The following is a 72,089-nucleotide window of genomic DNA, read 5'->3' on the forward strand; positions in this document are numbered from 1 at the left end:
CCAAAGGCATCAAAGAAGCAGGCAGCAGTTAGGAATTTTTGATCATACTTACTTTTTAATTCTCATTTACTCAGAGGTGTATAACTGCTTAAGTGTTAACATGACGATCAGCTAAAATAATGCTACATACCAATTTTCTCTGGTTAAACAATGGTATTGTTACTAACTATACGCAGATTAGAGACCAATATCCCCAGAAGTCATTAATTTCTATCCATCTATTTTTTAAAGGAAGTAATTACAAACATTTTCTAATAAAGTTATCACAATACTGTACAGAAATGTTGATGTGATACCAATCAAAGGAGTCTGATTTTTTCAAAGCAGGCGACTCTTTTGAGAGACAGGTAAATATGTATGCCCCATTTCATAGCTACCGACAATAACCTGTAACAGGATTACTCGGGACATTTGATTTTTCTCTTATCTCTGTCTCATACAAAAAGGGTACCAATTATCCCTTCATCTATTGGCTTTTCCGTTTATTATGGACATGTGTTTTTTTTTCTAAAAGCAACAGACACGACGTGCCTGTTTTCTTTAACACGCCAATTTCTAGCCCATGTATATTTTGTTATATGTATAAAGATGATACAATGTTTAAATAGTACATTTGATAATACTGTATTTAAAAATTATAATAAAATAAATAAAAAGTGAAATAATTCATAACATGGTGTCTGCACTTCAGCTGCCAAATTCCATCTCATACAAAAGGAATCGACTAGTAACCTTTATCTAAACAAATTTGTATTGCTACCCAATTGTGCTCGATGTATATGACACTCCTATATTCCTATGCGATTTTTTTTAAATACAGTAAATTATTAAGACGATAGAAATAACAGACTAATCGAAGAGGCCAGTACCAAAGAACTCGCGATAAAATCACGCCCACAGTGTTCTCTCACACTGTCTGCGACCCTTCAGTTGTACGTCATTTTGAAGCAGTCCAATGAGGTGTGACTGTCTGCGCGGGCGGAACAGCGGCGCCTCCCCGAACTTAGCTATGTTGTGTAGCTTCGCCCGCCCTCTGCCGTCCGCCTTTGAACCCGGCAGATTTAAAATTTCAGCTCAAAGCGCGAAGATAAACATTACACGGAAGAAGACGAGTTCCAGTTTAGTTTTATTATTGTCTTGTGAAGATGAGGCTTCGAAAGCGAAGGACTGTAGCCAGGGCGTTGAGCCCTTCGTATTCACCACTTCCACGGACGCCGAAGTCTTCGAGAAAACGGCAGGTAAATGAGTAAATTAGTTAGATTACAGTAAGCAATAGGCCGCAGAGCCCTGATTGTGGCCTGTCTATGCTGGCAGTTTTTCGCGTTGTTTATCCCCCATACTTTGCTGATGAGCCCGTTTTGTGAGGCCTTGCTGTATTTTCGGCCTCTATTTCTGTAGGCGTGCGCTGAGCAATGTCTTTTTTCCATTTTGCGCAGACTCAACGAGTTAAAACAACGAGGACCACATTTACTAGTCTAGCTGGAAAATCCAATCATTTCGTGTTTTCTGAGTATTTTTCCCTTTACCAAAGTCCGATCGATACATAAAAGGTGGAAGTTGATATCGGAACTGGTTTTCAGTTACGGAGGACGTAGAATTAACGCAAACGTAGCACAGCAGCAAAGTCTTATTTTATACACATTTCTGTTTCTGAAACTGGAAATAACTGTTATTTTTTAATTCGTCGATGCTTTATTTGTCTTTTATGTAGATGCGGGATGTTCTTTCTTGTTTCGTCGTGACTCCAATATTTTTTCTGTGAAAATCTGCCTAAGTTTGGCGGGTTTTGAAAGTACATTTTGGTTCCCAAATCAGTGTTGTGCGAGGTGTCCGTTTATGGTCGGTCTCATGCTCATTTTATCTTGACTACATATGACTGTATATCTTTTTTGTTTACAGTGATCCATTTGTAAAATCTTCATTGCATATTTTTGTTGTACTGTAATAGTAGGTTAAAACGGCGCAACTGAAATAATGTTTCTGTACTGTGTAAAGTGTTGCTAAATGCATAATTTGTAAGGTTGTGATATTCCCAACCCCCCCCACGACCCCCAACCACATAGTTTGAAAATTATCTGAGAAGAACAGCTTAATGTTCTTAGAATGTTTTTACAAACTGTCCCAGTGTTCTTCCTTAAAAGTCGCTATATACAGTATTCAGGGATGGTGTTCAGTTCACTACTCCATCCATTTCCAGCACTAAAATGTATTTGTACATTTGCATAATTGTTTGCTGTTTTCTCTGTACGTTTCATTTTTAGCACTAAATGTTGTTATAGAATATTACAGTATTTTCATTTTCGCCATGCCTACTATTTGTCGTCTTAAGAAGTCAAAGTGTATGTACTCTGCTACAAGAAGTATTTCAAGTTCTAATGTAGTTGTTAAATATGGCAAGTTTGCACTCAAAACAAATGATACAGATAATGTTTATAACAGACATGTCAAGCTCAAGGCATCCTGGTTAGATCCAGACCATTGGATCTTTAAGGCCCGCCATGTCGTTGTCATTTAAAACATACTATTTGTGGCACAAAATGAGTGTTTGTTTCTTCTTGATGCCTTTGTACTGTTTTTTTCTTTATGGGCTGGTGGAATTTAAGGCAGTACTGATTTCATTCAAGTTTACTGTCCCAAGAGAGAAAATGTATCAGGTTTTTCAGAAAGACAAAGGCATTACATAAAATACAGAACCAACATAAACCTGGTACAAGTAAGCCTGTAAGTTTGGGAAAAAAAGCCTAATACTCTATAGGAATGACTTAATTATAACATTACATACAAAAATTACGTTAGCATTAAAACCTAACTTATGCTTAACGTGAATAAATAATCAGTCTACACATCAAATCTATAGATGTTTATTGGTATAAAAACTATTCAGAAGATTAATAACAGTTGGGGTGAAGGAATATTTGAACCAGTTGCTATTTATCCTCGTAACCTTGAACCTGTGTCCTGATGTAGAATTGTGAATCTAGCAGGTCTTGCTTTTTAAATAGGTCTGTTAGATTTTGCTGTTGAGATCTAGTTAGTTTACTACTCAATTTTTATTGCTAACACTAAGATTTACAAACAACACACATAATTTAAGACCTGTAAAAATTTTTAAACCAATGGTAAAAATTTGCTTCCTTAATAGCATAATTGTTTTCCCCCTAAAAATATTCTCCACTGCCTGTTTGAGGGTTCTTTCTTATGGGTGAATGGTGTTTAGTCTTGCGTGAATTATTTTCTTAGTTTAGTAATATTAAAATGTAGGAAGAACTAATCACATCAGCTAACAAAATCATCTACCAATCGAACATTACTTGTCTTGTTCTCATTAAACGGTCTTGCAAGCATTAAGTCATCTATAGATTTTAAGATGAGTCCGTTTCCTAATCAACTATACTAATATATCATTAGTTGTGAATTGAAAAGGCAAACTTCTCAGGGGGAACCCTGTGGTTGAAAAACAGCATGCCAGACTGATGACAGTTTATTTTCAATCTTCCAATCTGTTAGTCGGTCAGTTACCTTACCAAATTAAATCTATATCCCACTGCCATGTCCAAGGAAAGGAAAAAAAAAATCTAAAAATACCATGTAAAGAAATTCTTTCTCAAACTGTTTACGGTGTGAGGGACTCGGAAGTCAGTAAAAATGCCAGTTTTATTATTACCCATGGTGTTTGAATTAAAATACAGTGTTGCAGAGATTTTTTTTTGAGCTGTAGGTAGAAATTCCACTTTTAGTGTGAGGTTGGGTGGGTTTAGCAAAATCTTGTGAAACTGTTGAAGGAAGGCTGGCTGTTTTGATTTTGAATTTCTGCTTGACATAACTTAGCGTCTCGGTTTTAGACTGCATTGGTGAGCTGGTTAATTACAGAGATGCATACGTCTTTTAAGGCTTTTCAACTAAAAGTGAGACTGTCGAGTTGCAACTACAGCAGGGTGTCTTTCTTCATTTCTCTATCTATAAAGAAGTGTATTTATAAAGTACACTGTTCTCTTTCTATGTGCTTAGTATGCTTCAAAGTTTAACATACTGTGCACTGAATTTGAATGGTTTGCTGATTTCAAAGCACAGGACTTTGGACCTTTTTGCACTTGACACAGAGCTGAACATGACCTTTAAGCTGAACCACAGAGCTGCAGTGCAACAACTTTAAGGCTACGTTCAATAGTGTTCCGACATATATTTTCTGTGATTGTGTTCCAGACATTCCATATCCCTGTCGTCTCAATGTTTGCAAGTATGTTCATATCTGAGGGGTGGTTTTCACTGATGAAATTCATCATGTCCACTTAAAGATCACTGACTGAGTCATTTAGAGTGAACTTTGGCTGATTGAGGTTAGCAGCCAATTGATACGAGCATAACTAGCCATGTCAGTTTGTTTTTATATTGTTTTTTTTTCCTCTTTTCTGAGAATATTCCTTCAATGATTTGTGGATTACGGCAAACTAGTAACTTTTAGTACAGTGATCCCTTGCTATATCACGCTTCGACTTTCGCAGCTTCACTCCATCACAGATTTTATATGTAAGCATATCTAAATATTTATCACAGATTTTTTGCTGGTTCATGGATTTCTGCGGACAATGGGTCTTTTACTTTATTCTACATGCTTCCTCAGCTGGTTTGCCCAGTTGATTTCATACAAGGGACGCTATTGGCAGATGGCCGAGAAGCTACCCAATCAGAGCACTTATTACATATTAAATAAAACTCCTCAATGATATATGATTTGCTTCCCCGCGGTGCTTGATTGTTTGCTTTTCTCTGTCTCTCCCACTCTCTCTGCCTGATGGAGGCGGTGTGAGCAGAGGGGCTGTTTGCACAGAGGATAAGGACGCTCCTCTAAAAAAATGCCGCTTTATCGCGGTGCTTTGGCATACGTAAAAGCCCAAAAGCACGTATTGATTTTTTGATTGTTTGCTTTTTTTCTCTCTCTCTGTGACAATCTCTGCTACTGACACACATTTTTTAAAGAGGAAGATCTATTTGCATTCTTTTAATTGTGAGAAAGAACTGTCATCTCTGTCTTGTCATGGAGCACAGTTTAAACTTTTGACTAAAGGGTGTTATTTCATGTCTAGAGGGCTCTAATAATAGTGTGGGAGAGTTTATAAGGGCTTAAAATATATAAAAATAACTATACAAACATATGGTTTCTACTTAGCGGGTTTTCATCTGGAACGCAACACCCGCGATCGAGGAGGGATTACTGTATTCCACTTTTTTCTGTCCTGCTCCCTTCCAAATATTTTATTAAAAATAATTTGCTGTGAACACATGAATGTAAATAAGACCATGTAAGATGATCTGGTAGCTTCTTTTGTGATTTACAGCTCATGTCTAATTATTAGCTGGCTAAGAAAATGAAGCATCTAACCAGTGAATGCAGCTTTAAGTCTCCAAGTAGTAATTTGGGTTTCTAACCTTAACAAATAACTTATGTAAAGTGAAGCACAAAATGTTTGCTTGAGTTCTGTTTTTGCTGCAATTATTGGTTTCTAATCATGCAATTGGGTTGTAACAAGAACCTGCAATCATAGGCTACATTTAATTGAAAATTATATCCGTCCATCCTGGAGTTTTTACAGCATTTTCAAAAAAATCCATGTCCATGCTAAAATGTTTGAAAACACATATAGACCTTCACCTATGCTGGACAAGCATACATCAACTGCAAACACCTTGAAGGAACAGTTCAGTGAAAATGAGATTCCCTTGTACTTTATGCTATTTTTTCAGCCAGCAGCCTGTGCAGGTCTCTGATAGTGTATTCACAGCATACAACAATAAAGAAGTTCTTTAAGGAGTCTCAGTGAATTGTCCCAAGTTGCTCAAGTTAATGTACTGATTACAATTGAAAGCAACAGAAGAGGAGATGGTTGACTTGCCATTAAATAAAAATACTGCACATAGTAAAGTGAAAGTTTAAAACTTGATTAGCCCTATACTCCTGCTTGAGAGGCTAGATTATAAGCAGTCCACAACAATTGGAGTGCATCTTGTACCAGACATTTGTAAAACTAACTTAATTGAGGACATTAATTGTGTGCGTGCACACATCTATATATTCACTTTGCTGCACTGTGCTGTTGTTTCTCTGTCCTGTATAATTGTGAGCGTAGCTGCATTCTACAACCATCCTTTACGGTAAGTATCTTATTAATTTGCTGCAGAATGCACTCCTTACCGAACATATTAAGTTTAGGTAATAAATGTTGATTAGGAGCTGTCAACTAATTTATTTACAATCTAATTTTCACTGTGCTCTGAATTTTTGTTTATAACAGTAAGGCCGGGTTTATACTTCACGCGGCATGCTGCAGCGGGCAATCCTGCTATGCAAGAGTTTTACTGTTTATACTTGCGTGCGTACTTTATGTAAATCTGGAGGAATCCACCAAGTGGCTGTGTGAGATATTCTCACGGTGGGAACAGGTTCGGCTTCACTATGTTCTGAATTGCCTGGCACACCCATTAAATTCAGATGACGCCTTACTGCAATATCTCCAAAAAGGATGTTTAATGATTAAATCTATCAATCCAGGGATGTGTCAAATCCGGCAAGCATTGGGCATGAGGCTGAAACAATCCCTGGATGGGGCCTCAGCTCATCACAAGTTGAATACAAGCACACATACACTGGAGTCATTTTAATGGCACCAAATCTGCATATCGCTGGAGGGAAACCGGAGCACAGTGTGGAAACCCAGCAGGAAAACGTGCAAACTTCAAGCGGGGAATACCAAGGACATGACTCTCTGCGAGATAGCAGTGCTACCGCACTGCCACCATGTCACCCCCATGTGTGTAATTATTAACAGTATTCATTATTTAAACAAAATTAACAATTTATCTCTAAAATGTAACATACATATATTATTGCATTTCATCATGAAAGTGATATTAAGTATAAATCTAAAGATTCTAAATTTGCAGAGAGTTGGAATATCGTACATTTAATGTTCTGTGATCTATTACAACTTGCCAATTCTGTCAGGTGAGGAGGAAGTCCAAGAAGCTCGTATGAATTAAAAACTGGAAAAGCTGTACTTTTACAGTGGAAAAACTTTGTAACACACCTCACCTGACCAAGCAACAGGCCTAGTGTTGGAATTTCAGAACAGCATGCTATTCCAAAGTGTGCTTGTGTACAAAGCAGCAGACACGACAATCTCCAAAAATGGCACCATATGAATCATATCAATGTTGGTGTCAGTCACAGTGGCTTTTTTTTTTCTTGCCCATTCGTTCAATACTGCTGTCAACAAACATCACCTCTAGATCCTCATTTTAAAATGGTTCCTTTTTGCCTGAGGAGGAAGTGTAAAGACACATTTTTGAAAACTGTATGTGTAACACGAGTTTTCTCCACTGCATCTTTAATTCTGACTAAATCAGTTTCTTATGCCTAGTTTAGTTGAAGGGCGTCTACTTGAAGATTCATAACACAAATAGGTTATTGAATAACATTCTTATCATTTAAGGAGCAAAGGTTATTGAATAACATTCTTATCTCCTTTTTAAGGAGCAATATTTCATTATTATAATAATATGCACAAGATGATATAAATATTTTATAAACTACTGTAGATGCCATTTTATTAAAACAAGGAATCCCCCGTAATGTGGACTCTGATATGGCGATACATATGTTAGGTAAATTGTGGTGAATTTTGAATGAGTGGAATGCTGTGAAAAAATGTTTTTTAAAGAGCAATGATATTTTGTTCCACACCTTCCAAGTACTAATTTTAACTCTTCATTACTAATCATGTTATTCTACTTAAATGCCATTCCATGGTTATGCATATGTTATGAAATCATAATGTAGATACCCTACAAATACAATATTACTGGCCAATACCCAGCCCTAACAATTACACCTCAAGAATTGCAAATGTCTGTCGGATACACTGGGGGAAAAAAAAAAAACACCTGTATAAATGCAGTAAATGTAGCATATTTTGACAGCAAACATCGTCAGTGCAATTACTGATTTAAAATATGAATCCCTATAAGTGCATGTATATTTACATTTAAGCATTGTTTTAATTGCCAATATAAGCATTGTTTTAATTGCCAATATCATTTAATTGATTGTGTGAAAATATATGTAAAAAATATATTTTTGTTAGAGGAATGGTAAACTTTTTTTTATTAAACTTTATTTCAGATATTACAGAAAAAATTAAACAATGTGACAGCTTGTAATTATGAGAATCTTTTTCTTTATTGCCATATTATGGGTAAATATTTTTGTATATCTTAAAGTATGTTTTGTAGGGAAATTTTATCTATTGTAGTATTTTTATGGTCACTGAACAATAGGCCTTACAGAATTTAATTTTGTTAATGAAGAACGGATAACACCTGTGGTGTATAGTTTAATTATAAAATTACGAAAGTTAACACTTTAGTATAGGACATAATACTTCTATTTGGTTATGCAGGAGCTTAGTATAGTTTTTTAAAGGGGGGAAAAATCTAAATCAGTCAATCAAGTAACATGAAATCAATGATCGGTATCGGCCTCAACAAAACCTGATCGGAGCACCACTATTTCGAATACGTCTTTTGTTGTTCTCGTTTTTTTGTTTGTCATAAACCACACCAGCATATATTAGTAGATGTTCTTTAGTTCTTTTTCTTTTTATAGCAGGTAAAAGAAGAAGAAGAAGAATTGTGCCATGCACATAGAAGTTCAACTAAGAAACAGCCTGCCATGCAGACAAGGAGCAGTCGTAAAAAAGATAGTTATGATGACAATGAAGGTATGGCTTGATGGTTTGGCAACTCCTGTGATTAATTGCAAATAGTTGTGTTAAGTTGTACACTATCTTAATTGTGTCTGACATTTTGATCCTGGATATCAAGCTAGAGTATTTTTTTCCATGCTATCTCTGGTACCTACTGTATTTTAGCCTTCACATCTTTTAAGATGTTTGCGTTTTGTCTGTATCAGAATTAAAATATTTGTTTGCAAATTTCACTTGCTTTAATTTTGAGAAAACAGATGGGTAGCTATTTTAAAATTTGAAAGCCTGTTTCAATAGTCCCCCTATCTCTCCCCCTCCCTCTCTGCTCAATCTCAACAGGATTTAAAACTCCTGTACGTGGCTGCTCCTTGAAGGTGAGATTTGACACAGACTCTGGCACCCCAGAAAGTACTGTCGCTCGTAACATTTATTCACCTATTGTGAAGTTCTTAACACCAATGAAAGTAGGTAAGTGTCATTTAGATAATTCTGAAATAAATGAGAAATGTAAGTAACAGGGTCATGAAGATGTGTATAATTAACCTAGAATCAGACTTTATTTTGCCAAGAGGAAAAAATGTTATAGTTTTAGATAGACATTCTAATTACTCATAGGATGAGATTTTTCTTTTGAAACATTCACAGTTCAAGTTCATGATATATTAATTCCTCTTGCCTTTATAGTATTACAACACATTTATTTTAAAATTGCAGATTAAAAGATATGTCCTTGCATCTTGATCTCTTTGTGTAAGCTAGTGTAGCGAAAAGCTATTTGGAAATTTTCTTTAAGCTTCCCAAGTTGCACCAAAAAATATGCCATTTCCTTCTCTACATAGATACAGAAAGCCCAAGTTCCTTAAAAAGTGACACGGAAATGCATTCATTTGTTGAGTACAAGTATATGGCTTCAATGACGACTGATGAAGAAGATGGAGAAACATTTGACCCGTGAGTAATAGCCTAATTATGGCATACATTCCATGCTTCAGAATTGGAAATCGAAATAATTTGTGCTGTTCTTTGGTTGTCCCTTAGGTATGATTTTGTAAAAAACATTCGTTCGCAGTCTGAGCCACCAAGTGCTCGTATCAGAGACATCCCTGTAAAGACAAGAAGCACACCAGAAGCCACTTTACTACTAGACCTGGTATAAAAGCTGGCTTTTTTTTTGTATTCTTGACAGAGTTCGGAGTATTTTGCCTTGCAGGCAAACAAGTTTGCAGAAATTTTTCTTAAAAGAAGAATAATTAATTTTTTGTGTCTTTTATTATGCAGGACGAGACATTGGTTTACAGCTCTTTAAGTGCCTTCCCAGATGCCCAGCACTCATTTTTTATTCACTTCCAGGATCATGAATACAAGGTATGTTATATTTTTTTGTGTTATTAGTAGAGACTTGCATGGCTGCATGGTCTGTTTGAGGAGTATAGTATTTATTAGCATATAGCAGCAATAGTTTAACAGTGACACAGAAGATCTGAAATGTTTATCATTGTTCTGTTTTTCTGCATAAATAGACTTTTTAGGAGTCAAGTGAAGTGCATTTTAATTCACGGCACACTTTCCCAGGACTATATTTTTAATAGTCTTATTTTATCTTTCTCTTCTCTAGGTTTATTTGAATTTGAGACCTTTTGTCTCAGAGTTTTTGGAGCGCATGTCTCACATTTATGAGGTTTGTATCTTTTGCTTCGATATGGAATTTATATTTAATGCATGGTGGCATGCCATTTGTGTTCCCTTGTTCCCAAGTAGTGTGAAGTAGCTGTTTTTTTTTGTAATTTTTACTTGCATTTTAAAGCATTTAAAGTTGTGGTTAATGAAAATATAGGTGAATCTTTAAGTAAAAACTTTTCTTTTTTTATCATCTTTATCATTTACCTTCAGTGTTCCGATCAATGCTGTTTCCCTGCAAAAACACATGTAGTCAACAAACAATGAAAAAATAGTATGCCATTTCTGAGAGTAATGTATCCTTGTTCTTTTTTTTTACTTTCTCATATACGAAGTGTAGAGGAAGTATTGGAATCCTCCAAAAATTCAATTTTGAGATTTTGATGAATCTCGACATTTTAGACCTCCCTGAATCCAAAAATACAATTTTTTTGAATTGTTTGTGCGAGTGTGTGAATGCACTAACTTGAATACACTTTCACTTAGGTCAACCAAATTTTGCATACAAGTATTACGTACAAAACGTAGATTTCTAGCAACTTTTGGGCTGTTTCTGTTAACCAGAAATGGTTCGTTATGTTTTATTCATGCAAGTGCAGAGTCCGATTTATTCATCTTTACTGTTATAGTAGTTTATGTACTCTGAAAAGTACATAAGTTTTGTTTTAATGTGTTTTAAAAATCATATCGGACAAATGGCAGTTGTTGTTGGCAATGCATTGCTGAAGACATTCCCGGAAGTTCTCCATTACTCTCTGGGTCATCTGAGGCGGAATGGTGTTGATTTCCTGTTTGATCCTTTCCTTCAAATCCTTGAGATTGCGAATGATGTTTAACTTTTTTCCTTTAGGTATCCCCAAAGGAAAAAGTCACATGGGCTTAAATCTGGTGACTGTGCTGGCCACCCCATGTCTCCCCTTAAAGAGGTCAAATTCCCAGGGAACATTTACCTTGAAATGCCTTGGCGATTGCTGAATTGATGTTTTTACTGCTTCCACATTTTCTGGCATTCTTACAGTCCTAGGTCTGCCAGGTCATTTTCTTTTCAGTGTGAACCCAGCTGCCCAAAGGTTAGAAATACATCCCAAAATAATTCTCCAGTCTGGTACAGATGCATTTCAACCAAGTGCGAAGTGTGTATGGAATGCTCTCTGGGTCGTAATCACAGAGCGGTTGTTCTCATAATACGCTTGAACAACAAAGCCCCGATGTTCAGTGGTCCGAGTCATTAAGGGTACTGAAAACAGTAGAGCCTAACCTACTGAATGAGACCTACCCCATCTCTCTACCCCCTGTGGAGCCCTCACAGTTCTCCCTCGAAATGTGAGGGATCTTTATGCCTCACCCTGTATTATTGATTTGATTTGTTGTTGTTTTTGTGTACATAATATATAAAAAAATCATTGTCTTGTGGTTTTCTCCTCAAATATCAATCCCCATTTCTCAGTATGCAAGAAAATCTAGGGCGACCACTCCTGTTTTATTATTTTAAGATTAGTTTTCAGAGTAATCTAGGCAGCAGCTGGTTAACATCTTGCTTGGCATACACGTCAATATCACATATTTTAAATGATTGTATCGATTACATACATGCCCTTGTGGGCCTAAGTTTGTGTTAGGTTGGCTAGATTTTGGTTTTCAAAGAAGAGGACAAGGGAGAATGTATATAATCAACACACTAAACATGCTTTATTATGAAATTAATCCTTTGATCAATTTAAGCTCCTTACTTTATATTCAGCCTCTTGGTAAACTTTCTGATGAGTTCTCTGCCTTAATAGGAACTTATGATTTGCAGAAAGAAGTCATTCAAGCCAGCTCTACTAACCACATATTTGGCTTCTCACTGTTGTGAGAATACCCTATATCTATTCATTCATCTATTTACTATTCTTTTTCATAAGACAATCTGCCATGAAAAGATTTACTCCCACCTGCATAATGGTTTTTCCCCTCATGTAGATTGTGCTGTGTTAAGAGTCCGCATAGGCTCTGTGTCCAGTTCAAGTGCTTTTTAGAGGTGTGGGAAAGGGAATGCATATGAGAGAAAGTAGAAATACACTGTAAAAAATACTGCGTTAAAATTACTTAAAAAAAAATAAATAAATAAGGCAACAAATTACAAGCAATATTTTTGAGTAGATTTAATATACTGCACTATTGAGTAAACTTAATTTAATAATTAACTCAAATTTACCTAAAATAAATGAGTTTGATTAAATATAAGTAGTGGCAAAAATGGTTTCATTTTACTCTGATTTTCATTTGAATTAAAGTACTCAAAAAAAGTGAGTATGCAACGCTGGACAGTAATGACTTAACAAATACATGCAAAAAATCCATATATTTATTTATTTGAACATACAGAGAGTCACAACAACGGAGTTATATTTTCAAAGGAAAATTAAATCAAATGTCTAAGGATAATTTTTACTGAATTACTAGCATTCAAATGTCAATGAAAATTGTCTTTTTTTTAAACTTTCTTCAAAAAGCATATCTCAATCAAATAATGTCCCAGGAATGAGTGGTAAACGGGAGGGAAACAGAGAGTGAAAGCGTGAAATCCTGCAGCAGGCACCGCTCTTTAAACACTTCCTGCATTTACGCCAACATGTCCTCTTAAATGAATGGCCGCCTTTTTTTACTACTTTTCAGTATGCGATAGCGAAAATCCTGAAATAAAATAGGAAATAGGAAATCAAACATCGCTAAATAAATCAGTGTTAAAAATTAACCAGAAAATACATGGCCTCTGTAGAACACTAATTAAATAAGAGGTCAAATAATACCGCGATGGTTAGGCAAACGTCTTTAGATAGATAGATACTTTATTAATCCCAAGGGGAAATTCACACATTTATATGTTCTTTACAGGTCGTAGTTTAGGACAAACGTCATATCGTTCTCAAACTTATCTCGAATTGTCATTTTCTTTTTCTGTGTAAAATAAAAGTTTTAAACGATAAAAAAAAAACATATGAACATACGTAACTATCCGAGAAATGTGCTTGCTTTTTAAAGTAAACCAATGAGGCAAGTTGTTAGAAAGACGCTACCTTGCCCGCCATGTTTCCCACATGAAGGGAAAGTTTTCGTGAAAACAACAAATGCTTACATCTGTAACTATATGAGATGAAGTACTAGTTATTCATTACGGAATTAATATGCTTTATACTTACACATTCGTAGTAAAATATCTCTTATGGATAAGCGTTACAGCTGAATGCGTTGTTGTAAAGACCAAGAAATCAATGTAATGACACGGCACTTCCTCTTACATTTCGATGTGAGAGGAAGTGCCCTGTCATTAAATTTAAATTAACTTAAATGTGTTCAATTCACAGTATATTTTTTTTACATAAAATAAGTTATAAAAAATGTTTACATTTTAAGAAAAATAATAAGTTAACATTATTCTTAATTTTTTTATTGAATTAGAATTAAAATAATCAAGAAAAAGGCTAAAACCCATTTTTATTAATTAAGGTAATTATTTTGCGTATAGTTAGCTATTTTTTATTATTACACACATGCAAGATTTATTTTTTACAGTGTAGGATTGAATTTTTCCGGGTATGCTCTGGGTATGGTATGAATCTTTAATGGGAGTAGTAGTAGGATTTTAAAAAGAAAAATTATAAATAATACTGTCACAGTTACCTTTTACAAGTAAAAATTGCAGTTTGACCTTGTCCACCTTTCAGGCAACCATCTTGGTGTTCATTAGCTCAATTTAAAGGCTTATTTTACTTCAAAATTTCTTATTATAATCTATTACGGGAAAGAAATTCAAGACCTACATATAAGTTCTTGTATGAGGTGTGTGTGTGGCTAGCAAAGGCAACCATCTTTGTTATAGGTTATTAAATTTTCATTAGTGCCATGATCTGATGTATATTAAACAAGAAGGAAGCATTGAATACATTTTTCATTTCTGTCTTTTTTGTTTTTCCCCATTGTCACACATACAGTGAAATTCTTACTTGCATGATGTTCCCTTGCAGACACAATAATCAGCCTAAAAATATCAGGAAGAGAAAAAGCTCAAACCTAAGTCTAATAACAGTAATACATGAAATAACACTAAGAATAACATTACATCGACAAGAATCTCTGAAGATGTGACACTTATTCAGCTCAGTTCATTACATCCAGTTTATCACATAAAGTTGAACAGTCTTATTACCTGTGGGTAGAAATTTTTTCTCAAGTTTCATTTTTGGTAATATTAGTTCTGTAGCACCTGCCTGATGGAAGAAGGGAAAAAAACATGCATGTAGGGTGACTGGGGTCCTTTATGAATTAGCCCTTGACCGGCAGCTCTTGACAAATATGTCCTGTAGTGATAATATCTGTATGCTAATAATGATAAACGCTATTTTCACAACACTCTGTAAGGCCTTGCAGTCCCTAGCTGAACTGCTGGTATACTGGTACATAATGTAGAGGCTGCATGGGCAAGATCGGAAAACAAAAAAAACTTGCGGCCACCGATTACAACCGCAAGATGTTGTGCAAATGAATATGAATAATATGGATAATGTTTTCCGAAATGTACTATACAGGTCATAAAATTAGTTATTCCAAATATTATATATACCCATGTCTTTTTTTTTTTTTTTGGTCAAGTGTGGCTTTGACATCGTGGGCCATAAGGTGCATATTAATTCAGTGTGAGCAGGAACACTCAATAAAACTGAATTTAAAAAAACAAAAAAAAAGTGACAATGAGATACAAAGAAGGCTGATACACTAGCGTTTGTGTGTCAGCTTTTATCCATCCACATCAGAGAATGTCCAGTTCCATTGCCTCAAGACACCACTCGCATCTACAGTTATTCCCAGCTTCAGATAATAAATAACAGCGTCAGATCCCTGGGTACAAACCAAATGAATGTGTTTACTGTATAATAACAATAAGAGCAGTTCACTACTGGAAATGGTAAATATAGGAGGCAGTCAGGATCGAACCGGGGACTCTTTAATACAAGTCAGCAAATCTCAACGTTAAGCCACGGAAGCTGTAGTATCCTCCTTGTACCTTTTGTAAAGGTGCTTATTTGATCTTTGGACTTGAGGCTTCACACATTATATAGTTTATGCCTACATTTTGTCATTTATTACTAAAATATGAAAAACTTTTCTGTTCTAACAATGTGTTGACACAGATTATTGTAGAAACGGAACACACATGTGTTCCAAATAATGATCTATTTCCACTCTAAAACTCCAGCACTTCACCCCCAGATAATCAAGGCATGAGCTGGGAGAACTTTGTGCACGTTCTGCAGTGGTGGGGGGGATGGAATTGCAGGCTGCTTGCTGCGTGTCTTGGTGGGAGGATTGAATAGCAGGCTGCTTGTCTTTATCGGCACATTTACAGGACAAAAGACACTGACGGAGAGGTGCAAATGGATTTAAGGTGCGCCGGATTTACGAGTTATTCTGTAGGCTTTTGTAATTCTAGTGTTAAATGCCTATCAGACAGCCTTGATGTCACAATCAATCCTAATCCATTAACAGCTGTGTTTCATGTACTCGCAGATGGCCTTAAAATGGAGAAGAACATAGACGTATCTTGCTAAACTGGAAGAATCCTAGCCTACCTGTTTTAAGTCAGTGGGTGACTGATGTGTTATACTGTTTGAAATTGGGGAAACATCAAATTCTCATTCCAAAGATCTGTTCAAAACTTTTTTTTAAAAAAAACCTGGCAAGATCTAATCAATAACATTTTAAAATAAGCTTTAATATTGGGGAAAGGGACTCTTAAAGTTTGACTTGTTTGTATGGAATTTTACTTTTAATTAAGTAATTAATAAAACAAAATAACCTGACTCCCTCATTATTTAATTAGCCCCATTTTCCTCCAGTGTTTTATTTCAGGCCTCACTGTGCTGACACATCACAAAATGGGCATACCTTGACTGGTTAGGAAGAGGATTAACTCTATTTTCAAAAATAGTTCTGACAGACCTCAGAATTTTACTTTTAAAGGCATTTACTAGTTATTTCAAATTGTGCTCATGTACAGGAACTATTTTATTTAGGAGTGAAACTGAAGAGAACTGTAATGCACAAGCATGCTCCATCAGAATATACAAAAGGTAACCTTGTAATCACAAGGCTAAACAAATACTCCTGGTCAAATAAAGTCTGATCTTGCCTCATCTTGACTAATGCCTTTTTGTTTCTGAACTAAAATTTCAAATCCATGTCAATGAACTTCAAAGTGTCAAAAGAGACATGACTTGTACAAAGGTGCTACAGTATGAGGCCATTTTGCTGGTCTTCTACCAGCATCCACCTATAGACCAATATATTTCATTGTGACTGTTAGATAATTCGAATGCAACATATTACAATTAGTATTACAATTAAAAATACGGTAATATTTTTTTTCTTTGATCATTTCCAAAAACTTTTGAATTTTGGATTTGTTATTCCTTTTGAAACGCATTGTATTCAACTGAATTTTTATGCTGGCACTTTATAAATAAATGGACAGTATTTTATAATGCGTTTTTACCTTATGCTGTTAAGAAATGATCGCACTGTAATAAACTAAACTAGTCTTTAATACTGATGTAAAGCCTCACCGACACCCTCCCTTTCAGACAGGTCACAACCTAGATTACAAGTACAAATGTCTGACAGACCTAACAGATTTTTAACCTGGTGTAATTTCATGTCTCAACTTGTTTACTTCATAGATTTTTGTGTATACATCTGCCAAGAAAGAGTATGGAGAGAAGATCCTAGAGATAATGGACCCTTATAAAAAGCTTATTCGGTAAGAGAAACAATTATTTAATATACAGTAGAATGCTGTAATATATTATACATCAATTAATGTATTTCCCATGTCTCCTAGTATGTAGGGTACCCTTTGGGCATTGATTGATTTTTTCCTACTGTGGTAACTAGGTGTTAAAGTAAAACTCCTCCATTAAGGGGACAGGACCGGAATAGACCAGTGTGATATTTATTTGGAATTAATGGAATAACACTTAAACCCTTGTTCCCTTTCTTCAGGCATCGTTTGTATCAGGAGGATTGCTTTTGTGTGCAGGGCCATTATATTAAAGACCTTGCTGTACTGAAGCGAGACCTAGCAAAAGCTGTTATTGTGGACAATAATCCCTATACATGGCCATACCAGGTAAGTACAGAATTAACATTTGTCCACTTAGTGTTGCAAAACCAGCTTCAATCACTATGATCTTTTCTAGCTAACAAATGTGATCCCCATTCAAAGCTGGTATGGAAATCAAAAGGACCGGGAGCTGCAGAAACTAGTTCCTTACCTGGAGAAGCTCAGTACACTTGTAAGTAGAAGTTTGACAAAAATATTGTAGATATCAGATACATTGCTTGCTTTGTCAAAGTGTAAAGGTTTATGAAAATGGTAGTTTTCGTGATTCTTAGATTCTCTATGGCTTTTAATTTTGAAGGAAGACTTCAGAGTACTTTTGAAGAAAAGAGCTGATCAGCTGCAAAGACTCCTGTCTGAGGACTGAAAAGGAAGCTAGAACACCCACTAGAGGTCTCCATTGCCATCTCTACTATGGAGGCATGCCGTGCTTGCCATTCTGTGTTTGCTAATGTTTTTATGAGGGGTGGGAGGGTGGTTATTGTAAATTAGTGTATATAAATGATTTGTAAATAGTTCACAGTGCAAGTTTTAATTAAATTAAATATTTAATGAAATTCAGTTTGTGCTGATTTTACTTAATTTTCCTAGATTTTCACCTTTCTTCTTATGGGGAATTCTTAATTTGGTTCAATGGGATTCCACACTGGCAACCTAATGCAAGTGTTGACCAAGTCAGATGTTCTGCATTTCATTTTACAAAACAAATTGTCTTTAGGAAAAATGACCAGCTTCTGATGCATGCAATAAATCACTGTCACATTGTACTTTACAAAAGTTGAAAATCAACACATTTGTGATCAATATCCAGTACTTTACACTACAAAGAATTGTCTTTGTAACTTAAATGTTTGCTCTTTTACAAAGGTGAGTGTGCTATTCAACCTTGGTTGAATCATCTATTGTACATAAATTGTTTTATGTTACAGGGCTTCAACCCAAGTAAGAGTGGTAGCTTGAAATTACTGTTGCTGCAATGTGCAAACAGTGTAAATGTTAAAGCATTGTTTCTTCTGGTCAGCTGTTGCATCCTATTGTAACTAGGAATTTTAGGGTGTGTTTTGGGTTTCCCCAGTCTTTAAATGTTGGTATCCTCTCTCGCTCGATAGATGGCATTAGTTGCAGCATAGTTGAAATGTACAGTGAAATTCTTACTTGTATGTGCAATCCAACATGCAATTTCCTGCTACTTTCTGGCACCATGAAAATTTAAGAATATTTTAAATCTGCTTGCTTAATTTTACTCCTCCTTTTCCAAGCAACTTGTTTGGTGATTATTTCAGTTCTTGAAGCATTCTGAGATAAAAACCCTGAAACTTGCTGTTTTATATATATATATATATATATATATATATATATATATATATATATATATATATATATATATAATAATGCTAAAATGTTGCCCTTTTCAAAGAGACTACTCTGCATGTTTAACTAATTTACTGAATCTAATATTTAAAGATATTTGTTTTATGTATTTCATGTATTTATTTTGTGTATCCTTTTAATGGAGGTGTAAGCACAATTGATTTCATCCCAGCTGTTTACATTCTCCCCTCATAAGGAAGATATGGAGCTTTTATAATCTCTGCATTTGGATCTGCTGTACTTGTTTGTGTATACTGTATTGGGTCCCCTAAATTATATATTGGGCATATAGTGTTCTTAAATCAATTTAAAATATTCACTTTATGCCATTTTAACCAATCGTGTAATAGTACTCTTGCAGTGACTAATGGTTTTATGTGAGCTGGTTAGAATATATCATCAGGACGTGCGAGTCACATGTGAGAATATTAAGAGCACAAAGTATCTGCTCGAGATCATGCCTTGGCAGTTCCTGTCACAAATTAAACAGAACCAGGTGCTTGTTTCTGTATTGTATCTTCTAAGAGGCTGCAGTAGAGCAGGGACGGAATAAAGGCACAGTTATAGCGCGACATGTCAGATGTATAGAACATATATTTGCATTCTCCAGTTTTCACATCTGTGCCAGGCGGTGTATGCAACCATAAAATCTGTATTGACACATTTATAGCAGAGTGTGTCTGTCATTCACAATGATTGAGATTGTCATTGACTTATTTTTTTTAAAAAAAGATTGAAGTGTGCCTTCCTCAGCAGGTGGCAGCATCCTCCTCTTCATGTACTCTATAACGAGAAATTACTTTGAAAAGTATCAGCTTAGCTGAACTCCATGATTTTCATTTCCAGTCTAATAATAATGGGAAAATCTCTATACTTGTTTAAGGATATAAACATTATTTACAAGATAAATCTTATCTGTTAGTAAATATAGTACATTGTTTGGGGAAAACATCCTTTTGATTTATTGTATTTTAATTAAATGAAGGGAGTGGAGTTTTAAAGAGGTCAACCGTTTTCTGTTTTTCTAATCACTGGATCTCCTTACAAGACTACTTCTGCAAATAGTATTTGCTTCACAAGCACTTTATTTAAAGGAGTATCTTCCTAACCTGTAGTACACTGAAGAATTAGGATTGTCAAAACATTTATTTTAATTTGCACTTAGAGCCTGGAGAAGAAGCTACTAGAGTTATTGCACAATTAAATGGTTTGCATTTGAAGAAATCTGAAATGAACCAAGCTTTTTCTGCCTTATGACATTTAGACCCTGGAAAAAAATGTGTAAAATTATGTTGTTAATTGCATTTCCTTAGATGTGGGAATATAATGAAAGATCTAATTTTGATATGAACTCCTACTATACTTTAAAATTACCAATTTCCTTTGAAAGACTCTTGAATAAAATTGTATTTAATAATGTTTCACAAAGTATTCTAAAAACCTGAAGCCAGTTGCTACTTAGAAGGTGGCATTAGTGTTTCCTTCAAAGCTTAATATATTTAGAAAAGTAAAGGAATACATTAGTGGACTGGAAGTTGGTAAAGCTGAACATTGGTGATGGCACAGTCAATATTTTTATTTTTGGTTGCCATGGGTTTAATTCTAAGCTTGTCTTCTGTTGGAAGTTCAGGGAGTTTTCTCCTCCTTCCAACATCCGTGTGGGTTTGTCAGACTACTCTGCTTATCAGAAAGTTAGAAAAATTTGACAAACTTCACAGCTAATCTCGTCAATGTTATTTTCCTCAAAGCAGCATTAAATCAACTAAATACCTGATTATTTATTCCATTATGCAGGTATACATGGAAAATACTGCTTTGATTATATAATGTGATATAATTTATTTGTGGGCGCTGAATTTGAAAATCAAAACCATTTCCTCCTTCACAAAACACATTGGCTGTCAATTAGTTTTGTTTTTATGCTAAAATTAAATGCCTATTTTAATTATTTGCATTCAGTGTTTTTAGAATTTTAAAATGTATGCTTAAAGTAAAAGGTAACTTATTCAACAGTAAGGTCAGAATGTAGCTGAAATTTAGAGTCATAGCAGCAGGTGAAGCGGACAGAAGACCCCATTTTTTCCTCCCCTGAGTTGAGTAGCAGAGATGGAAATTAACATTGAGTTCAGATGGAATGACCTGCTAGAAATAAAAGCCCCAGCTTGGTGCTAAGAACATCATCTGGCCTCGCTGTGTGGGATGCAAATAAAGAGCGGCTACTACTGCTTCATGTTAAGCGTATCAAAAGATGGAGCTTGTTTTATGTATTTGAGCCAAATGTTTCTGCGATTTGTGGCAAAATTGAAAGGGGTTATTTTTGTTGGACCTGATCTAAGAAAACTGATTTCTGGTGAAGAATTTGATGGTGTGATGAGCAACCTGGAGTAAAAGGCTTGGGTGTCATTCAGAGAAGTAAGTAATAATTTGGACTATTGTTACCTAAAAATTTGCAAAATGTATTCATTTTAAGGAATTGGATTGCAACATAAGTCTCAAAAGTTCACTTTTTGTTTTTTATTTGGAATGATTTCCCTGAAAATCTTGGAGTGGTGAATGAAGAGCAGAGTGAAAGATTGTCAGGATATCAAAAGTTACATTGGGATATCAGTATGATGGCAGGTTACTGCTGGATGATTCATATAGGGACGCATCGGAAAAAAGTGTGCAAATGACACACAACAAAGTTTTGAAGCAAACCAAGTGACAAAAATGAAAGATGTTATATGGAAGTCAATAAATGTGGTGCTTTATTACATATTTTCAAAAACATTAGTTTGACTCCGTATATTCATGTTAAACTAATTTAAAACAATCATGTATACATGATAGTGATTTTTCAATTACGTTTTTCAATTTTGTATTTAAATGTGATGTGTGTGTGTTCATTAATGCATTTAAAAATAGCATCAATGAAAACAGTTTTTGAGTTTAAATTTACAGCTTAGGTTTCTCTGCATTTAAAAACAACACTTTGTGTGAAATTTTCTCTTAAGTTGTTTCCTGCTGTGTTCCTGTATTCTTGTTATACTCATTTTAAAATTATTTCTGGCACTTAATGTATGAATTTTCCTCATAATTTTAAACCAATCAGTCCTGTCTCCTAAACTGCTGGTTTGCTAAAACCAAAAACTTTAAACTCCAGCAGTTATTCTTACTAATTCACTTCAGGACTGGCATAGTAGCTGTTGTCTGGACTTTCTGCCACTTCTGTGTCTTGTGTGTAATATAAAGACCAAAACTCTCACGTGTGTTGTTTAGCTCAAGTTTAACCTTCTCCTGCCACAGTGGGCTCTGCAGCCTGACATCCTGTAAGGTCCTCTCCTAAGGTATGTTTTTAAGTTGTACGTCTCTCCTTGGGGATTCAAATCTAACATTCCAATTTTCTATTGTAACACTTTATATATCTTTGCATTAAATGTCTTGAATTCTGTCCTGGTCCATGAAGTGATGCTAGATTTTCTTCAATCTAATTTGATATCCATAAATCATTTTTAACAAAACCTCCATCCATCCATTTTCTAACCCGCTGAATCCGAATACAGGGTCACGGGGGTCTGCCGGAGCCAATCCCAGCCAACACAGGGCACAAGGCAGGAACCAATCCTGGGCAGGGTGCCAACCCACCGCAGTTTTAACAAAACCTAATTCTGAAAAAAAAAAAAAAACTTGGAAACAAAGGCTGGTGGCACATTGTTTAAGTCCATATTGCTACCATCTCCAACACTGTGTCCTCCATTCCCAGTTCATTTGTGTGCTGTTTAGTTTTGATAATTATCACATCCATTAACTTAGCCATGGTGTGTGATAAGCTTACTGGCCTGTGATTTACTTTATATTTTTTATTTTTTTTTTACATTCTCCTATTCAGTGTTGTAGATTTTGCCCTTTCCATCACCTTGGCATAGAGCATGAAGCAGCCTTAGAGGGAGCGCCACTCCAAGGCTTGGCACACCCACAGACCCATGCTCACTCATACCATGGCGAGTTTAGAGTCTTTCTTAACCAAGTGTTACACATCTTTTTGAAAAGGACACTGAGCACAGATCTGAATCAAGACCTTTAACAATACCGTCTCACGTCTCCATCTATCGCTCATGGTAAGAGGCACCGCGTATTAATGAGATCGTTGACACCTGGCTGTGATTGAACACTAACTCGCAACCTATCAGTTGTGGGAAATCCTATTTATGAACAAGCTTCGTGCTCTCACATTTTAAAATGTGTAAATAATAATGCAAAACGTTTGTTGTATAGGTTTGTATTTAAAACCACACACACCCACACACTGGTGCTGTTGTACAGATTAATTACAATGGCGGAACCACTGCGCTGTGTGGATCCTCTCTCCTCATTTTGTCTCCCCACATTTTCATGTGCCTTGTTTGTGTAAATCTGACTAAATGAACTTAACAATAAACCTGCTTCAGCCCTTATTACGGTGTCCTTTTTAGACCCCCCCCAATTCTAGCCCAGGCTCTACGTCGTTAGATGTTGCTGTGAAAGTCGACATCATGGCATACTGAAACTCTTCTCCCGCAGCCTGCTATTCCTGCATGTCACAGGGGTAGCACATTTTAAGACACTGTATTATATTCCAAAATAATTACCAATGCAATTATTTACAAAGGGATATTTGCGGCTAAATTTAAATGTTAGTTTAAGGGGTATCGCTACCCAAAAATAAGTGAGGGTCTCCCCGGGAATAGAAATCTGATATATAAATAAATGAATAAATATAAATGTGTACATACACACAAATATAAATGTAATTCATTTGTATTCTGTGTAGATGCAAAGTAAGACACTTCTCTCAGAAAAGAATTTGATATCGTTTTTAAGTGCGTGTATAAAAACATAACCGAACCATTCAAGAAGAAATGCAGAATATCGTGCATTGATTTTTCTGTTTTTAATAAATGTAACGAGTAAAGAAGTATTTAGTGTTTAATTGGAGTTTATAAATCACGGGAAAAGCGGCATAAAATAAAACAATAACTTGATGAGTCTAAACGAGGATCCTTGTTTGCTTTTATTTATGAAAACTGCACGAATCATTGTAGTTTGTGAAATAACGCATACAAGATTTTTTTTTATTTTTTAAGACCTCCATATCCAAGTAATTGGTTTGAAAGAACTGAGGCTTTCTCGTTTAAGCGGTCTTCAAAAAGCGACATTGTTGGTAACTGGAATCGTACTGGATAATAACCTGCCCTGGGCACTCGAAATGGGCGCTGCTGGCACTGGACTGACGCCACTAACGTATCGGTTCCAGTGGGGCGTATGTTTAGAACAGAGTGCGATAACGAGTACAATTTAAGATTCGGCTTTAGGCGATGGAAAAAAAAACAAACAAATCTGCTTCAAGCACTACCATGGCACGGTGCCCCCCTTCTCATGTGCGAGCGCTTCTCAAAGTGCCCGCCCCCTCCGCATGGCCCACGCAAGCCCTTCAAAGGGGGCTGGGCGGACGGGTAATAAACTGAATGAAAAACAGCCGAGCCGTGAGCCCAACCGAACCGGTAAGTGGCGAAGATGCAGGAGGCTGAGCGCCCCCCCGGATGGTCCTCTTTATTTGTTTTTAATTTGGTTAATCCATGTGGCGGCCGCTACACTTCTGGCGATATTTAGTAGCAGAATGAAGCACAGTCTCATCTCAGGACAAAAATTAAAGCACTTCACGAGGGAAGGTAGGTGGGAGTAACTTAGAAGGGTCTACTCCGATGCATCGTACAGCAACCGACAAAGAGCAGTTGTTGCCTGAAAGTTAATTCTGTTGGATTTGTTACCGTCAAGTGAGAAATAAAAGTCTGCGAAAGTAGCCATAGAAAGTGTGTAGAGTGGGGCTTCTTTGAAGATATGAACACTCCTGGTGCCCGGGTGAAAGGAGGAGTGCGAAGTTCATATGTGCGCGTGTGTATAGTCACTACAGTCAATGCTGTAGATCGTGTGTGTGTGTGTGCCTATAGTACTGTTTATCGTAAAGCTCTTACGCGAATGTACGTCCGCTACATGCCAAGTCAACCGATCTGACCGCCGTAGCCAGCCATCCGCTATGAGGGCTGCTTGAAAGCTGATTTAATGCCAACCTACCATCGTTTTAAAGCTTAAGAAAGCAGGTCTCGTGCGTACCAGTAAAGTAGTTCAAAGCAGATTGTTAATGTCTTTATTTGTGAAAACATCAAGTAAGATGTGGGCTTTAACTCTGATGCGTTTACATAAATGCATTTAAATGAACAGGGGCGGTTGATATCATGAAGACTTGATTAGATTTATTTATTTCAATGTTATTCATGTACAGCACCTTGCATGACTCACCTATTAGCATCAGCAAATCAAGAAATGTGTTTTTTAATAGAACAGGAGACATTTGCATGAAATGCGCCCAGGGAATAAAGTTGGCGTGCCAGGCTTTTGGGCAGGAAATAGTCAAACATTTTTCGTGGACTTCAGATCCTAATCTCACTGTGAATAACCAATCTTTTTCTTTCATAATGCACACTTGCCATGAAAATGAATGCATTAAACTATTCAAAGCAATCTTGCCCATGTTAAATTTATATTCCAAATCCTTCACCTTGATGGCCAATGCAGTAACAACTCCGAACAGCAGCCCTGATTATTGCTGCTTAATCTTAGCGGCTGTGAGATGCTCCTACTCAAATGATTTCTTTAATCTTTTTAATCTTGCAGAGAAGGCAGTGTGTCTCAGTAAATATCAGAAACGGAGCATCGGCCTGCTGTTACACAGCACACCATTCATTTCACACGTACAGCATTTGTTTTGGCAATAACTAGAGTTCTTTTTCCGAAAGCAATTTTGTTTAATTAGATGGTCCTCCTCCTCCTCCTCTTTCTCAGTTTGTTTAGTCTGAAGAAGGGATCCTCCTTGCGATTTTTCTTCCTCCCATGCAATGTGGTCGGCATGCAGACCTTAGTGGGAGAGCTGGCGATGCCTCCAGGGCTCCATATAGGCAGCTGAGAAGATCTGAGTGGTGATTAATTCAGGAAGGACCAGGGTGGGATGGAGTTCCACCCTTCGACACCCTGTGAGTGTTTGAAAGGAGAGGGCTTTAGTACTTTTAATTTTCTGCTGAGGGCTGTTGGCGTCCTTTCTTAGAACAGGGGAGCAGGGTACTTCAGTGGTCTTTACATGGTCTCACTCGTTTTGGGGCAGACTTTGTGTCTCATCCTATTCATCCATCTGTTCCAGCTGAATCATGTCTTCAGGCTCTCGGCAGCCTGCCAGCCTTCGGCAGCTAAAGGAATTTGACAATCTTACCGAGTCCATCAGTGACCTGGTCCACCAGCTGCAGGATATCGATCCCACCCGCCTTTCATTCTCCCCTTTTCTGGATCTGGACACACAGATCTCATTGGCTCCTGTTTCTGACAGTCCTGAGTCGTCCGTGTCTGAACTCAACTCCGTCTCGGTGTCAGCACCAGGTTCCCGCACCTCAATTGAGATCCTGTCAGTCGAGGAGCAGTGTGAACCAGCGACTAGAGAAGATGGCCGAATCAAAGGTAGGTGCACGAGAGATGAAAACCTTGAAAATTTTTAGACTGTTTCTTGAGCTAATTCAGATGGTTATTTCCTATTGATTATAAGAGACTATATTTACATTGGCAGAGGGAGAGGTAATTGGTTGCCTCCCATGTTGAAAAGAAAAGAAGGTTAAAAATGGAATGCTTCAGCTGTGTAGTCCTCATCAAGTGTGCAACTGAAAAGTAAAGAGCAGGTAACCTAAATAGAAGGGGAAGGAAAGAACAAAGCCAGGGCAGGTGAAAGGAGAAAAGCTGAGAGTAGGTGTGAGACGGTGCCATTAGTGAAGATGAAGAGAGAGAATAAAACATTGGTTGGTTATTAAGACCTGGAGAAATAAGAAATCCAGAACAGGAAATGAGCTTTAGCTTCTTCTGTTTCTCTTTAAAAAGTGTCTTTGCAGCCCTGTGAAAGAACACGGATGGAGCCACCAGTGCGGCTATGATCAAGGGATGTGCAGTCGTCTACAAAGGCTTTGTCAGGTCTTTGGTTTTAACAGCTTGAACAGCTCCCTGAATGGTCTGCTAGCCGTTTCCTTGTTTCTTACATGTAAATGGCTGGACACTTTTTATGAGAAATGCAGTCGATGATGTTTTGAGACTGGCAAAAGACCCGTTGTTCAATATTGAATTCACCAGAGGGACCAGACACAAGGGTATTGTTGGTGACGTGTTTGAAAGTGAGACAGTGACTCTTGTTACAGCTCAGAGTGCCTGGTAGGGAATGTGGCTCTCCTTTGTGAAGTGGCCTGTGGACGAGAGGTTTGTGTCACTTAGGTGGTCGACGGAAGGAGATCAAGAGAGGGTCAGAAGAAAAAAGTCACCTGTGGAAAGATGAGGACATTTTGGTTACCTCTGTGGAAAGAGAGAGTGTTGGGGTGGAATGGGAGGACCAGCCGGATGTGGATTTCTTTATTGGGGTCCCTCTTAGAGTTTATGTAATGAAGTCTACTCCTGGCCTGATTAAGGGCCCTGTCCACAACTTGTGAAGGGGATCCTCTATCGATGAAGAAACTTTGCATTCTGAGTGCTTCATTATGGAAGTCAGCCTCATCACTGCAGGGGTGGTGGAGTCTAAGGAACTGTGAAAGAGGTAGGCAGCATATAGTATGCCAGGGAGAGAATGGACTGTTGAGAAGTTAACTGTGATTAAATTGGCTTGTAGCAGAGTAAGTCCTGGAAAACTGACAGAAAGCCTGATGTCTAAAAATGGTAGGAATTGTGGTAGAAACATCAACTGGAAACCCAACAGATGGATGAAAGCTTGTAAAATGATAAACAAATCTCTGTAGCTGGCTTTTGGAACTAGAAGCAACACCAGCACACTTGTCAATACATCTTCTGTTATAGATGATACATAGCTAGGAAGAAAAACCTCTTCCACTCAGCTGGTGAAGATGTTGGCATAGCGAAACCCCATTCTGGTACCCACTGCAATGCCACCGGCCTGGTGAAATGAGTTGTTATCAAAAGAGAAGGCATTGACGGTAGAAACCAATTCTGCCAGTCTGATGAGCCTGAACCAGGAGTTGGGCTGCATACTCCATCAGATTGGGTCTGATCCTTAGTGTGTTGTAGAGAATGAATCTGCAAGACCGAGAGACTGTGTGTGGCATGGTCAGTGAAGGGCAATGGGTTACTGATCACCACCCTATGGGTAAGGACTGACTTGGCAGGTGTTTGCGATTGTGGGCTGAGCTGAACAGAGTCTGGTGCTGAATAGATGGATGAGTTGGAGGAATAAGCAGGTTGCAGTATCAATGAGAGATACGCATACAGTCAAGCAGATACTGTGTGGTCATCTGGAGCGAATGACGGGTACAGCGGCATATCATCATCATCATCGGCATAGTGCTGATAGGTGACGAGAGAAATGAAAACCAAAAACAAGCCATGTGTGTCTGAAGTGTTGCTATTCCTGTTTTGAATGAAACTTACTTCAGCATTTGTAACAGCAGAAGAGAAAGAAGATAGAAGAGATTGTGGTGGACAGCCATGGCCATTACCTGGCTGAGGCGCCAGCTGGATGGAACACCTGGAGGAAAGCATCCACGAAGACTTGCCTTTCCTGGAACGATAAAGGGCAGCCCTCATGGGTGGCTGTGGTGTCACAGATTCCCACAGTGCATGCTGGTAGTTGGAGTTTAGCACAGCCTCATTGGGTTCTGTGGGGGCCACCAGGGTGAGCTGTAGAACCCTACTCACCTGGGAGCGATTCCAGTTCATCCTGAGGAGCCACCTGGATCACTCCCTGGTGAAACATAACAGAAGTCACCTCACTCCATTCGGGGTGAAGCTTGTCATTGGAGGAGTGGAGGTGGGCAGGAGAGGAAAAGAAGGAAGAAGGGACTGTGTATTTGGTGCTTATTGTGTTGTGCTTCTGTGGGGAGTGAGAGAAAGGCGCTTCCCCTCTTGTGAATAAGCGTGTGCTGTGCTGGTACCCGTGTCTCTGCCTGGCTGTGTCGGGTTGGGGCGGCTGGAGTGCCCCTGTTTTCCATAAGGTCAATACGTATCCGGGTCAGCTTGGGCCATTGACGTCCTCCATTTCCTTTCAGCTGTCCTAAGCTCTGTCCACAGACTGTGTAGAGCTTCAGAAAGCCATGGACGGGAGGGCCTTTGGCCTACAAGGCCCAGAGCATCAAGGCAAGCCACACATTATGTGATTGGCAGCATGGTGGCACAGTGGTTAGCACTGCTCCCCCAAGGATCTTGCATTCAGATTCTACGCCTTGTGTCTGTCTGTGGGGTCTGACCATTTTTTCTGTGCCTGTTTTTTTTCTTTCTTTTCAGACCACTCCTCCATTCCAAAAGACGTGTGTTTTAGTTTAGGAGTGAATTCTAAATTGATTATTATTCATTACTTTTGATCCAGCTTACAAAATATTTACAGTGTAGATTGTTCCTAAAGATGAGTGTGTTAGGTTAAGAGGCAAGTCTGACTTGACCCTGTTTGAGGATGGATGTGTGTCAGTGGGTCCGGCAATGGACTGGTGCTAAGTCTGTCTCACTCTCAGTGTCTTAGGAAAATGTCCAGGACCCCACACCACTAGAAATTGGGCTAAGAATTTTGTCATCTTCTCCATAGACACAGGGTGGAAGGAACAGTCACGGCAACCATGATGAGTAAATCACTGAATAAAGCAACCTGTAAACGATGTCACTGTGTGGGTAAAGAACGAGGGGCTTCTTCACGAAAAAAAGTTTTTTACATTGTTAATCCCAATGAGGAAGACATGGGTTCTATTATATTGAAAGGCACTGTAGACAAAACGCAATAAGGAAAGTTTGGTTTCATTGTATGAAAATATTAAGCACTCCTTCATTAAAGAACTAGGTCTGGTATCTCTAGTAATTCTACTTTCTGAAGGATAAATGACAGTGTGGATAAAGGTGCTATTCACAATGCGTGATACCTTACTTTATATGAGAGGGATTTATTGTGTGGACAAGTTTTTATTGATAAGAATAAGTATGATACTGAAGGAAACAGGATGTATGAAATTATGAGATAAAATGACCACCCACCCCAACCCCATGAGGAACAAAATAAACAAAAAATGGGGAAGTGACAAAAGAGTAGTCTGCGAGGCTAATCAGAAAGGAGAGGATTCCACAGTCAGACCAAAAACGAAAGGAAGCAAAGAGGATAAGTTCCTGCCATCACTAGCCACGAGATGGCCTTCCTCCCACAAGCTTGGTGACCAAAAGCCACTCCCTGATGTTGGAACCAGGTTTTCCATTAATCCTCAATGCAGAAAGTTCAAGAAGAGTTAGGTTATGGAAAGAAGATCTGCACGAACCACGAAGGGGGGCAGAACAGGGAGATTTCCAATGAAAGAGTGCCTAGTGCAGGTTTGACAGAGATGGGACCCAGAGAGAACAACCTCTGCTGGACTGAACTGAGAAAGAGTGTGGAACTGTCCAGGAGAGGAAGAATATGAGGTAAGAGAGGAATCTGGACAGAGGGAATTCGATGCAGAAAGCCAATAGAGAGTGACAGTGGGGCAGTTTCCAAACATCTGGAGGAAGGTTCTGAGGACATTTAAGGAGCAGAAATGGCTCCCTAAACACTTACAAGGGGTATGACACAAGCGATGGACAAAATTAAATGTGGTTTGTTGATGATTTGAGATTCCTAGAAGACATAGTGATATTCTTGAAGTTGGTGTTCCATGAAATGGAGGCTCCACGAAGAATAAAATGGTAAGAAGGACTTATAGCAGGCTTTGCACAGTGCTGCACATAAAATGGAAACTGATTTTATATGAGATGAGAAAGAATAGGCAAAGGCAAAAAGTGGATGCCAAGGAAGAAGGGAGGAGACCAATACACCTCATGGACTGACCATGTACAGTATAAGTCCTGGACCAGGCTTTGTTCTTGTGAAGTCTGGACTTCCGCAACTCTCTGCTCGGCGCATGTCACCAAGTCACAGCAGATAATTCAAAATGAAGTGACACGTCTGGTGTTCAATCAGCTGTTCAACAGCTAAGATGGGCATATGTTACTCCTCTCTTCAGATCACTACATTGGCTCATTGTTGTGACTCGTATTAGGCTGAAATCCTTGATGTTTGCCTACAGAGTAGTCCGTGGATCAGCACTGTTGTCTGTGGAGACAGTGGTGAGGTCCTCTCTGCTCCTTCTGGACCACTCAAGTCTGCTGATGAGCAGAATCTGGTGATGCCACCACTGCATGCTATCAAATCTCACTCCAGAGACTCTTCATGTTTACCTTCAAGCTGGAGAAACAAGCTGCCCACCTTCAATTGAATATCCAACTGCCTTCATGTGTTGAAGACCCCCTTGTTTGTTGAAGTTCAGCTGATTCTAACTGTTAGGTTTTTATAATATAAGAATTGTAACTCCTTGGTATTTCTGTTCTGAGCTTTTCACTTATAATGAAGTTTGTACCCTTGTCCCATAACACTTGTTTTCAAACAGCCCCCCAAAATAATGTTAACTCGATTATGTTGACCGCCTTTGTAAGTCCCTTTAGATAAAAACATCTGCTATCCAAATTAATGTAAATTTAAATTATTTCACAGTTCTGGCCTAACTTTTTTTTGTTTGTTTGTTTGTTTTTTTAAATGAATTATAGATGGGCAGAATTTGGAGTCCAGTAGTTCAGAAGTGTCACTGAAAGTTGAAAGGGAGGCTGAAGAGGAGGAGGAAGAAGAAGAGGAGCAAGAAGAACTAGAGCTTGTAACTTTGGGTATGATAAGTGAGACATCTTTTTTGGACGTCAACAAAGACATAGATGGATCGGTTCCTCAAAATATTAACACAAGGGTGGAGCTTCATGAAGAGCTAGCTAGTGATGGAGCTGAAGAAGAACAGCCATTTTTGGGCAATAACTCATGGCCCAGTTCCCCATCTCCAGAAGATACGGATAGGGGGTGCAAGAAATGCTGTTTGGGTGTCCGTCTCAGACTCATCATGTCCAGCTTCGCTGCGCTCCTCCTCACACCTTGCATTTTATATGGGACTTATATGTACCTACCCTTTGACCCACCAGTCTGCAGGGACTTGAGCGAACGCATTGTCTATGCAATCCAGTGCTGCGTGGTGTTGACTTTGCCAGTCATTCTAGGTGAGTTGTGCCCTTTCTATTTAAATAAAATTGCAGGACATTAAAGACAAGATAAACGAGCCAAGTTTAATACCTACAGAAAAATAATCTGGGGGGAAAAGAATGGGAAGCAGATGTGAAACCAATTGTGTCACTGAGGTCCCATTTAGTAGATTTGATGTGTAGTCACACCAGGCTTTGAAGTCCTATTAATTATAGGGTAAGGGAAATGGCTGAGGGCTTTGTCTCACAAAGCTTTGGCACAGATGTATGGAATTATGCATAGGAGTTGTGAGACTCTCCTGATGTGGTGCCCTGTGATGTGCCCCTGCAGCCTCATTTCCTCAGGAATTTGTTTTTGAGACCTCGGTTAGTCCCCTCATGCAGAGGTCATGGATCAGCTTTAATCTTGGGAAACACCTACAGTTTGATAGACATGAAGCATTGTGGGTTCTGATTGATCATGTAGGGTCTGAGATAGTCAGAGATTCCATCTTCATTATGTGTGGGCCCTGTTGAACCAGACCATCTCCTCTTATGGTGCTTGTGAACATTTTAAAGTAGTTAGGGCTGGACTCCATGTAAAGGAATAAACTCTTCAGTCTTATTCTGATGACTGAAGAGAAGGTAATGCAGTAGGAGTGGATGTCGACCATCAAACGATTTTCATTATTTTACATAGCACCTTTCACATGAAACATCAAACAATCAGGGCAAAGAAATACTGTACAGCAAGCAACAAGGTGGCAGTGCCCAGTTTGAGAAGATGAAACCTGATGAACTCCATAAAATCAAGGTGCAACTGGGCGCTGTATAGAGGATATTGCTGCAGATTCAGAACGTTGGTGGTCCAGAGAGTTTCCCACACTGTTCCTCTGCTGCTCCCAACTGTGTGCTTTAGCCCGCTGGAGAGCTGCATGGCTGGGGTTGTGGGGGGCCTCAAGGTAACTTGACACCATAGTCTTCAAAGACTCGAGGTCAAGAGTCGCCTTGTCTCTTAGCAACCTGTCTGGCAGTTGGGCAACAGGAAGTTGGACTGGGGTGTGCTTCCTTCTGAGCTGGAGGTCACGATGCTAGAAATGTGTGAGAAGTGTTGAGTGGGCAGCGGGATGTCTATAGGTGGCTCCTTGGGAGGCTTTGTGATGGATTTTTTCTTTCTTTTTTTTTTTTTTTTATATAAAATCCCTTTTGTAGCTTTGATGTACCGAACTATAACTAGCAGGGGCAAGTGGGGTCTCTGTTTTGTGAGATGGGTGCTGGATGGAACCTTTCTTGTTTATTACTGGGATATTTTTCCTAGGAATTTAATTCTATCTGTATGCTTACATGGAATTGGTATAGTGTTCTTTTTATTGTCATTTTTATTATTTTCATTATTATCAATTTCATTACACTTTCCAAGTGTTCTGTTAATTTAAATGAGCATATCAGTGGATCTAACTGGCACTGGTAACCTTGAGGTGGACATTTCAATACCTTAGACAGTACACCACACTCTCTCCTCTGCATGCAAGGTAATATCACCTGTGTCTCCCCAGCAGAGCGTGTGTCACATCATATTTACTGTTCTTTTTGAAATATCAATACGTTTAGGGTCACCTCAGCTTAGTTGTTTAATAAGCAAGGGGAACAGTTCACTCAAACCTAACTAGACCCTCATTTCTTTTGTACAGGCCTTCTCTCCAGTGCTGCCGCCACACTCTGTTCAGCCACCACTCAAGATTCTCCAGCTCAAGGTGCCACTCTGCAGCAGGTGTTCGTCTCTTCTTCCTCAGAACATCTTAGCCTTTATGCCCTCAACCTTGTAGCCCTGGCCACATTCTTGGAGCAGGGGCAGTTACGTGCCATTCCCATCCTGGCAGGGTTGTTTGGGATCAGTAGGTAAGTTGCCACTGTTTCCTGTAAGCATAGTAGCATTATTCTATAAAGTAGAAATAAAACAGTGATTCATTTCTGCTACAAAACAGTTTTAATAATTTCTTGCCTAAGCATATTAAATTATTCTTGTTTATTTATTGCGCAGTTTTGCATAACAGAAACAATAACCACCAATCCACCCAATGAATATGGTTTGGACTTCTGTGCTGAAAGACAACTTGCTGAATGCACTAGCAATTACACAAACAATTAAATATTAAAACATCAAATCCTGGTACAGCCTTTGTACAATCAGCACTATTGGAGCTCAGGTTGTGCTTACCTGCGTGATACACATGAGCCGACTTTGAAGCCTGGAGAGGAGAAGTCATTAATTAGATTGAAAATGTGTATGAGCATGATTAATTTGCACTTATTATTGACTGTTTTATTATTTCCAGTATAATATAGGCCTAATGTATGCTATAATGTAGGCCACAGTAGGTAACATACAATTAATTAAACAACAAATATCATGTTTGTGTTGGGGGAGATGTGAGTGAGGTCTAAGGAATTGCGTGATTCCATTCTGTGTCATCTGCTCTTTGGTTGCTCAGAATTGTGAAGTTCCTGAACTGTGCAGTTTCAGATCATATCCCCCTCCACGGGCGACCAAAAAAGTTCGGCCGCAAACGTAATCGTTGCTAGGGACAGGGCTGACATTTCGTCTCATAGTCGGATCTGTACCTCAATAGCCTGGTTTACAGGTGGTCTTACATTTGCAGACATCACTGTGTGTATCGTCTTGTTCTGGATGTTCCGTTATACTGTGCGATGTAACTTTTATGTTATTTCTTTCTCCATGCTGTCGATGTGTGATAACGGCAAGGATGACCTTGATGTGCTATCTCAGAGCGCAGTGCTTGTCTGTCTGCAATGTTAGCGCTACACAAAAATGAAACTCATTCTTTTGCTTCTATAACTTGTTTTGGTTTTAGTTGTTCTCATGTTATTCTCTGTACTTTGAAGAGCTAGGATATGCATGAAATGAAGTCTGTCTATCTATCTGTATGTCTGTCTGCATGTATGTCTATCCTTCCATCTGTCTGTCTGTCTCTTTCTCTCTCTCTCTCTCAGTACACAGCATTTTATGTTCCAACACAGAATAATTCTGTATCATAAGGGATGTGTGGGGATGAACACCATTATCAAGAAACCCCACTGAAAACGATTAAGGGCCAGCGACCCATTACTACTATTAATAAACTTGGATTGACTTCAAGACATGAGAAATGTGGTCAAATTAACTGGATTTAATACATGCATTTAAGAGTAGTGTTAAAAAATATAAAAACAGAAATTTGTATTGTCTTAATCACCTCACAGATCATCAGCAGCTCTAAATATGCAGTGGTGCTTGAAAGTTTGTGAACCCTTTAGAATTTTCTATATTTCTGCATAAATACGACCTAAAACATCATCAGATTTTCACTCAAGTCCTAAAAGTAGATAAAGAGAAACCAGTTAAACAAATGAGACAAAAATATTATACTTGGTCATTTATTTATTGAGGAAAATGATCGAATATTACATTCAAAAGTATGTGAACCTCTAGGATGAGCAGTTAGTTTGAAGGTGAAATTCGAGTCAGGTGTTTTCAATCAATGGGATGACAAGCAGGTGTGAGTGGGCACCCTGTGTTATTTAAAGAACAGGGATCTATCAAAGTCTGCTCTTCACAACACATGTTTGGGGAAGTGTATCATGGCACGAACAAAGGAAATTTCTGAGGACCTCACAAAAAGACTTGTTGATGCTCATCAGGCTGGAAAAGGTTACAAAACCATCTCTAAAGAGTTTGGACTCCACCAATCCACAGTCAGACAGACTGTGTACAAATGGAGGAAATTCAGGACCATTGTTACCCTCCCCAGGAGTGGTCGACCAACAAAGATCACTCCAAGAGCAAGGCATGTAATAGTCGGTGAGGTCACAAAGGACCCCAGGGTAACTTCTAAGCAACTGAAGGCCTCTCTCACAGTGGCTAATGTTCATCTTCATTAATCCACCATCAGGAGAACACTGAACAACAATGGTGTGCATGGCAGGGTTACAAGGAGAAAGCCACTGCTCTCCAAAAAAAACATTGCTGCTCGTCTGCAGTTTGTTAAAGATCACATGGACAAACCAGAAGGCTATTGGAAGAATGTTTTGTGGATGGATGAGACCAAAATAGAACTTTTTGGTTCAAATGAAAAGCGTTATGTTTGGAGAGAGGAAAACACTGCATTCCAGCATAAGAACCTTATCCCATCTGTGAAACATGGTGGTGGTAGTATCATGGTTTGGGCCTGTTTTGCTGCATCTGGGCCAGGACAGCTTGCCTTCATTGATGGAACAATGAATTCTGAATTATATCAGAGAATTCTAAAGGAAAATGTCATTCCATCTGTCCATGAACTGAATCTCAAGAGAAGGTGGGTCATACAGCAAGACAACGACACTAAGCACACAAGTCGATCTACCAAAGAATGGTTAAAGAAGAATAAAGTTCATGTTTTGGAATGGCCAAGTCAAAGTCCTGACCTTAATCCAATCGCAATATTGTGGATGGACCTGAAGCGAGCAATTAATGTGAGGAAACGCACCAACATCCCAGAGTTGAAGCTGTTCTGTACCAAGTATAATATTTTTGTCTTATTTGTTTAACTGGTTTCTCTTTATCTACTTTTAGGACTTGAATGAAAATCTAATGATGTTTTAGGTCATATTTATGCAGAAATATAAAAAATTCTAAAGGGTTCACAAACTTTCAAGCACCACTGTATATACAGTATATATAGATATAGAGAGATATATATAAATATATATGTGTGTGTATATGTATGTATGTGTTAACACTAAATACATCCAAAAGATATAGATCAATCAATCAACATTTATTTATATAGCACATATTCATACAAAAAATGTAGCTCAAAGTGCTTTACAAAATGAATAGAAAAATAGAAGACACAATAAAAGATAAACAGATGTGTATGTGTGTAATATAAATAAATAAATAAATATATATATATATATATATATACACACACACACATATCTTTGTCTTTTGGATGTATTTAGTGTTAACATTTGCAATGTACAATCTATTGGAATGTATTTTGTAATGCATCTAGTTAAAAAAATATATATGTATTTTTATTCCAACAGATGGTGCATCACAATCATTTGTGCTGCTTTTACAAATCCCATACCAAAAAGCACATAACAGAGACATATCATCTGGATGAACACACAGACACTTGTCATTTTATTAAGGTCGATATGATGATGATTACGGTCTGTCCTGCAGTTACTCTCTGTTGGATGTATTCAGTGTTAATGTTCACAGTGCATCATCCATTGGAATGTATTTTATAATCATTGTATTTTTCATTCCAACATATGGCACATCACAAACATTAACATTAACATTGCTTTTACAAATCCCCTTCCAGAAGTAGAGCCATCTTAACGTATGCACACAATGGGCACTGGCTGAGGCCCCCAGGAGCGTAGGGGTCCACGCTGTTTCTGGTGCCTATGTATGTTTCCTTTTTGCTACCAGAACAGCGCACTACGTTGTCCGGGGGCCTATGATGCTGGTAAGACAGCCCTGACCAAATGGAATAAAACAGAGACATAGCAACGAGACAGAAACGCAGACACTTGTTCTTTCATTAAGGTGAATTTTACAGAAAAACATTTCAGATGTAATAATGAAATGACCATAAATCAATATTGTTCTACTAGTATAACTCAAATGATTTAAACTAAGAGTATGAACCATAGATAATTGGATACATCAACTATTTATTTTAACATTGTAGCTTTTCGTAATGATACTGTACCTCACATGATCTTTTACACAGTCTTCAAAGTTATGTTAATTGTAGATATAGCCGCCAATGTCACATTTTGTGACTTCTAGTTGTCTGGGATGTCAGGCTTGCTGACCACAGTTGCTGATCCTGTCACCAGACCATGTCAGTTTAAATGACTGAAAAATGCTGAGCGACTGTTTTTCCATTCTGTTGTGGCACATACAACACCTGACAGACAGACAGACAGACAAGCATCTCTTCTGTTTCTGAGGTCCCTTATTCTGTGTAACTACATTCTATGTGTTGTACTTCCAGATGAGCATCCATTGGTTGCCAGTTCTTGAGCACACAAGTCTTCCCCCTACGATTCAAGATAAAATCAAACCTGTCTTAGACAAGATAGACTGAGTAGTCGCTGGGCATTCAACATTAAGTGACTGGCTTTATGAGAGCGCGCTGCTGACTTCCTCCCACTTGCTAAGATTATGTAAAAGAAGGAAGGCTGTGACTAAAAATCAATATAAAAAGTATTCAAATGTGACATGACTTAAATGACAATCGTGACACATATGTGAACAAAAGCACAAAATGATTGAAATTGTGGCTAAATATGAACTGAACTGTATTACGCCTCTGTGTTAATGATGACTGCTGTGTATTCATCACAATCAAATCTAGTTTGCCTAATTTGTCAATAAAAAATAGAAGACGCTTAGTAGAAATTAATAGAAATTCATTTGGAAAGAGAAACAATTGCATTTTGTGTGCTCATTTGTATCGGCAGACTTCCATAAACTGAGACTGCTGTCACTCGAGGCCTGCCTGCCTGTGGAAGAGTTGGCAGCCTCTCTGCTCTTCTACATCTCACAGCTGCCTCACATTTCCAAAATAGCTTCGCTTATCACCCTGATAAAACACACTTATGGTTTGTATGTTAGGAGACATTTATGGCCCACATAGTGTGATGCCTTGTGATTAAACAAAGAAGTCAGTTTGCTACTGCAAGGCAGAGGAGCACACATCGTTTAGAAGAGGTTTGCAATGTTTCATCACCGTAGAGATGGAGAAGAGCTCCATGTTCAGGAGAAAGGGGGATGGAAGAAGAGTGGTGGAGAAAAGAAGAGAAAATCAGGAAGTAAAAGGGGGTGCAGGAGTGTGGATGGAGAGGAGCAGAAGTAGTCAGAATTAGAAGGTGAAGCATATAAGATGTAGTAGTTAAACTGAGGGGTATGAAATCAAAGTCTTTTGTTACTTTGTAGACGTGCCTTCTCTCCCCAAGCAGCAGACTACATGACGGCTAATGGCTATTACAGCCGTGCAGCCTCTTCCTCTTACAAACTTCATGTCTCTGCCTCATTTTTAACAACACCATTATACAAACTGTGTATTTTTCAAACTTGCTGAATAAAGTTCAGGTTTGGAGAGCCCAAAGGGGTCAACAGTCCATCATGGGGTCCACTCACATGCTTACTCATACTCAGTTTTATAGGAACAAACTCGAGTCCCCAGTTAACCTAACACAGGTGTCTGGAGAGCAAACGCGCGTATCAAGTGTAATCCACATTCAGACATGAGGCAGAACTAGCAGACTCTGCATATCCGATATGGTGCCCAGGCCAGGGATCAAGTTTGGCAATCGGGAGCTAACAATAGGGTGGTCCAGATCTAATTATGCAATTTTCATCATGCTATAACTTATTAAGTTTATTACATAGAAAATCACCCGAAAAATCCCGGACCATCGAGAAGTGTGCGAACTGAAGAATCGTCTTCGCACCAAACTGGAATTGTCCCCACATAAATCAAAGTCATCCAGATGATCTGGATCTGCACCATTAGATGTGGACCACCCTGTACTGTATCACTGTGCACCCCTGAAGGCCAAACAATAACCCCTAAATATTTGATTGTGGAAGATGGAATAGGATAACAGCAATGGACAAAGAATCTTTTTTAAATGTCTGTGGCCAGCTTCTTCCCCTTCCTTATGTTTCTTCTTTTTTAGTTGTGTTCACATATCACTTATTGTGATAACCCATATCTGTCTGTCTGTATGAAACAACTCAAGTGGTCCATTTTTGTTAAAATATGGAATGTTTATTCTTCAAAGACATTTGTTGAAACAGTTCCATTTTCGTTGAGATATCTCGAACAGATCGCGCTGCATAGAGGTTTTCTTTTTTTTTTATTTCAAAATCTCCCATTGAAAAGCCTTTGCTGAATTTGAGACCTCAACTATCTTAAACCACATTCTGTGTGACTTCTAATTAGAGTTAGTTTACCATATCAGTTTTATCTTCACAGAAATTTGACCAAATTGTGCATTTTTTATGTATTTTAGTGTTTTTCAACTCCGATAACTGCTACTGACTGCAAAGAGACCTCTGATACAAGTTAATGAAACAGCAGACTGCGCGCGGTTCAGAAGTCACGTCACTGGCTGATTGTACCCGCGCGCGAGCGAACGCTGTATGAGCATGCGCGGTTTTCTTGAAAGAAGGAGAGAACAAAAGTCCGGCAGCTCCTAAGTCCTCCTGATGCTTTAACTATAGTAATGGGTATGTTAAATGATTATTCTAACCGTAAAGGTATAAAATGCAAGCAAGATGAACAAGGCTAAATATTAATCAATCTATCAATCACTCACTCACCCTGCAGTGGTGTTTAAGCCGTTATGCACCGAGTAAATAAACATTTACTCAGCTTTACAGTAAACCAGCCTCACTCCTCCATTATCGGCAGATTATAATAACCATTTCACGGACGCTATATTTTACTAGGGTCAGTGTCCCGCTTTTAACAGGCTACCCATCTAAAAATGCTTTTCAGTGCCTCAAATCTTGTGACAACAACGCGTACAAAACTCCAAGGGGGAACCTCACTTGATTAGGATCTTGTGGGGAATTAAACAGCATTGCGAAGAAGACCGTTAAACGCACGAAATCAGACAGTCTGCTGCCATTCACTTGTTTCCACTTCAAGCACTGTGTGCAGTCATACGTGTTTACTTGTGGACGGGCTTTGTTTTGTTTATCCAGTGCCCTGATCCCACTCTGATGATAAGACACATGAAACAAAGGAGGCTTTCTGTGAATACATTCGTGCCGCACAAAGGAGGCTTTCTGTGAATACATTCGTGCCGCACAAGTGTTCAAGTTTGGGACTTTGGATATCCGGCCACCATCTGAATGCCACATTCGCCCGATTATCCATAATGGTCAGTCACTGTGATAAGATTTGCCTTTCTCTTCTGTTTTTCTCCTATGTTCACAATAACTGATTAAACAGCTTTGCAAGTCCCATTTTATTAAAATTGCAACGGCCAGTCATGCTTAAGCAAAGAAGGAAAACGTAGGTTTTTTTTTTTTTTTAAGTTTTGTTAATTGGAAAATGCAAACTGTCAGAGTGTGTGTGTGTGTGTGTGGGAGGGAGGGAGGGAGAGTCATTTCTGTGATAGATTAGTGTGCAGGCCCGTTTAATTCTTTACCCAACCCTGGTGAGATAACTTTTGTCCCCCACAACCCTGAAATGGACTCTCTCTCTCTCTCTCTCTCTCTCTCTCTCATATATATATATATATATATATATATATATATATATATATATATATATATATATATATATATATATATATATATATATTTTTTTTTATTTATTTATTTATTGATGGATGGCGGCCATTGATCCCGCCAATACCCCAAGCCGCCAGGTGGAGCCCTCCTTGCAGCGTGGAGGTCCCCAGAAGACCAGCAGGGCATCATGGACATTGGAGTTTTTATGCAAAGCCCTGCTGGATGCCGTGGGGGTCACAGGAGGGAGCTGCAGGGAGGACCGAGGGCTTCTTCAGGTGCCCTGTGACCCGGAGGTTCGTCACAGGAAGAGCGACGGACTTCCGGGTTGAAGAAAGGGACTATTTACCCTGACCCGGAAGGAAAAAGGACTTGTGGACTATTGGGCAGAAACACTTCCGGGTCAGGGATTATAAAAGGACTATGGGAACTCTCAGACAATGAGCTGAGCTGGGTGGAAGGGTGGCAACGCGTCTGGGAGCTGGAGGATTGTATTATTGTGGTTTATTGTTTGTTAATGAGTATTGTGGTGGAGAGTGTGCTTTGTGCACTGTGGCAACAAAATAAAGTCAACATTTGGACTTTTACCTGGTGTCTGGAGTCGTGGACAGGGGTTCAAGGGAGTGAGAGCGCCCCCCATCGTTCACTATATATATATATATACTCAACAAAAAAAAGAAACGTCCCTTTTTCAGGACTGTGTATTTCAACAATAATGTTTTAAAAATCCAAATAACTTTACAGATCTTCATTGTAAAGGGTTTAAACAATGTTTTCCATGCATGTTCAATTAACCATAATCAATTAATTAACATGCACCTGTGGAATGGTCGTTAAGACCTTAACAGCTTACAGAAAGTAGGCATTTAAGGTCACAGTTCTAAAAACGCAGGACACTAAAGAGACTTGTCTACCGACTGTGAAAAACACCCAAAGAAAGATGCCCAGGGTCCCTGCTCATCTGCGTGAACGTGCATTAGGCATGCTGCAGGGAGGCATGAGGACTGCTGATGTGGCCAGGGCAATAAATTGCCATGTCCACACTGTGAGACGCCTAAGACAGCACTACAGGGAGACAGGAAGGACAGCTGATCATCCTCGCAGTGGAAGAGCCCGGATCTCAATCCCATTGAGCACGCCTGGGACCTGTTGGATCGCAGGGTGAGGGCTAGGCCATTCCCCCAGAAATGTCCAGGAACTTGCAGGTGCCTTGGTGGAAGAGTGGGGTAACATCTCACAGCAAGAACTGACAAATCTGGTCCAGTCCATGAGGAGGAGATGCAATGCAGTACTTCAAGCAGCTGGTGGCCACACCAGATACTGACTGGTACTTTTGATTTTGAGCCTCCCTTCATTCAGGGACACATTATGAAACATTTTTAGTTTATGTCTTATGGTGTTGACTCTTTTAGTGTTCATACAAATATTTACACATTAAGTTTACTGAAAGTAAAAACAGTTGAAAGTCAGAGGATGTTTCTTTTTTTGCTGAGTATATATATATATATATATATATATATATATATATATATAATTTTTTTTTTGTCTGGTTTACGTTGTATCCACCATTATCATCCTGTCCCTCCTTTCTTCCTTTTCCCCATTCAGGTTGCTCTACTGGGTGTCTCTGCACGTCTGCTCATCACTCCGAGGATTTGCGTCTGGGCTCAGCTTCTGTCCACTTCTGGCAATGAGTGTCTTTAATACAAGCTGCATCTGTGGCTTGAACTTTCTCCATTTACTCCTTAACCACTTTGGAAGTAACTCTTCTGAGACGACAGCTACTCCTGGGACTGGCTGAACACATCCGATGGGGCCACACGAGGAGAATAGCAGCCTTTACACCCCACACAGGCGTGTATTTAGTTCATAAGCACCAGGCGAGGTGGACTTTTCTCAGGTGTCCTAGTATTCCCAAGGACATTCTCAATTACTTTTTTCCATTTTTTCCTGCTATTGGAAATGTATAAATGAATAGTAGATTAGCTGAGAGAGGTCATCTTTAAAAGATGTATTTAAAGTGAATATTTGTATAAAACATCACTATTTTCGTTGATTTGAAGAAAAAACGGTGCATATGAAAATCTTTAGTATGTCTTTTCTAGTGAATGTAAAGAACATTTCTGGTCAGGTCTCTCTGCAGGGGGCAGGTTGTGAAGCAGTGAAGAAAAACAATGGGCCGTGCTAAAATGAGAAGACAAGATCGTCAGATTAGGGTAGCAGAGAAAGGAGACTGTAGTTTTGAGTATTTTAGAGTTTTGTCCTTTCACATTAGCTGCAAAGTGAGACTACATTATGACTGCATCTCGAATAATTTGTTGCTCTAGTCTCAGTTTGATGGTTATAAAATAAAGAGAGAGGGTCAACAGCTACAAATCACTCTATTATTAAAGAAAATCTTAAGACAAGGCGAGTGCTAAGAGATTTTTTGAAGTTCCACCCTCCTCTCAACCATTTCCGGGTAACGGCCCACGCCTACAGTCCTTTCACCTCTCATTGGTGTGATTGCTTTAGTCAGACACAGTTCCAGTGCTGTCAGCTCTTATCCATTTTTAAGTCTTCCTCACTTTAAGTTCCCAATAAAAGAAGACTTATTATCTCCAAATCTTATTGAAGAATTTCATCCAGAAGTGTTATCAACAAAGAAATGAGTACAGAGGCAATCCCAGCACCGAGAAACGATGAAGTCAAATGAATTAATGTGAAAATTGATGATTGGTTACACATCAAATTGGTTAAATGAGTATGAATAGACTATGATGAAACAGTTGGTGGTGATCGTGTGGAAAATGAAAGCAACATCTTACAATATCCCATAGAATATCTACAACCGTTAACACCGTCTGGTCTTCCACCGGCCAAATTACTGTTAGAAAGAAGGACGTATTGTAATGTTATCACGTAATTTATGTCTGAGTGATGGGCTATACAATTGGATAAGATTAGTTGTATTCAAAATTGGTCAAACAATTCTGACGTAAAATTTTAACCGGTGATAAGAAAGGTAATGTAGTACATCCTCCGCAGATAACATTAGACACCAAAGGAGATCTTGATATGCCATTCGTATTAAAACGTTTACAGTTTCCCGTTAGAATAGCTTTTGCTATGACAATTAACAAATCACAGGGACAAACATTTGAAAAAGTCAGTTTATTTATTAGAGAGAAAGAAACAATATTCACTCACTGCGTTGTCACGATGTAAGTCCAAACATGGACTCAAAATTCAATGCGATGTTGAAGAAAATTTAATTCCAAATATTGTTTTTACTGAAGTTTTACAGTAAAAGTGTAAGTTTAACAAGTATTTTAATGTTCATTTCAAAGCCAGACAGAATGAAAACATATAATGCAACGAATACCTTTAACGCAACATGGAACATAATTTTCTTTCAATTTATTACATTTTACTATTTTGTACTATAGTTAATTACTCGCTGTAATGTAAAATAGTTCTGTTATGCATATGTAACAATTCCCATGAAAATAACAATCTGTTTAAATTGTACATTCGCTTCTCCATACGCAAGCAGCAGAGCCGTGAAGTGGGTAGCGCATAGTGCCCGCCCAGGAGTTGGCGAGTCAAGTGAGCAGGGGGCAGAGCCCCCTAGTGATTAAAAACAACAAAAGAAATTCAAGACAATTCCTTGTTTTTAAAAAGGGTATTCAGGCATGCTGTGGAGGGTAAATGAAAGACATGCAGGGGCATGTGTACTGGTAAAACCTCTTCTGGTCAAGTGACACGTGACGTTTGAACGTGAAAACGTAACAAATTTGACAAATGACAGGAGTCCACTCAGTTCATCAGGATCGTTCATTTAGAACATTAGAATACTAGACAAGAACAGGCCATTCAGCCAAACAAAGCTGGCCAGTCCTATCCACTTATTTCTTCTAAAATAACATCAGGTCAAGTTTTGAAAGTCTCTAAAGTCTTACTGTCTACCAGACTACTTGGTAGCTCATTCCAAGTGTCTATGATTGTCTGTGTAAATAAAAGGTTCCTAATGTGCAAAATTTCCCCTTAACAAGTTTCCAACTGTGTCCCTGTGTTCTTGATTAACTCCTTTTAAATTAAGTTTTGACCCACTGTACTAATTTCCTTCATAATTTTAAACACTTCAGTCATGTCTCCTCTTAATCTTCTTTTGTTTAAACTGTAAAGGCTCAGCTCTTTTAATGTTCCTTCATAATTCCTCCGCTTTAGCCCTGGAATCAGCCCAGTCGGTCTTCTCTGGACCTTTTCTAGCTCTGCTATGTCCTTTTCGTAGCCTGGAGACCAAAACTGGACACAGGACTCCAGATGAGGCCTCACCAGTGTGTTATAAAGCTTGAGCAGAACCTCCTTGGACTTGTACTCCACACATCAAGGCGCTATATAACCTGACATTCTGTTAGCCTTCTTAATGGCTTCTGAACACTTGGGAAGTTGACAGTGCTGAGTCCACCATGACTCCTAAATTTTTCTCATAAAGTGTACCTTCAATTTTCAGACTTCCCATTGTGTATTCAGACCCAATACTTTTATTTCCTACGTGTAATACTTTCCATTTACTGATGTTAAATTTCATCTGCCACAAATCTGCCCAAGCCTGCATGCTGTCCAAGTCCTTCTGTAATGAGTACCTAGATAAGGATCAGCCCTTACATATGCGAGGTTGATATAAAAAAAGAATGCATTGCAAACGTATGATAGAACTGCTGCTATAACTGAAGAATGTCCAGCAGTTTAGGGCCTTATTTGTTAGGATGGGTGAAGGTGACTGTAAGATTAATCAATGACTCTGAGCATTGGTATCAGTTTTGCAGATGTTTCCAAGCTCTGTTGGTGAAGCCTTAACTAAGTCTTCAAGCAAATGATTTGATTTTTCTGTCCATCATCATAACCCCCCAATCCTTACCTGTTGTTCTAAGCTCTGGGTAATAACCAAAATATCAGACCCTGAATGCCAGCTGCCAAAATGAGATACCTGCAGTCTCTAACAGCGTGAAGAGTTCAGCAATAGAGGAAAACTGCCGAATAGAACTTCTACTGACTTGGGCTTGTAGTTTGATTGCCTCCATATGCCTCTCGCAGACCCAGCGGGAGAGGAACCAGTGGCACACCCAGGACACTCCGGAGTCTTTATACCAGGTATCTGGCCTAGTAATGTGAGGTGCTTCCTCAGGAGGAGCTGATGAGTGTTGGTGAAGGTAGCAATGCCTGATCTGTTCAGCTCTGCACATTTCCAATCCCTGCCTTTCCCTGGAAGTGAGAAGAGGTTTTAAATGACTAGAGACATATTTCTTAAAGAAGCTGTGAAGCCACTGCCCGTCTGCGATCAAATTAAGAGGGTCTGCTTAGGCCAGGGATAGTAGGAAAGAGCCCTCTACTGGTGAAACTGGTGTATTATAACAAACTGACTACAGTGCCCTGTATCAATAAGCTCTATGTCATTGTGCTTGTTTGGTTGTTCTTCGTGAACAACTTTGTTTTTCTGGTCACAGAGTTGAAATTTGGCACATAACTCCTTCTCACCATAACTTTCTGCCTTGCCATCCTGGAGGGCTGTGTGGGGGTGGGCAGTTCAGGATTGGAGCAAAAAATAAGTTGACAGAAAAGTTGTGCCACATCAGTAAGTGTTGGGGTGATGGTTGGAAAAACTGAATTTTCAACCAACAAATCAGGGTTCATTTCCCACCCGTTCCATTTAACCTTTTCATTAATTAAGCATTTCCCTTGATATTTTGGTCTTAGTCCTAAGCCACCCTTACGTGAGGACCGTAGTGTCTCCAGACTTATTATTTATTGGAGTTTGATGTTCCTTCATGAAGACCTGTAAATGTGTGGATATTTAACCTGGACAAATCAAAGTCTGATTGGCTCATCCTTACTAATATAATGGATTCAGAAAACATTCAGACCCCTCATGTTCGGTTCATAAACTTGCTGTTTGTCCAGCAATGTACACTCAAGAACCCATCATGACAAAGCATGTTTTCAGAAAGGTTTGCACATTTATAGAATCTCTCATTTATATCAGTATTCTGATCCTTTGCTGTGGCTCTCCTGCTGTGTCCTGTTTGCTTTGATTATCCTTGAGATTTTTCTAGAACTTGACTGGAGTCCACCTGCTGCACATTGAATTGACTGGACATCATTTAGAAAGGCACACCTCTGTGTGTATAAGGTCCAAAATTTACACTGCATGTCTGGATAAAAACCAAGCCATGACGTCTAAGGAACTCTTTGTAGACTTCTGTGATCAAGTTATGGTGAGTCATTGTGATCAAGGCAAAGATTTTTAAAGGTTTGAGTATTCCCAGGAGCACAGTGGCCTTAACAACTGTCAAGTGGAAGATGTTAGAAACCACCAGGACTCCTTGTAGAGTTGGATGTCCAGGCAAACTGAGTAACCAGGCAAGAAGAGCCTTAGTCAGGGAGGTGACCAAGAACCCAACAGGCAATCTTACAGAACTTGTCAGAAGAACAGCAGGACTCCTTCAATCAGGTGCTCATGCTAAAGTGGACAGATGCAAGCCACTATTGAGGAAACGTTTGCAAAACAGCCTTTAAAGGACTCTGAGAGCACAAGAAAAAATATTCTCGGGGCTGCTGATACAAAAATTGAACTCAATGGGCAGAACTCTAACCACTAAGTATGGCAAAGACCAGGCTCTACTGGGAGCACTTCTCAGCGTCAGGGACAGGGAGACTGTTTGGAACTGAGGACAGGATGAATGCAGCCAAATACAGAGAGATCCTTGAAGAAAACCTGCTCCAGACTGCATGTGACCACAGACTGGGGCGATGGTTCACCTCTTAGCATGATAATGACTCAAAGCATTGAAGCCAAGACAATGCTGGAGTGGCTTTGGAACAGATCTCCAACTGTCCTTTAGTGGCCCCGCCTAAGCCCACCCTTGGTCTACATCAGTGTTTCCCAAACTGTGGCTGCAGTTTTTGTTCCAACCAGATTCCTAATCAGCGACAACACCTCATAACACTGAGCTCATTTAATTAGCTGGTATTTTTTTTTTCTTTTTCTTTTTTTTCTTAAAACGAGCAGAGCAGACACCCAGGCAAACAGCACTGAATAATCAAAGGCTGCAGCTACTTTAGAGTCAGACCGACTAATTAGTAAATAACGGATTAATTAAACTGTTAGAACACCTGGAAAAGTAGAATGAAAATCAAGATGAAAATACTGTTAAAAATAAAAAAAAAATACATTACTCCTATATAACTGCTTGGTACATTTTAATATTTTATTAGTTTTTTTAGCAAACTTAGTTTTCTAATTTCTATATTGTTCCCAAAACACAGAACTTGGGAAGTAAAAGTTCACTTAATTAGCCCAGGAGTTCAATTAAAAACAGAAGCTAGTTGGAACAAAACCCTGCAGCCCCTTTTACTGCGGTCCCCATGACTGAGTTTGGGAAACACTGCCATTGAACATCACTGGAGAAACCCGAAGATGGCAATTTACAGACCTGTCCAATCCAGAGAATATCTGCTAGGAACAATGGGATCAACTGCCCAAATTCAGGAGTGCAAAGCTTTTAGACACTTACCCAAGAAGACTCATAGCTGTAATTGCTGCTAAGGGGGCTTCTACAACGTACTGAATTAAGGGGCTGTCACACATGTGCGTTTGGGAGGCAGTTTACGGGCTCAAATAGATACATTTACCCACCGAATCAGGGGTTGGCGCTGCCCTCTAACTCTTTTTCCTTCCTCCCGGCAGAACCACTGAAGAATCCACCCATCACTTCTGGTTCCCATCTTCAAGATCCCACCTCTTCTTAGCATCACGTCCTGCAAACTCTACTATATATACACCACCATCGTTTTCTTTGTGTCAGTTCCAATTTGCACTCTGTCTGTAAAGACGTCATCTCCTTTTCTGGTGTGACAGTATATCAGGGATTCCCTACAAACCTTTGACAGTTTTCTTGTGTTTATTTTACAGACCTGAATACTTAAACGTATGAGAGAATTCGGTTTTTGATTTTTAGAAATTTGCAAACCATTTTGCATGCATGAATCAATTTAAAATTAAATCTACAACACAACAAGTGTTCAGAATATGCAGAGGCCTCAGTACCCTCTTCACAAAAATGACCTTTAAATCTTTCTATCACATGCCAGTTTATTGCAATTGCTTGCTTTTGTGATTTCCTCTCATATCCATTACAACATCTGCGGAGATCTAAAAGTGGTGGCCCTGCTACCAGGAAGGCAGCTCAGATTCTCCAAATCCTGCGAATGGGACAACTGAGCTAAAGAGGCTCATTAGGTTAAAGAACTGGCTGCTCTGTAAACATTTGGGTCCAGGACTCAAAACTGAGGAGCACAAACGAGTTGTTGACCCAACAAAGAAATGTTTAGGTCAGGTCTGGACCAACAAAAATGCCTTCTTCAGTCTTGGCCTGTTATTCATGGGCACATCTTCTGTATCTCAAATATGAAAATCATTCACCTTCCTTGTTCATCACTTTCATAACATTTTTCATCACTCTAAACTTTAATGACCTCTTGGTCTGTCTGCAGAGAGAATCAAAATGAAACCTACAACACGACAAGTGTTCTGAATGTGCCGAGGCCTCAGTACTGTCCGAATCCACTGCTTATTTTATCGTCAGGAGCCTTTGATTCTGAGTTTCCTCACCAGGTAAAGCCAGCCATGGCTAGGTAAATTTTTCTTTTCAGATACTCGTAACAAAAGTCTGCAGTTAACTGTCAAAATATTTAAAACTTAATGAGGTTTATGATACCAATTCAAGAAAGAAAAGTCTGACTTAAAAGATTCTTTCAAACTTGTATGATTTTTAGGTCTTCACTAAACTTGTTGAAGGTCTTGATGCCTCCTCCACTGGTAAAACTCCTGCAATCCTAAATCACTGAATAAATCGAAGATCTGACCCGTTTCACAGCCTAGCTCTTAAAGTGTTTCACATAGAATTTGGTTAAGGATCATTTCTTGTAAATGTTTTAATGAACCAGAAAGTGAGAGAAGAACAGTTTGGCTAGAAATGTTAATGAAACATAAAGTCTCCCCGTCAGCCATTTTGGAGCTTTGAGGAGGCCACACCGTGTACACAAGTTAGCTAAAAGGCTCGACTCAGGATTCCAGTGATGGGTTAGTCAGATGCTTGATTTTTGATTGCTTTATTTATGCAGGTTAGAAGCTTAGCTTTACATTTTTGTTGCATGTGGCACTATAAAAAAAACTGACATTTTAGAGGAACAAAGGAAAGCGGGCATGTAAGCTTATGCTGCCTCATTTACAGAGGGGTGTGCGAGTGCTGTTGCAGAACGCTGTTGATCCAGTCCCGGTAAGCCGCCACACTGGTGTACACGTTGGGAAGGTTTGGATACTCGCACCCTCGTATGCTGTTGAAAGACACAATCCCCATGGCTTTGTTGTTGCATATCAGTGGACCACCGGAGTCTCCCTGAAAGACACAAAGCATCTTGTCACTCTCATGGACACAACAAAAAATAAACTGACATGTTACTGTCTGGCTTACAAAGTGGATGAGTATAAAAAGCAAATATAATTTTGAATATGGTGCCCCTAAAGGTCAGACCTGCTGATTTCTGAAATCTTATTATTGTGTGCCTTTCAAGGTGACTGCTCTTTGTAGTGAAGCCCCATCTTTTTAAATAAAAACAGTGTGCTCAGACTTGGAGGGATGTAGGTGTGAGTGGTAGCGTGGCGGAGCAGCTCTGGGGTGCTGGTGGGCTGTTGGCATTCATGAGACCAAACATATGTCATTTTGACATCACTTCAAGAATCTTGCTTTTTGAAGTATTTTTTTCTTTGCAAGCAACCGTGGACATTAAACAGGACACTCATGGTACCCCCCTTTTCTGCTTATCTTGTCTCTTTTATTTAAACGATTTTAGCACACACAGCAAAATGTGACAAAAATGAAGGGCTCTGAGTGTAAGTAAGAAGTAAGAATGTAAGTAATCCTGGCAACACTGAACTGAGAGCGTGAAAGCACTTGGGTTGGATGCCAGTCTGTCACAGCACACCACCAACTACCTGGCTGAGTATCTGGAGCTGGAGAAAGATGGTTAGCATGGTCCATAGAGGAAAGAGAAAAGAGGGAAAAAACAGTCAAAGAATTAAACCACAAAGATAAAATAATCAAAGGAATACACTTTGGGTTTTAAATTCAAAATCTTGTAAGGGAGTTCAGCTCATCACTCACCTGACAGAATCCCTTGGTTGTTTTGTAACCACCGGCACAGATGGTCTTCTCAGGAATCATTGCATCCCAGGATTTTTTGCACGTATCCCAATAAATGATGGTGACGTTCACTTCTCTCAACATGTTGCTGCCATTTCCATCAGTCACTGTGTTTCCCCAACCTGCCACCGAACAGAGGTCACCATGCTGGACATCATCATCAGCCTCTGGAATTCCCACAAGCTTCACTTTCTTCTTAAGCTTGGCTTTGCGTGCCAGCTGTAAAAAGCAAGACAAGATATGAGACCTGGTCATTGAGCAGCTCTCTGAAACTTTTAGTTGTTTCATTCCAATAAGCACAAATGGGTGAATGTCTGACTGGCATGAGGCTACTGAGAGCAAAGGAGCGAACTAAATACCAGTGCAATTGTCCAAATGAAAGGGGGCCACACTGGCTAAAGGAAGTGCAGTTACAGACTCAAGTGCAGGGACCTGTAGGCCTTTGCTGGAAGTAATCAAGCGCCTCAGATTTACTCCTAGAGGGGGGTTAGGAGCACATGCTGATACAGCACATTGCTGCACCCACCACGTGACAAACCAACTCAGGATCCCAGATTAGGACCCGAGCGCAGCCATGGAATGGGTGACACCTCAGCACCACTCTAGTTCAGAAGGGATGGAACCAGTGTGAGGAATAGCACTGAAAGTCTGACTAGGACAGTGCTTCTCAATTATTTTCTGTCATGCCCCCCCTAGGAAGAAGAAAACATCTCACGCCCCCCACGCGACTATAAATAGTATCATTTGTCTATAAAATTGTTATAAGTACAAGTATAAGTATAAAAAAGCATGTTCCCCGAGGTCAAACGCGCCGGGGGCCCACTATCTGAGAAGCACTGGACTAGGGTAAGGATGTGTCTGCCCCGGAGTAGGACATTAGAAGTACTTGGCAAGCATTTTATAAATTGCTAACATGGTTTAAAAGTCGAGAGTGCCTGAAGCTGACATTTTATAAAAGGTAAATGTGTACGGCTTCTACACAGATATTACAGCTATATTACATTCCATGTCATCATGGCATTAATTCCATGACTAGCTCATAAACATTTATTGTACTTTTTTGGGGAATTAATAACAGACCTTCCCTTACTTCCATATGGGATATTAAACAGTAGCCTTTGTCCTGTAACAAGACATGTTCAGGGCCATTCTGTAAATGGCACCCCAGCACCCCCTTCACTTTGAGTGGAATCATCACTGCCAGACCTGGGGCCTCATGCATAACTCCGTGCATAGAATTCACACTAAAACATGGCGTACGGACAAAAGCGGAAATGTTCGTACCCACAAAAAAATCCAGATGCATAAATCTGTGCGAACATCAACTTCCACGTTCTTCCGCTACATAAATTCCGGTCAGCATGAAAAGTAACGCATGTGCACGCGCCTGCTGTCCCACCCAAACTCCTCCCAGAATTACACCTCTTTGAATATGCAAATCAATATAAATAGCCCTTAACCTCAGCGTTCTGTGAAAAGACAATGGCAAGAACACGGGGGGGAAAAAAAGAAGAATTTCAGTGAATACCAAGTGGAGGCAAAGAAAAACGGACTCTTTGTTGGTTTAAACAGTGGTATAAACAATAAAAGGAAGTTGATCGAGTGACATAGAGTGTTGGAGAAACTCGAAAGCTCAAATTCACAAAGTCGCACTGTGCCCTAAATAAAAAAAGAAGTTGTCAGATATCAAAGTCGCCGTGTAAAGGCGAGTCTTAGCCCACCGTCTGAGTGTAGAATAGAAGTGTATTAGGGTACAGAGAAAAAAAAATAGGCACACAGTAGGAACAAAGTGCGAAATGTCAACTTTAATCTCTAAATTTCCACTTTAATCACATAGTTTGTTTTGTCATCAAAGTAGAACGCCATAAACTTCATCTTAAAATAGTTTAATTTACTAGTTTCTCAGATCCCATCGTAACTAAAGTAGAATGTTAAATGTTTCTTTCTGTGTGTTCTTTTATGTGCTCTATGTGTGTAAATCACTACGTGCTTCTTAAACGGGCTTTCTCTTCCGCGGACAGTACACAGAATACATTACATTCGTGATATTACAGCTCTCTGAACAATTTTAAACTGCCACATACTTGGGGGTTAATGCACCCCGGACGACAGATACTTTTTGCTGCACTTTTTAAGTTAAGGTCACAAGTCACAAAGAAAATGTGAAATTTTAATGGAACACATTTTTTTTCATGCAAAGAGCATCACAATTACTGCAGCATTGATCATTTTACACTGCCAATGAACTGCAAAAACTTTTTAAAAACTACTGCAACAATCAGTTATTATATGTACAAGGTGCAACTGACGCCATTGATGAAATTCAGTAAATCACTGAGCCAAAATGGCTGCATGCAAGCACACACAGGTAAGCACTGATGCCTGCAGGATAGTCTAGTGTAGCAGCTGAATCCCAGGGACAGTGATGCTGCAGTACTGCAGGGGGTGGCAGTGGTCATGAGCTGACTGCTCAGCAAATATATGGCACTGACCGATCAGCTCCAGCGTGCTGGCAAATTGCATTGGGAACCGACTATAGCCAATTTGGGCATTTTAAGGGTTAAGATGTATACTGTACTTGATATCATTCTCATAATGATAGGAGTTAAAACATGCATTAAACATGGGGACACGGTGGAGCAGTACTAGCGATGAGCTGGCGCCATGTCTATAGATTGTTCCTGCCTCCCGCAAGATGCTTGCTGCGCCGTGCGTGACTTTCGATGAAATAATTTACTGCAGCAGTACTGTCGCTCTCAAATGTACTAGCCTCCTATTCCTGTCCTTCCTTTTCTTTCCCCAAATAATCAATTGCCACACGATCAGCTCTGTAATAGATGTTAAGCCATCTGTAAGCTTAGAATGCCTATTCTCCAAAACTTTTATTAAACATTGAAATACTGTATCTTCGTAGTACATGTTTCTGTTTCATTATTCCATCCATTTATCCATCCAGTGTTGCGTCAGTCCCAGCAAGAGCGAGGCAGGAACAATCCCACCATGTCCTCACATGTTTAATTATTAACAATATACATTATTTTAATTAAGTTTAAAACTTATCTGCATAATGTAATAAACATGCTTTACTGCATTTCATCTTTAAAATGATATCAAAAGCTCCAAGAAGATAGCGTTTGGAAATCTAAATCGACTTAGAAGCCAGTTGTCATCATATGTAAATACGCACTTTGCGGTGAGGTGATTGTACTTATAAGTACAAACAGTTCTACAAGGAGTAGTTGATGGACTGATTGAGTGCGTTTAGAGCACTTGGGATGAAACTGTTTCTGAACTGTGAGGTCCTTATGAAAGGCTCTGAAGCATTTGTCATGTGGGAACAATTCAAATTGATTGCGCGCATGGTTGAGACAGTGTTTGCTTGATGCTGTATACCGATCAGCTGCTGTACAGCTGTGATTCCACACTCAGATACAGTGGTTTAAATACTCAGTAGTGCAGTGGGAATAACAACACTAAAGCAGTGATGGTATTTACAATAATTTGGCCATTCAGTTCACCATTATATGGTTACGGTTTGATTACAATGAGATGCCATAAAATAATAAACGATATACGGTTAATTTCAGAGCATTTGATAAAACCGAGTCAGGGATGTGAATCCAAAAACTAAAGGGAAACCACACACGCTGGGTGCCGCCAGTTTGGAAAACCGAGCAGAGAACTTGTGTATGCTATAGTTTAAGCTAGCATGAAAATCTGCGTGGCTTTACGCCAAGTTTAGGTTTTATACATCGCGATTTGAGTGTGGAAACAGGAGTACGCAACATTTTTGTGTGCCCCTGGACATTGGAACCTAAAGACACAAAAGAGAAGGCCCAACTAGACAGAGCAAAATATGGAGGGTTTGGATTTATAATTGAGAATGTCGAGGGGGGCGATTGATTTCTTACAGTAATGTCTATTCTCAAGATGGTCTCAGACAAGAACTAGAGCTTGCGAGGTGCCATTTCAGAAAACACTTAGGAATTAGGATGTCATAAAAGATTTTATTTATATTTAAAAGTTCTCAAAATAAAATTTGTCACCTAATCAAATTAGTTTAACTCTATTGAAAACCTGTAACTCTATTTAAACGGCACCGTATCTTGCGATGAAGGAAATAATTTAGGTACAAATCTTACCAAGGTAGCTCTAAAATAGGGTTGCCAGGCATCCCTATTTGATCGGACTGTCCCAAATTCGAAAGATAAATCCTGAGTCCCTCATTGCCTCTGAAAATCCCAACTGAACAAAAATTGTATGTTGAAAAAAAAAATCTTAATTGAATTTTACGTTAAATATCTCGTTAAAGAGGCTCGTTAAATTTTTGTAGACAGCCTTGCCTACCACTCTGTATGAATAAAATCTGTAACTGTCAACTGAATCCGAGTGCTTGAAACGTGTGTGCCTCTGTACGTCATGTGCTTGTGAGTTTCTCGTGCTTATCATGGCTGCTCGTGTGTAATTAGCTTTGAAGGTGAAGTGATGCTGATAAAAACTGACTAAGAAGGTAGGTCATATTTGCATGCTATTAACATAAAACATCTTACTGTACTTCTGTGACTATTTTATATATGTTCTCTTCTGTATATGTATACTTGTATGTTTAAATCATACATCTAAAATTATAATTTAATTAAAAAGATCTATTTTTTGTCTTCCTTAGTATCGTTTTTTTTTTTGGTTGCTTGATGCAGAGGCTATTTGTGATGGTGTCAGGTTCAAGAGGCTTCCGAAGGTAAGGAAGTGTGGAGCCGACCTGCACCATCGATAGTCATGACCGGGATGATCTTGGCAGAGAAGGACAAACTCACAAAGCAAGGGGATGGTAAAAGAGTTCTAAGTGCCTTTATTAAAACAGTCAAACAAAACAGTGTTCAAACAGTGCAGTGTGAAGTCTTCAATAAGTAAATAATCCAATCAAATAGTGTTCTGTGGAGGTTAAAATCCAATAAATAGAAAAGCTATTAAAACATAGCAGGAAATTGTCTTTAAAAATATGATCACTCCTTTTAAACAGCCCCCTCCTTAACTTTTCCTACCCAGACCTTGCAGCCAAGGAGCCAGCTATCTGACAGGCGCCTAACATCCTTCTAGGGGTCCAGGTCCTTGCCCCTCTATGGCTCTAACAGGGTGCCCAGTGTGGACCCAAGAGTTGGATCCCCAAAGGCTATGGTGCTAACAATGGGGCTCCCAGTCTGAGCCTTGCCGACTCCTGCAGCCTTCCCAGACTTCTGCGGAGAGCCACCTCTCAAACCTAATTCTCTCAGCAGGAGCAGTCCTCCACGACAGCCCCCTGGGCGATGGCCACTGACCCCCTGGAGGGGCTCTTCTCACAGCAAGCCTGCCTCCTGCTTTGCTCTCTCTCCCTCTTGCTCATACCTAAATCAATCGATCAATCTTTCTTTCTTTCTTTATTTCTTTCTTTCTTTCTTTCTTTCTTTCTTTCTTTCTTTCTGATTGCCGCCACTCGTCAATAATGAGACAATCAGACCCTCCGCACGCATTAGTAGCCCCTAGTGCTAGTGCGTCCATTATTTATTTATTTTAAATCGCCGCAGCTCCACAGACTACACGCCCCACTGTCCAGATCTGTCATTTTGGAAATCTGGCAACCCTGCTCCAAAAACATCTACATTTCACACATGCTACAGACATGAACTGACAAGCTTAATGTCATGACAGAATTCAATGAACTGAAGTATAATGATTATTCTTAAACATTTTCCTATGATCCATGACCCAATAGAGATCTCCTTAATATGTTTTTGGTTTCTCCTAGACAGCAATAAGATCAGAAAGAAATAAACTGGAGACGTGTTCTTTTGTCTCCTGCTTCTCAGAGTTTTCACCTTAGACAAAATTCCCCAGGTATTCTCACAAGGGTATCCTCTTGAGCTTAAGCAGACATTTCAGCAAAGTCACATGATGGGCTCAAATTTTATAAGTTGTTTCTTGCCTTACAGTATTTTTACTGTAATTACAAAACTGTTCTCCTTGTTTATGATTAATACTATTAGTTGCTCTAATTTATATTGCGGCGCTCCGATGAGATCATACTCATGCTAGAAGAAAAGGCAGGCAGTGTGGCATAGTGGGTAAGACTCTGGACCTGAAACCCCGTAATTAATTGTAGGTTCAGATCCCACTACTGACACCTGTGTGACCACAAGAACGTCACCTCACCTCCCTGTGCTCCAAATGAAAAAAAATAGAAGAAATGTAACAGATTGTATCTCAAATATTGTGAGTCACATTGGATGAAGACCTCAGTTCTATGATAATAAAGTCATGAAAGAGACTAAAACAAGAAAGACTAGGAAGAGAACTCACAAAGTAGCACATTTTTCAAACCAAACTCTCAATTTTGACTCCTTTTATCTCAGTTCTATTTCATGTCTCCTTTTGTCTTAAGCTATTTCTCCTAAAGGAATTTTAGGAGAAACATCTGAGACAAAGTTAATTCTGAAATGAAACATAACCGAGAATGTCTTTGACGTCTCATCAGCCACTACAATATTCTTATGGGTGGGTGTGTGGTTTTTTTTAGCAGGTATTTTCTTCCCACATTCCAAACCAAAACCATGTGGGGTTAGTTTATGGAGTTACTCTGAAGTTGCACGTTGTGTGTATTTAAACCAACACCTTTAATGGAAGTTTCAGCTGAATTCAGTGTGCAGTCGCAGATCACAAACTACTTGCCTTCAGCAGCATGATGTCGTTTACCAGGCTGTTGGAGTTGAAGTCGGGGTGAGGAATCATCTTTTCTGCTTGGATTAATTGCCATGAGGTCTCCCTTTTGGACATGTCGTGAGCTCCAAGAACCACAGTAATGGACCTGTGAATGACAGGACACGTTAGATGGCATTAGAGCTTTAATAATGAGCTAAACCCACCTGTACGTCTAAAATCAGTCTATCGTGTTTAATACAAATCATTTTACTCATATTATATCATTAGGCTCAGGCTTACAGACACTACAGAGGCTGTGAAGTTGGGGGGTAGGGGGGGGGCCGCTGAACCATAGAATGCACACAGAGTGATTCTAACATGAAAACTCCCCTGCAGGAGACCCTCTCTTGGAGTACTTTTAGACGACACAGACTCAGTCCACCATGATGTGCTAAGGAGTGCCACTAGGGAGTGTTCTCTGCCCACTGCTTTCAGGCAATTCAAAGCATTCTGCCCAAAGTACTTGTTAAGTTTATTTTTATGTATTTATTTACTGATTGATTGAGTGGCTGTATTATTTGTCTAGTGACTCTGTATCCTTGATTTTTTATATTTCTGCTTCTGCATGCATGTGAATTTCCCCTTGGCCTTAATACAGTCTATCAAACCTAATCTTATCTAATTTAACCAAGGCCAGGCTCTGCAGGAAGAGATGAAAGGGGTCCCTGGGGGCTCATGGCCACATGTTACCGATCTGTAATGGCTTCAGAACAGGTCCACTTAGTGACTAATGACTGCTAATCATTATTTAGCTGATGACATACATGGGTGGATACAATAATAGAAGCACTGCATGAATAGGAAGTACTCAGTGGGAGTATGGAAGGCAACTAACAGAGATCCAGAGAAGCCAAAGAGTCGGTGGAGACATCCATCCATTTTCCAACCCGCTGAATCCAAATACAGGGTCACGGGGGTCTGCTGGAGCCAATCCCAGCCAACACAGGGCACAAGGCAGGAACCAATCCTGGGCAGGACACACACAAACACCAAGCACACACTTAGGACAATTTGGAATCGCCAATCCACCTAACCTGCATGTCTTTGGATTGTGGGAGAAAACTGGAGTGCCCGGAGGAAATCCACGCAGACATGGGGAGAACATGCAAATTCCACACAGGGAGGACCCAGGAAGCGAACCCAGGTCTCCTAACTGCGAGGCAGCGGCACTACCACTGTGACATTTTGTCGCAAAATTTGCAAAATTCTTTCATGTGTTAATAATGACTGTATATGATAAACATGGACAACCTGCATTGGCAAACAGTCGACGCTCACCAATAGGGATAGATGGGCACCTCACAGCATTGTTACTAAATGCCACAAAACTACCACCTCAAAGTGATCACAGAACTGAGTAAAGTCCTGTGTGTCCCAGTCTCAAGAAAAACTGGACGTCATGAGCATCACAGAGCTGAAATTGATGGCCATGCCGTGCCCAGCACACAAAAATATGTACCCCGGTGTAAGGAGCGCAAAACCAGGACCCCTGAGCAATGGGAGAGACCCCATAATGTGATGAATTGTCTTTCACAGATTGTAACTGTATACCTACTAGGCAGATGCTGCCATTAGTAATTCGGTAAAACAATTTTCACTATCACATAGTGGGACTAAACGCACTTGTACCCCACTTCAAGACACCCCAACATACTAATCAAATCACAGAACACCAATCACCAACATTTTATATTGTTGTCGTTCACTTTCAGTGCCACAGTTTTACAGACATAAGCATTTAGTTATACAGAGTGAGCACATCGAGATGAACCCAGTGGTCCAGTGGGTCAGTGGTGGGATGACACAGAGGACATTGTGATTCTAGTCTGCAGTGCCTATTTTGTAATGAAATCAAAAGCTGCGTGGTGCTTTTAAAGAGCTGGCAAATCACTGAGAGGAAAGGATCAGAAAAAGAGAGATAGTATGGCATAAATCAGAGCCCCTTAGCTTTAAATTAGTGCCAACATCCATGGTCTGTTGAAAATCCTTTTCTTGCTTTTCTTTCCATTTTGACCCCACAGCTGCCAGCCGCCATAGCATGGAATTCTAGACTGACAGCTTCACCCAATCTTGAACATTAGGTGTTTTAATTCAACTGTCCACTTCTGTTTCCTCTTTCCACCCCATCACTACCTTCACCTTCTTGCAGTAAGGATCTATGGACGTACTCGCCATTGCAGTGTGCTGCCGTCAAGATGAAATCTGGCTTAATAAGAAATCCTCCACATGCACCATTGCCATCTTCCATCTCAATGCTCAGGTAGGCCATGTAGGGTCGACTGTGCGGTGTGGCCTCACGTCCATCAATTATCTGGACCTCAGAAGCTCCTACGATGGAAGGAAAGAACCATGTGTTAAGGCCATGACGCTTGGGGAAACTTTCAAACACACCCTGCCTGTCCAGAAAGGCAGAATTGGCAGCAGATTGGGCTTAGCATTTCAGTTTGATATACAAGCGCAATACAAAGGACAACACGTAGTGTCTGAACAGGCTAATGGCTGCAGAGAATGAATCTACAGCACAAGAAGGGAAAGCAAATCTGTGCCCTGGGACTGAGGTAATTTCTTGGGTACACTGACAGCAAAGTGGTGCAGATGGTAAGTCAAGACTACCATACTAGTCTTACCATACATGACAGGAGACAATAAAGGTAAGTTAAACAGAAAGATGCTTTTCTCCTACTCACTGAGAAAGAAACTCTCACCAATAAAGGCCTGTAATTGTTACTGACAGCCCCACCGACTTGTATCTCCACTAGCATGGCAGCCTCTCTTGAGGGCTTTCAGAGGCACATACAGGGCCGGAGCGACCATGATAAGGATTCTTCAGTCTGTGTGGCCCAAACTCTTGTAAATGGCACAGATAAAAAAAACAATGTCATTGTCCTCCAGGCCCAACAATTACAGTGTCCATAATATCTGGGACAAAGACTCATGCTTCTTTTCGATTTACATGCTTCCATTAGGTCAGATTATCTTAAGGCATAACGTGAGCTACCATAGTTATGCTGATGACACACAGCTGTATTTATCAATAGCACCTGACGACCCCAACACTCTTGATTCACTGACACAATGTCTTACTTGTCTTTCTAAATGGATGAGTAGTAATTTTTTCAAACAAAATAAAGAGAAAACAGAAATTTTAGTGATTGGCAATAATGTATATAATGAGGTTATTAGAAAGAAACTTGATGCATTAGGATTAAAAGTCAAGATGGAGGTAAAAAGCTTAGAGGTAATTGTTGACTGTAATCTGAATTTTAAATCGCATATTAATCAGATCACTAGGACAGCATTTTTTTCACTTAAGAAAAATAGCTAAAGTTAGACCTCTTATATCACTGAAAGATGCTGAGAAATTAGTTCACGTGTTTGTTTTCAGTCAACTAGATTACTGTAACGCACTCCTCTCAGGACCACCCAAAAAAGACATCAATCGTTTGCAACGAGTGCAGAATGCAGCTGCTAGAATCTTAACTAGGAGAAGAAAATACGAGCACATCTCTCCAGTTTTGATGTCACTACACTGGTTACCTGTGTCATTTGGAATTGACTTTAAAATACTGCTTATGGTTTACAAAGCCTTAAATAATCTCACTCCATCTTATATTTCAGAATGTCTTACACTTTACACTCCAAATCATAACCTTAGATCTTCAAATGATTGTCTATTTAGAATTCCAAGAGCTAAACTTAAAAGAAGTGGTGAGGCGGCCTTCTGCTGTTCTGCACCTAAAATGTGGAATAGCTTGCCAATAGGAATCTGCTAGGCTAATATGGTGGAGCACTTTTAAAAACAGCTGAAAACACATTACTTTAACATGGCTTTCTCATAGCTTCATCTTAGTCTAATTCTGATGCTGTGTATGTTCAATTAATTACCATTACTATTCATGGTGGCTCCAAAATCCATACTAACCCCTACTTTCTCTTCTGTTCTTTTTCCGGTTTTCTGTGTTGGCGATCTGCGCCACCACCACCTGATCAAAGCACCGTGATGTCCCTACATCAATGGATTAAAGGCCAGAAGTCCACATGACCATCATCGTCAAGTTCTTCCATGAGACCGCTGAATACAATGAGGACTGATTGAGGTCATTGATGTTAGGTAGAATGCCTAGAGGGCTGGCCAGGTGGTCTTGTGGCCTCTGAACCCCTGCAGATTTTATTTTTTTCTCTAGCCGTCTTTTTTTTGTTTTTTCTGTTCTCTCTAGCCATTGAACCTTAATTTTATTCTACAGTACAGTATATTAATTACTGTTCCATTATTTTAATTCTTATTTATTTTCTCTTTCTTCATCATTTAATTGATCTACATCATTTGTATGAAATGTGCTATAGAAATAAATGTTGTTGTTGTTCCTTGATTTATCCCGCTCTGCTTCAAACAATTCAGACGTGACCAAAATGCACATCACAGACTTTCATTTTGAGTTATTTGCATGCATTTTGGTCGCACCCTGTAGAAATGGCAACACTTTTTCTTCATGGCCCCCATATTTCAGTGCACCATAATGTTCAGGGCAATTGGCGTCACCGGTGTTTGTGATTCCTCAGGTGGGTTTCATTGCTTCATCAGATACCTTGGCTTGCTTTTCCCCTTTGAAGTCAGTAGTTGCCATTGCTCATCATGAGAAGAAGCGCAGTGCTAATGAAAGTTAAATAAGCCATTATGAGGCTGAAAAACAAGAATAAAATCATTAGAGACCTCAGTAAAACCTCTGGAAGACTGACTCAACTGTCCTGAATATCATTAAGAATGATGCACTGGTGAGCTCAGCAATCACAAAGAGTCTGGTAGGCCAAGGAAGATCACCACTGTGATGACAGAAGAATCCTCACTGGGGTAAAGAAAAAGCCCCAAACGCCTGTCTGACTGACTAGAAACAACCGATGTGTGTGTGTCAGAGAGAACTATCAGCTGAAGACTCCATGATCAGAAATACAGAGAACACACACTGCAAGATGCAAACCACAAAAACAGGATGGCCAGATTACAGTTTGTGAAAAAAGGTCTTAAAAGTGCCTGCAGAATTCTGGACAAAGGTCTTGTGGACAAACGAGAGAAAGATGAATCTCTATGAAAGTGATGGCAAGTGTGGAGACAAAAATGAACTGCCCAAGACCCAAAGCAGACCTGTAGAACATGGTGGTGCTGGGGGTGTTATGGCTTGAGTATGAATGGCTGCCACAGGTCCTGGCACATTTCTCTTCATAGATGATGGAACTACTAATGGTAGCAGCACAATGAGTTCTGAGGTGTATAGAAACATCTGATCTGCTTAAGTTCCAGTAATTGCATCCAAACTCATTGAACAGCACTTCACCCTACAACAACATAATGATAAAAAAAATACTGCTAATGCAACACAGGAGTTTGTCACAGCTAAAGGTGAAAAAAATTTAGAATGGCCAAGAAGTTGTCCAATTTAAATCTAATCAGGCAGGCCTTCCATATGTTAAAGAGAAAACTTAAGGAGATAAACGGCCAAAACAAGCAGGAGCTGAAGATGGCTGCATTAGATGCTTGGCAGATCCTCAGGGAAGATCCTCAGCACCTGGTGATGTCTACGAATCCCAGTCTTCAAGAGTCGTTGCATACAAGGACATTTGACAAAGTCCTAAATATGACGGTTTTAACAGACCTGTCATTGCTGTGTCCCAAACATTATGGTGCCCTGAATTGGGCAGGACTGTGTAGAAAAAGTGCTGTCATTTCTACATGCGGTGACAGAAATGTATGTGGATACCCTTAAATGAAAGTCTGCAATGTGCACTTTAATCATGTCTGAAATGTTTGATTTGTAAATTGAAACTGTGGAGCAGGAAGGAAAATCAAAGAAAAATGTGTCTTTGGAGGGCACTGTGATGCTGCTGGCCAAAAACTGTAATAACTACCTGATCACAGCAAGACGCAGCCACTGAAATAAAGAAGTAAGGCGCCCGTGTCTCTGAACGAGATCAGCCAGCACCCTTCACACTGGCTATTCGTTTGTACAGTTTGTTTTGTAGATTAATCCTGAAGCATTTATACTAAAACTTAACAGTCTGATCGTAAATCTGCTGGCAAATGGTCTACTCCAGTGGCCCCCAAATTCAGCCATGGGGAACTCCAATCAATGCCTGAAGGTTTTTGTACCAGTATTTTTCATCATCAGTGCCTCATTCTCAGAGTGAGATGTCCTTTTTATTCTTCTAGTCTAAAATATTATATAGTAAACCTATATTTGTCATTCGTGTGAACCTACTTTGTCGAGGCTCCGACTTTGCTTTAACTATTATGTATTGTTATTTCCACAGCCACCAGCAGATGGTGCACTGATGTCAAAAGAGTCCTGTTTGTAGTGCATTTTTACTTTCTCGTATTCGAAGTACAGTACAGAGAAAGTACTGTAGTCGTCCAAAATTTCGATGTCGAGATTTTGATGAATCTCAATGTTTTAGACTTTCCTGAGTCCGAAAATACCACTTTTGGAATTTATGCCTGTGTGTGTGTATGAGTGTGTAAACACGATAACTTCAGTTCGCTTTCACTTACGTCAACCAAATTTTGCATACAAGTATGAAGTACAACACATAGATTTCTATCAACTTTTGGGCTATTTCAGTTAACTGGAAGTGTTACTTTACCTTTTATTCAGGCAGCTGCAGAATCCGATTTATTCAACTCTACTTTTATAATAATTGTTTAATATACTATTACTTTGATTTGATTTGCTGTTGATGGTTCTTTAATGTCAGCGGTGGGTTGGCACCCTGCCCGGGATTGGATTCCTGCCTTGTGCCCTGTGTTGGCTGGGATTGGCTCCAGCAGACCCCCGTGACCCTGTGTTCGGATTCAGCGGGTTGGAAAATGGATGGATGGATGGTTCTTTAATGTACATAATACAACAATATAATCATTGTCTTGCGGTTTACTCCTCAAATATCCATCCCCATATCTGAGTATACGAGAAAATCTATGGGAGCCCTCTCCCTATTTTTATTTTATTACTAACTTAGTATTATTACTGCAATTTAAATTCTAATTATGGATTTAGATAATATACCTTTCGAGAAGAATTAAAATAAATTAAAAAGTCCTATATCTATAGTCATATATATATAGAGCTTTCGCTGTTTTGCTAATAACATTAACACACTGAGAACTATTAGCTTATCTCAGACAAAAATTCTATTTCAAAGCTGCACTGACTTGTTAGTGTTTGCATATATCCAGTTAAAAGAACTGTTAACAGTCCCCATTATTTACCAGATTTTGGGTGTTCTGATAAGTAATGCCCAGATCAGGTCTTTTCAGATTCTTCCCCCTCTCCATTGGACTGAATTTAAATCATCTGCAGCATTTATGCAAAGCATCCACTTCCTTGGAAGTTTATTGTTATATAATTTTGAATCACAATAGATTTCATTTGTTTTTCTGAGACTGATCTGCTGAAAATGACTCTTAAATGTCAAAGTGAAATCAGATCTCTGCAATGTGGTCTACATTAATTATAAATATGAATTACAAAATAATTATTCACATAAGTATTCATCCCTTTAATACAACACACGAAACCATACAAGGAACAGCCAACTGGTTTTAGAAGTTACAGAATTAGTTCAGTGGAGGTCACCTGTCTGGAGTGTCAACTGATTGTGGTATAAATTCACTTCTGTATCTGGAAGGTCCAACTTTTTGAGTCAGTATGGTGGACTAACCAACACAATGAAAACAAAAGAACACACAGAGCAACTCTGCAAAAAGGTGACTTAAAAGCACAATTGAGGAAATGGAGGCAAGAAAATCTCCAAGTCACTGGAGATCCCTCAAGATCCAGTGGGACAGCTGGAAATCTGATCGAGCAGGCTGTCCACAAAAACTGACTGATCATTCTAGAAGAAGACTAGAGTGGGAGACCACCGAGAGAGCGATGGGAACTCTATAGGAGTTAGAGGCCACATAGGCTGATATCTGGAGAGACTGTGCAGACAGACATCGCTACCCAGGTGCTTCACCAGCCACAACTTTATGGAAGAGTGGCAAAGTGAAAATAAACACACATGAGATGACAGCTAAAGTTAGACAGAAGGCACATGGGGTCACTGAAGTCACCGGAAAGAAGGTTCTATGGTTTGATGAGCTCTTAATTGAGCTTTTTGGAAGTAAAATATGGGGAAAATCCTGGAAGAAAACCTGTTGAAGTCTGCAAAAATGTATGCCTTATGAGAAGAATTGTTCTCCAGCAAGACAACAACCCCAAGCAGAAAGCCAAAGCTACACCAGGATTATCTTACAAACAACAATGTCATTGTCCTGGGGTCAGATTTATAAAATTTGTATAAAATGTAATTATTGTATGTGTCCTCACAGAAAAGGCTTTAATTGTGCACACTCGGCTTTCAATGCAAACGTTGGGATGTAAAAATGAAAACTCGATGGGTGAGTGTGTGTGTATTTATGGCAACTCTGACCGATCACTATAAAGTATTTCACAAAAAATCAAAAATACTCAAGCAGGCAAGTGCAGCCAAAGCAGCTAAATGACGATTCACATATTTAATAATTCATGTCACAGAGCTGTCATTATAATGTGCATTGACATAACAGACATCTTATACCTCAAAGGTGATAATTATGACAATTATGATGCACACATTCAATTGTGGTTCCCTTTAAAGAGGACCAATGCTGCGTATTTTCACTTTCTTCCTTTACATCAGTTTTTATTGGCTACCTGTTGTCAGTCCTAATGATTAGACACCAAAGGGCAGTAAGAACACAGATGTGATTCACTCCCTGCGTACAAAAAGCTCTAAATCTCATGTCCAACAGCCTATTTATAGTCTACTGGTTTGACACAACATGGCTTGTTTGCAGTGCTTGAAGACTATGCAATGGTCATGTACAAAGGAAAAGAGCCTTTGGGACCATTCAGATTTTTTTTACCCATGAAGGATGGCTTATGAGCTAATTTTTTACTTTCACAAGCCCTTCCCTTAGAGCCACAGTCTGTGCTGAGGTAGACCCGGCATTAGAAAGATTGACTGCCTGGAATCAGCCATCACCTGTTCGTATGCAGGTTTTAACAACAGTCAGCTTTCTAGCAGCAGGCACTTACCAGAGGGAACTGGCGGACATGTCAGGAATATCTCAGCCAAGCTTCAGCTACATCATGCCCACTGTGCTGGAAGTGATAAACTGACTGATGAGTTGCTACATTTGGTTTCTGTATAGTTTGGTTGTACAAACCCACTTAAGGGAAATTTGCCTCAGTGTCTGGTTCTCCTAACCACTGCTCTCATTCTGCAGTGAGGACACCAACCGAGAAAGACGCTGTAAGTGGATGGATGACCTGCTGAAGGTACTGTATGTGATGGCTGCTTTGTTGGCAAAGTAATCAGTGGAACCCTCCTTTTCACTCTTTGTACTATTCATTGAAACAACAATCATGTCATCACATTTACCAGATGATAGTGGCTACCCACTCAGTCTCTGGCATGTTACAACTTTCCCAGACCCCCAAGATGCAGAGAAGAGGCACTATGATACCGTGCAGAGTTTACCATAGAACTCCTCAAATGCGATTGGCGGCTGCTGGATTTGTCAGATGAGAGGCTGCTCTACCAGCCAATGATTGTGAATAGCATTATGACTGCATGTGTATGAGGTCATTAGCATAGTCCATGTATGGTTGTTTCAGGTTTGAATCAGGCAGGGCTTGAGGCGTGTTCATGTATGCACATTTAAAAGATAATTGTGATTTATAAAAGGTAAAATGGTAGAAATGTGGATATGCTAGGCTTTATAAAAAAGATTTTTTTTGTGCATGCATTTTCCTGTTTTTTGGCATATGCGTATTTTCACACTTGAATCCACACTAAGCATTGTAAATGAGACCCCTTTAGTGGCAGAGTTAGAGTCCAGGGGCCTCATGTATACACGGTATCCACCAACATGTTGCATACACCCATTTCCATTCACACTTTGAGATGTATAAAAACTAAACTTGCCGTTAAGCTTTGCTCATTTTCACGGTAGCCTCACACTTTACACGCGCAAGTTTCTGCTCAGTTTTATACCCTGCGTTGAAGCCGTGCTGCTGTTTCTATGTGGTCTCCCTTTTTTTCAGATTCATAAAAGTTCATTTATCAAATACAGGAAAATTAATTACATATTGTTTACAAATTTAATTCACTTGATTGTAATCATTCTGTAACAATATAATGGTGCACAGAATGGCCAAACAATTTCAACTACCATAGCTGCTTTAGCATTGTTAGAAGACGTTGCAAATGAAAGAATTAGAAGAGAGAGTGTATTATTCATAGATGATAACAACTGGCTTCTAAGCTATCCTTTTGGAGCTGTGTGCTGAACTGGCACCACCTTTACAAAGGCAGACTTTGAGGAATTGTGCTCTACCTGCTCCTCTGCAAGTTCTGTCCACCTTTGGGTTTTTAGCCACAGGAGCTTTTCAGCGTGAACTTGCTGATTCCTTTTAAGGATACTGAGTCACCTCAAATAGCCATGTAAAGAGCACAGAATCAACCCGTTTTGACACTTGGTGTCAATGCTACACTATACACTGCTTTTTAAATAGAAAGCATTTCCACTCTATTAATGTGCTGCCCTATAGTCAACAGAAAGTGTGTCGCCTTTTGCAAGCATGTAGCGTCCTGCATAATGTGCCACACAATCATGGCTTGCCTGTACCTGAAGAGATGCAGTGTGATGAACCTGACCCTGACCTACCAAATGATCAGCCAAATGGCACAGCATTACAACTTCATTTGAATGTGAGAACAGGTATTCAGATGCATCATTTATCTTTTTTTTACTAATTAATTTAATTTGTGGTCAATATCACAGCCCTTATATTCCTTAGTTCAGTGGTTCTCAACCTGTGGGAACGCCCCCCTAGAGGACGGCGCGAAGTAACAAAAAGGGGGGCGCGAAGATTTGAAAAAAAGAAAACAAGAATCAAAAATATGAAAAAAAATCTGCTGAAACCAAAACAAATTAACTTAAACTACATTCAGATACTAGAACAATAAATACAGTGTTAGATAAATGTCGATAAAAGTTAAGTAGGCATAATAAAATATGCATCTACATTTCAAAAAAATGTTAGGGGGGGCACGATTAAAACTGTTATGAAAACTCGGGTCGCAAATACTTAAAGGTTGAGAAACGCTGCCTTAGTTCATTGGCCATATAGCATCCACTATTGCATTTTGTGACTCCAGAACAGTCTGTCAGCACACAGCCAGATGGTCTCCCAGCGGTTTCTGAGGCAGAGGTATGTGAGCAGCCAGTGTCTGAAGATGTGCTCAGTACAGCAGTAGCTGGAGTCTTATCTTCGGTACTGAAGTCAGCTTTGTAATATTGTTTGAAACAGAATAAACAGATGGTGGACTGTGACTTGCTTTTCACGTCAACTTTGATATCTGACCACTTCTTTTTTATTTCTGGCACTGTGTAACTTTCTGAGCTGGAACTTTCAAGTGTCTCTGCCACACTGTATCACTCAATCAATTTCCTTTTGTTGCTTATACCACTACTTAAGCCAGCAAATAGTATGTTTTACTTTGCATTCTCTGAAATTCTTCTTTTTTACCCCATGTGATTTTGCCATTGTCTTTTGCACAAATACTGAACAGAAAGGGCTAGTTATGTTTATTTGCATATTCAAATATGCAAAATTCTGGGGCTGTAGGCATGTGCATGTGCATTAAATTTTACATTTATTGGGATTTATAAAGGGGAAGTTGGCATACACACAGTTTTCTGCATCTGATTTTGTTGTCCGTGCGCTCATTTCCAGTTGTGTCTGCATGCCATGTTTCAGTGTGATTTCTATGCACGCCATTATACATGAGGCCTCAGATCTCAAGACAACTGAAAATTTGTGGACAGACTTCACAGATCTGTTCACTTACCATCCATCCATCCATTTTCCAACCCGCTGAATCCAAACACAGGGTCACGGGTGTCTGCTGGAGCCAATCCCAGTCAACACAGGGCACAAGGCAGGAACCAATCCAACCCACCGCAGGACGCACACACACCCACACACCAAGCACACGATAGGGACAATTTAGGATCGCCAATCCACCTAACCTGCATGTCTTTGTACTGTGGGAGGAAACCAGAGCACCCGGAGGAAACCCACGCAGACACGGGGAGAACATGCACGAACTCCATTCGGGGAGGACCTGGGAAACAAACTCAGGTCTTCTGACTGTGAGGCAGCAGCACTACCACTGTGCCACCGTGCCACCCTGTTCACTTACCATCCATCCGTGTGAAATCTGAAAGTGCTTGAGCAGGTTTTTGCAAAGAAGGGGAGAACAAATGGCAGGGTCCTGAAGTGCAAAGTTAATGGAGACCTGTATACACTAACTAAAGGCTGTCATGGCTGCCAAAGGCGCATCTACTAAACATGCAGGGGCAGTGTCCTGCTGTGGAAAATCTTCAACTTTTGAACTGTCAACTGTTTATACTAATCCTTAATTATTTTGCCAAATGAACCAGGATGATCTGAATTTACAGTGCTTTAATTACAGGCATTGCAGACCTTTCTTGTACACGCTTCCTGCATTGTATCAGTAATTTATGAATCTGTTCCACTCGGTTTCATTTTCAATTAGCTTATGACCTGGGAATAGGAAACAAATACAAATGCCACAGAGTCTAAATTAATTTAAACTTGGAAATGGATGGATGCCATAGGACTAGGAATTACAGAATCAGATTACAGATTTAGAAAGGAAGGAGTGCGGAGGTACTTAAAAAATCAAACACTTTGATGAGAGTCATTTGTCATCAGGATGAGTTAGCCAATCAAATGTGTGCAATGTCACATATCCCAAAAGCCCACATGTGCATCTTAAAATAAATATGGCTCAGCTGAGGGCCCAAAGATGATGAGGACAGAGGAAGCGACATCAGAGATTGAGACACATTGACCATTTCATCTGGATGTCAGAAAAGGTAATCTGTGAAGAACACCGATAGCTACATCAAAATCCTCCCAGGACAACATCCACTTTTCTAAGACTGTTACACCCAGACTTTGCTATCTGTTTTATTTTCTATTATGCTTTCTTCTATTTGGTATTGTTATACATTAATAAATGCCACAATGCTTTTAAATTTTCTGTACTTTGTCTTTTTATCTATAGTGATTTCAGTAATAATTAGGCACCAAGTGTGGGCAAAACTGACACTTTCTTGCCCACAGGCTTTATTAAGGTTATTGTGGTCTCTCTTCAATAATTAGGATAACTGCGGTAAAAGTAAGACATTGTTTGGTTAGCAAGTGCCATATGACCAGAAGAGTTATGCTTTTATGAGTGTCACGTTGACAGTCGCATGTCAGTTGGAAACTTGTTAAAAGTAAACTTCATACAAACATTAGGAAGTTTTTCTTTGCATAACACTTGAAGTAAGTGACCAAGTAGTGTGGTACATGGCAGGACTTCATGGACTTACAATGTTTTTTTTAAAAGAATTAAGTGGATTTGACTGGGGAGCTTTGTTGGGCCGAATGGCCTGTTCTCGCCCAGATTGTTCTAATGTTTAAATATGTGTTCATGCCGGTGATCGTGAGTCCAAGTGTAGAGAATCCCATGTGGATTATTGTGGAGTGACTGGCACTACCCAGGACTTCAGATCTCTGTATTTGTATGTGTGCACATCTGTGTGTGTGTTAATGTTCAAGGGCATGAGTAAGTTAACCCAATAAACATGCCGAGTA

At 39.3% G+C, this 72,089-nt stretch overlaps 3 protein-coding genes across 5 annotated transcripts in view; 2 read left to right on the forward strand and 1 right to left on the reverse strand.

Moving 5' to 3' along the window:
- The first annotated feature begins 964 nt into the window (after window positions 1-964).
- ctdspl3 (CTD (carboxy-terminal domain, RNA polymerase II, polypeptide A) small phosphatase like 3) lies at window positions 965-18,153 on the forward strand. The gene is made up of 11 exons (XM_039766644.1): window positions 965-1,238; window positions 8,660-8,774; window positions 9,099-9,227; window positions 9,599-9,710; window positions 9,798-9,909; window positions 10,038-10,124; window positions 10,375-10,437; window positions 17,153-17,232; window positions 17,475-17,601; window positions 17,672-17,767; window positions 17,894-18,153. The coding sequence occupies exons 1-11, from the start codon at window positions 1,146-1,148 to the stop codon at window positions 17,957-17,959; spliced, it is 1,080 nt and encodes a 359-aa protein (XP_039622578.1). The 5' UTR covers window positions 965-1,145; the 3' UTR covers window positions 17,960-18,153.
- Window positions 18,154-24,374: 6,221 nt separating this feature from the next.
- Window positions 24,375-44,106, forward strand: LOC120537593. 3 transcript variants are annotated; one of them, XM_039766646.1, is made up of 5 exons: window positions 24,375-24,482; window positions 26,174-26,484; window positions 31,603-32,094; window positions 33,747-33,954; window positions 42,974-44,106. In XM_039766646.1, the coding sequence occupies exons 2-5, from the start codon at window positions 26,181-26,183 to the stop codon at window positions 43,164-43,166; spliced, it is 1,197 nt and encodes a 398-aa protein (XP_039622580.1). In that variant the 5' UTR covers window positions 24,375-24,482; window positions 26,174-26,180; the 3' UTR covers window positions 43,167-44,106. The 3 variants fall into 3 exon arrangements, with proteins under 3 accessions (XP_039622580.1, XP_039622579.1, XP_039622581.1); XM_039766645.1 differs by lacking the exon at window positions 24,375-24,482 and adding an exon at window positions 24,489-24,650; XM_039766647.1 differs by lacking the exon at window positions 24,375-24,482 and adding an exon at window positions 25,862-26,009.
- Window positions 44,107-50,502: 6,396 nt separating this feature from the next.
- The window catches only part of LOC120537594 (mast cell protease 1A-like), a 23,640-nt gene continuing 2,053 nt past the window's right edge, over window positions 50,503-72,089 (reverse strand). Inside the window, exons 2-5 of the mRNA XM_039766648.1 lie at window positions 60,510-60,669; window positions 58,312-58,447; window positions 51,571-51,828; window positions 50,503-50,805 (exon numbers count right to left, since the gene is read on the reverse strand). Coding sequence (XP_039622582.1) covers window positions 50,635-50,805; window positions 51,571-51,828; window positions 58,312-58,447; window positions 60,510-60,669 — 725 coding nt within the window. The 3' untranslated portion in view covers window positions 50,503-50,634. The remainder of the gene's footprint in view (window positions 50,806-51,570; window positions 51,829-58,311; window positions 58,448-60,509; window positions 60,670-72,089) is intronic.

Source organism: Polypterus senegalus, chromosome 10 (genome assembly GCF_016835505.1).
Source record: "Polypterus senegalus isolate Bchr_013 chromosome 10, ASM1683550v1, whole genome shotgun sequence".
NCBI classification, from domain to species: Eukaryota; Metazoa; Chordata; class Cladistia; order Polypteriformes; family Polypteridae; genus Polypterus; species Polypterus senegalus.

Coding starts and splice junctions, on each gene's coding strand:
- ctdspl3 (XM_039766644.1), top strand. CDS start 1,146: ATGAGGCTTCGAAAGCGAAGGACTGTAGCCAGGGCGTTGAGCCCTTCG. Junction 9,711..9,797: donor GATGGAGAAACATTTGACCC/GTGAGTAATAGC, acceptor GTTGTCCCTTAG/GTATGATTTTGTAAAAAACA. Junction 10,125..10,374: donor TCCAGGATCATGAATACAAG/GTATGTTATATT, acceptor TCTCTTCTCTAG/GTTTATTTGAATTTGAGACC.
- LOC120537593 (XM_039766646.1), top strand. CDS start 26,181: ATGTCTTCAGGCTCTCGGCAGCCTGCCAGCCTTCGGCAGCTAAAGGAA. Junction 32,095..33,746: donor GACTTTGCCAGTCATTCTAG/GTGAGTTGTGCC, acceptor TCTTTTGTACAG/GCCTTCTCTCCAGTGCTGCC. Junction 33,955..42,973: donor GGGTTGTTTGGGATCAGTAG/GTAAGTTGCCAC, acceptor TTCCCCATTCAG/GTTGCTCTACTGGGTGTCTC.